The sequence below is a fragment of the Chenopodium album genome, chromosome 16 (assembly GCF_948465745.1).
Source record: "Chenopodium album chromosome 16, dcCheAlbu1.1, whole genome shotgun sequence".
Taxonomy (NCBI): Eukaryota; Viridiplantae; Streptophyta; class Magnoliopsida; order Caryophyllales; family Amaranthaceae; genus Chenopodium; species Chenopodium album.
The window spans coordinates 8,399,092-8,461,562 of NC_137849.1; the positions used below are offsets into that span (position 1 = coordinate 8,399,092).

General features: G+C 32.5%; 1 protein-coding gene, 1 non-coding gene and 1 pseudogene across 3 annotated transcripts; all 3 read right to left on the minus strand.

The window, feature by feature from the left end:
- Nucleotides 1–11,363: 11,363 nt before the first annotated feature.
- LOC145586991 (small nucleolar RNA R71) lies at nucleotides 11,364–11,470 on the minus strand. Its single transcript, XR_014101058.1, has one exon. It is a non-coding gene; the product is annotated as a small nucleolar RNA R71 (small nucleolar RNA).
- An 11,018-nt stretch (nucleotides 11,471–22,488) lies between these two features.
- On the minus strand, nucleotides 22,489–26,317 carry LOC145583860 (amino acid transporter AVT1I pseudogene; annotated as a pseudogene). Its single transcript, XR_014100316.1, has 3 exons — nucleotides 26,139–26,317; nucleotides 23,270–23,877; nucleotides 22,489–23,004 (listed from the first exon to the last, which is right to left on the minus strand). The product of XR_014100316.1 is annotated as an amino acid transporter AVT1I pseudogene (transcript).
- Nucleotides 26,318–42,142: 15,825 nt separating this feature from the next.
- Nucleotides 42,143–46,674, minus strand: LOC145586208 (uncharacterized). Its single transcript, XM_081642981.1, has 6 exons — nucleotides 46,525–46,674; nucleotides 45,068–45,432; nucleotides 44,838–44,961; nucleotides 44,451–44,746; nucleotides 44,256–44,372; nucleotides 42,143–42,803 (listed from the first exon to the last, which is right to left on the minus strand). Exons 2-6 carry the CDS (start codon nucleotides 45,424–45,426, stop codon nucleotides 42,791–42,793), a joined length of 909 nt encoding a protein of 302 aa, XP_081499107.1. The 5' UTR covers nucleotides 45,427–45,432; nucleotides 46,525–46,674; the 3' UTR covers nucleotides 42,143–42,790.
- Nucleotides 46,675–62,471: the final 15,797 nt, after the last annotated feature.

The following is a 62,471-nucleotide window of genomic DNA, read 5'->3' on the forward strand; positions in this document are numbered from 1 at the left end:
TTAAACTCTTAAACTAGTTATGATAAAATATATAAACCAATCTTATACTGGATACTTTAACTATTATCTTAAACCTTTATTTCGTTAAGTTAGTCCTTTAATATGGTATTAAAAGATCTTAAACCTTTATTTGGTTAAGTTGGTCCTTTAACATGGTATTAAAAGTTAGTGTGACACAATGGTTCTTATGTATGTGAGGGAGTGTGATAGAGTATATAAATTAATCAAGAACTTCAACCACGAACTTAGGACTTGCTTGATATCATTTTTTGTTTTTAGTTCTTGATTGGCATCATTTTTTGTTTTTTGTTTTTTTATAATAGAAAACAATAAAAATGTATTTTCACTTTTCTATTGTCAGTTTTCAAAATTATCATGATCTCAATAAGTTTGAATAATTTTTGATTCATTATATGACATAAATCATATGATTTTGAAAAACAGAAAAATCAAAAAATAGAAAACCACAGTGATGTCGAATAAACCCTTAATCTTTTGGTTGAGTTGGTCCTTTAACAATTTAATAACAAATGGCATCTAGTTATTGGTTGGGGCAATATGGGTGAAAGTTATAAATTTCATCAAAATAAATTAAGAATTTTTTTCTTTTTTTGGCGATAGAAAAAATTAAGTTAATATTGAACAATATTTATAAGTGAATGAAAATATAATAATTCATTAGTTTTGTACCTGGACGATGTCCGAGTTGTTTATTGAAAGTTAAATAAAAACTATTTATCTATATATGCCAAATTTTAATATTCCCTCCGTTTCTGAAATTTCGACTCACTTAGCATTTGCACGATGTCCAATATATATCTTTGACCATTAATAACTTTGACTATGTATAAGTAAAATTTATAAAAAGTGGATATTTGAAAATTTTATCATAAGGGTTTCTAATAAGATCAAACTTGTGAATTTATTTTGATTGTATAAATCATAAAATATGGTCAAGTTATTTTATTTTGACTAATTGAATAGTAGGTGAGTCGAACTTTCAAGAACGAAGATAGTATATATCATTAATACAAACATACATAATATCTACTCGTGTCTAAAATTACTACCGCTTAAAAGGTTGTGAGAGGTTTTCGGAAAGAGCTTGGGCTATCTAATAGTTCTTGAGACTTGAAAACGGCGTAAGTAGAATGGTCAAAAGCAATTAGAATAAATTAGATTGGAGTTACACTAATTTTCATGTTAGTTTGTGAGGTTCTATTTTTAATTGATTTAAATATATCAATTGAACTGAAGGTGTTTTGAGCTACTTTTCAAAACAAAATATATGATGTAGATATAACAATCTATAACATATTATTGTCTTAAAGTTATAACAATTTTATACATATGAAATTTTTGCTGACTTAATATCGTACATGTCACACTCATTCCTATTTGTTGTCTATAAGACATGACACTTGGCGAAAAGCCGAAATGTCAAATTTTGATATCTTATTTTAGTTGATTAAAAAATATTTCATAAATGAATCTTATTTTGTACAATTTTTTAAAATAAATTTTATGTCAAATAAATGAAATGTTTATAAAATATATTTTGAAAGTTACAATCTATTTCATATGGAAAATTAGAAATCCTATTAGAAATAAAACTTTAAATAACTTTTTATTTTATCCTAAAAAATCTATCTTAAATTCATTTATATAGCGTAAGAGATGTCACATTAAATCTTATGTCGCCTACGTGACACGACACTTGGCGAAAAGTTGAAACGCCAAGTTTCGCTGTTTCGTGACCTGCGAAAAGTTTAGCTTTATATATTAGTTATCTGATAGCATCTTACATTAATATATATATATACACACACACACACACACTTAACACTGCCTTCGTTAACAATTATTTGCAACATTTACTAAAAAAGGTGCTACCTATTATTATTTGCAACAAAATTATTTCTTTCTTAATATAATAACTTTTTTCTGGTAAAATGACCAACATACCCTTATTTAAAAATTATTAACACATGCTACTGCACATAATTACAACTTATTATAATCTTAATCTAACTTAATTATCTTAGCTTTTCCCCCAAAAAAAATCTGATTCATCTTCATCTCCCCACCAATCCACCATCTCTCTCCTCCATCTTCATCCCTCATCACTTTATCATCTTCTTCCTTCTTCATCTCTCATCTTCTTCTCCATTTCTCATCTCTCATTTCACATCTCCTTCTTCATTTCTCATTTGGTTCATGGGTGGTTGTTGGTGGTTCGTGGGTGAGTGTTAGAGTTCTGGGCAGTTCGTGGGTGTTGGTGTTCTGGGCGGTGGTTTAATTGGTATTAATTCAATTCGTGGTGGTGGTGATTTGATTGGGGATTCGTGGTTTTGATGGTTGTTTTCGGTGGGTTTTAGTGGTGGTTTTCGGTGGGTTTTGGTGGTTTTCAGTGGGTTTTGGTGGTGGTTTTCGATCAATTCGTGGGTGTTGGTGGTTTTCGGTGGTGGTGGTTTCGGTGATGGTAGTTTTCGGTGGTAGTGATGATTATGGGTTTTGGGTTTGGTGGTTTAGTGGCTTTTTTTTTTAATTTTATTTTATTTTTTTAATACTTAAGTACTACCCTTATATTTCAATAATAATGTTTAAAAAATTTTGCGTAGGACGGAGTCCGTGCTACTCCCTTTGTTGCAAATAACGGTTAACGAAGGTAGAATATATATATAAAGTAAAATTTAAATAAGAAGTATACATATATGAAGAATTTCTCAAGTAAATTAAACATTATTACAGATAATTAAAGTTGCGCCAATTAATTGAAGAGTTTTTCAAAAAGGCTAAAATATTATTATACTACAATTTAATGAGGTGAGAGGAAAGTAATGACACATAGGGTGACACACGACAAATATGTGATACCAAATCATATTGAAAGAAGGGTAACATATAGAGCTGGCAATCCTGATGATGAGTCTATTTTATATGTATTTTTATTCCCCGTCCCACGGTCATATTTTTATTACTAATATACGTTTTCTAGTATTTTTTTTAGAGTTGATATTATTTTATAGGAATTTGCAGATTTATGATAATTCCTGAGCTTATTGAGCCACTACGAAGATATTGAAGTTTGATCGTATTTTATGACCGATTATTTAAAGCTCAGGACCGTGGTAAATAAATTTAGTTCAGTGATTAAGAGCTCAATTAAATAAGCAAGCTACAGAGTTCATGTTACTACTACGGACCAAACAAGTATCACAAATTTTACTAGATGAGCCAAATAGTGATTAGAGAGAGGTTTGGGCCTAAAGAAAACGGAAGCCCAACCCCAAGAGAAGTCAGCTGCTGGGCGTGAAAAAACGGGCCCGATCGGGCGAGTGTGTGTTTGATGTTTTAAGTCGGTTTGGGCTACAATGCTACAGGGCCTACATCTATATATTCCCAAATTTCTTGGACGAAGACGTCATTGATTGGCAGTAGCTTTAGTTTTTAGCTTTTCATTAGTTTTAGTGGGATTTCATGATTTATTTAGTTGACTTTATTTCTTTACAAAACTTTTGCTCAGTTTTCTTTAGTTTTAGTTTTAGTTAATTTAAGCTTTTCTTCTTTGATTATTTTGTTTAATGTTTCTTTAGTACTCCGTATTTTACTCTAAGATTACATCAGTTAGATTTCGTAATTTTATAGTTTTCATTGCTTTAGTTTATTTAATACTTTTGTTTTGCTTTAATTTAATTTAATGTTTTCATATTAGTTAGATTATTATTATTTTTATCATGTTTTCTTTAATTGCTTGGATTAGTTTAACTTTTTTTTTTTTTTTTTTGGTGAAGACGAGGGGCAAGCCCCAAAAAGAACAAAAAACCTTAAAATAAACTAGAAAGGAAAAAAACAGGAAATAAAACTACTACTACTAACTAGAAAGCAAGAAAACAAACTACTCCAGATTATCTCGAACCAATCTCGGAGTAGCCACAGCGCGCAACTCCTCTAATAAAACGGTTCGAAGATCCACCGGGATCGCCTCAAACATAACCAATTTCTGTTCCGAGAGAACACCAAAGTTAGCCAACCAATCAGCTGCTCGATTAGCTTCTCTGAAACAGTGTTCGATCTTGATTTCCCAACCATTGCGTCTGATTAGAGATTTACACTTTCGAATGAGATGTATAAAAGGAGAGTTGGAGGGAGTAGCTTCCACCAACATTCGAACCACAACTTGCGAATCAATCCTCAATTTAATTTTCCTATGTCCACCATTCCAAGCAATAGCAAGTCCTCTTAGCACAGCTAGTAACTCAGCTCTCGTACAAGTGCACGAGCCACAATTCACAGCAAAGGCCTCAAAAATCTCTCCACTAGAACCTCTGATCAGTCCACCTACTCCAGTTGGGCCTGGATTACCTTTCGCTGCTCCATCTGTGTGCAAACAGACCCAGCCCAAAGGAGGGGCTTCCCACCTGATGAATAATTCTGTCTTCGGCTTCTTACTTGGTCTTCGATGAAGCTCCCCTGCATAAGCTCTACGAATCTCACCAACTCTAGTCAAAACAAACGCAGCTTGATCTATAGGAATTTCACACTCACGAGCAAAACTACGCTAATTCCTCCACCTCCAGAGCCACCAACAAGTAACAGCAAAAATCAGAGGCCAATCCTCACAATTTCGATTCCTTCTTTCATCTAGATTATACGAGAACCAATCTTGCAAATTGAAATGCTGCTGCCCTTCGAACTTTCCTCCAAGCATGTTCCACACCATCGAAGCTGCTGGACAAAATCTAAGAATATGTTCAATATTCTCTTCCACGTAACCACACATCAAGCACCTAGGATCGTGGGTAAGGTGCCTCAAAAATCGAGTAGCATTGGTCATAAGCCTCTCTTGATAAGCCAGCCAGAAAAAGAAACGAATTCGTTGAGGGGCTTCTAATTTCCAGATTTTTCTCCAATTCTTTTGCTCACCATCGACACTTCCCTCACCTTGGATGATCTTCATAGCAGACCTCATGGTGAAGCCTCCATTAGGACTTCCATTCCAATGAATGCTGTCAACAACATCTTCATCTTCCACTAATTCAAATGCTTGAATTTGTTCCAACACATCACTAGGAAGGTAATCTGCAAATTGTTCAATTTTCCAGCCCCGATTTATATCCCACAATTCATGTACTTTATCATTCAATCGCGAAGTAGGAAGCTCCATCAAAACCTTATCCTTAAGAGGGATCGAATCAACCCATGGATGCTGCCAAAACAAAGTTGCTTTTCCATTACCCACTGCAATTCCTACTCCTTTCTTGAGTACACAACATTCTCCACTATCCCCTTCCAAACATTCGATGAATCAACCTTAGGCTTAAACATATCAATATCGCATCGTCCATCACAATATTTATGCCTTAAAATCCTAGACCAAAGGGTATTTGGTTCCGTGATTAACCTCCAGCCCAACTTAGACAAGAAAGCAGCGTTTGCTTGTCTCATCGAACGCAATCCTAGACCCCCATCAATCTTGGGTCGAGTAACTTTATTCCAAGACACCAAATGCACTTTTTTCTTCTCATCTGTACTACCCCAAAGAAAGCTCCTGGTCTTCTTATCCAACTCATCACAAGTCCCTTTCGGCAGCCTAGTCGATTGCATTGTATAATAAGGGATTGAGGAAATCGAAGCCTGTGCTAAGGTTGCTCTACCAGCCAAGGAAAGGGTCTTCGCCTGCTAGCCACTTAACTTTTTATCAAATTTTTCAATCAAGTGTTGGTAGCTAGCCTTTGTCACTCTCCCATTTATTGTTGGTACACCGAGGTACGTACCTAAATCCGTAGTACTCTCCATTTCCAACACTTCGCAAACAACATCACGAGTATTAAGATTAGTGTTTGGAGAAAAGTACACACGCGACTTCTCAATGCTCACCTTACTTCCAGAAGCTAGGCAAAACTTTGTAAGGCATTCTTTCATCAATTTGGCTTGTTCGATTGTAGCCTCCCCAAACAAAATGAGATTATCTGCAAAGGCCAAGTTGGTCACTGGTGGCCCCCCACGGCTAGCTCGAATTGGTCTCCAAGTACCTAGTCTCAACTCCCTATCAATCAAGTGGGCTAGCCTCTCCATGTAAATGACATACAAATACGGAGAGAGTGGATCACCTTGACGAATCCCTCGAGAAGGTTGAAATTTTGTTGTCGGCTCACCATTCCAACGCACACTCAATTTAGCCGAAGTGATGCAAAGCATTACAAGATCAATAATATGCTGTGGTAACCTTAATTCAAGTAAGGATTCTCGAATAAAGCTCCACCTTAATCTATCATATGCCTTCTCAAAATCGATCTTTATAGCCATATATCCCATTCTTCCTTGCTTTTTTCTCATGGAGTGTAGCATTTCTTGGACAATAATTATATTGTCCGTAATTTTTCTCTTTGGCACGAAGCGACATTGAGTAGGAGAGATCAAAGTCGGAAGAAGCGGCTTAAGACGATTGACTATAACCTTGGTCACTACTTTATACGTGATATTGCACAAGCCAATCGGTCTAAATTGATTTGCCTTTTGAGGAACATCCACCTTTGGAATAAGCATTAGAAATGCATCATTAAAACCCTCTGGAAAATATCTCCCCTCCAGCACATCCATGACCATCGAAACCATACTCGGACTCACAATTTCCCAATATCTTTGGTAAAATATAGGTTGAAAGCCATCCGGTCCCGGAGCCTTGTACGGATCCATGCTATTTAAGGCAGCCATCACTTCACACTGAGCATACGGTCTTGAAATTAACTCCCAGTTATCATGATCAATTTGCGGGAAATAATCCAATAAAAGACCAGCCCCTGAATGAGCAGTATCCTCTTCCAAGAACAAATTTTGCCAGTAGCCCATCACCATCAGCTTTACAATCTCTGGATCAGTCACCCAATTATCATCATCCCCCTTCAGCGTTTCAATACGATTTCTTTTACGCCTAATAATCGTGGAAAGATGAAAATATCTTGTATTTCTATCACCATCACAAATAGCTTCAGCTCTCGATTTTTGAAACCAGAATGTTTCCTCTTCATCCAGGACCTTATTCATCTCAATTTTCAATTTTTCCTCTAATTTTATCAAATATCTAGGCCCACCCGTAGACAAAGATTTCTGAATTCCCTCCAATCTAGCCATCAGTTCGGATTTTTTCTTAAAAATGTTTCGAAACACATCTCTATTCCAACTAGTCAGTTTCTCAGCAAAATTTGGCAAAAAGGAAATCAAAGGAATATCATTCTGCTAGTTCGAACTTACAAATTCATCAAAATGATCATGGTGAATCCAAGCAGCCTGAAATCTAAAAGGCTTCAACGCTCTTGGAAGGGGCACAAAACCTGTATTACTGATCAAGATTGGACAATGATCCGAGGTAAAACGAGTGAGATTTCGAACTGCTCCTTCCGGGAATTTCAATCTCCATTCTTCGTTCGCCAAACCCCTGTCTAACCTTGCAGACTTGTAAGTTGAAGGGGAGAGCCTTCTACACCACGTGTGTTCTGGCCCTGAGCACCCCAAATCAATCAAATGCATATCATCAACCCACTTTGAGAACTCACAGCAACGCCTTATCATCTCACTTCCACCTACACCCGATCTCTCTGACATGTGCAAGGTGTCATTAAAGTCTCCCCCTAAAAGCCAGGGGCCTTGAACAGAATTTTTTAGATTTTCAAGCTCCTTCCAAAGATCTTTTCTAAGAGATGAGTCCGGACTAGCATATATGGCCGAAAAAACCCATGGATCATCACCTCTTCTTGCAATCTCCACTGTAATGTGCTGAGTATGATTCTCAAGTACAGTCACATCAATTTCTTCAGTTCTCCAATCCAGATGCCTCCGCTAAATCCTTGGGCATCTACTCTTGTTTGACCCGAGAAACCAATTCTATCACACACTTTTTGAGCTTGTTCTCCACTTAAATGAGTTTCTACCAATGCTAGCATAGTAGGATCATTAATTCTAATTAACTCTTTAATAGCCGCTAATTTGCTCCCCGCTCCCTGAATATTCCATATCATGATCTTAATTGACATATTAAACATATGAAATTTTGGGAAACGGTCATACGGGTTCAAAGGAACCTTAGGAAGAAGGGGTAGGAACGCGTCTCTCAACGCGTACATAGGACACTTCGTTCTCAATGGAATGTCTACTGTTGCCATCATCTTCGGGGGATTGTGGTTCGGTGGCAGGAATGAACTCACTTGGAGTTCTGCTTTGTTCGCTACTGGATGAATTTTGACACAAGTCGGCCCTTCCATCAGGTAATCGATAAACGCTGTGTACGCTGGGGGAGCCACTGTCTCCAACGTAATTGGCACTCGAGGATAAGCCATGGCTATGGGAATTGCTTGGATTTTTTAGAGCAGAAGGTGTTTGAGATGCTACTTCGATATTCAATATGTGAGGGATGTTATTGAGAGGGCTCGAGATTGGACTTCCCCTATCAATATTTCTCGGATCTAAGGGGTCAATATTTTCCTTATTTCGAATAAAATTCGATTGAGAAGGAGATATTGGGTTGGGACTCAAATCTTTATGAAAAGATTTTCTTTCCAAAAAATTATCTTTTTTATTTTCAGCGCTTGGGGTATTCTTGGTAAATTTCGATCCATCTTTCCTTAAAGATAAGTCCAAGTCCATCGTTGCTTGATTCTCTAAATCAATTTCTATCCCCTCGTGGGATTTGTCTAGCTGGCAGCTTTTCAAATTGCTAAGAGAATCTTCTCCACCCAAATTAATTGCACCTTCCAAGTGAGTCCCACTATCTAAGGAAACCATCTCCTCATCAGTATCTTCAATAACAACTTTGTTATTCTGTTGCACAAATTCCTCAGTTTCCATATCTTGGTCAACATCTAAGACATTGAACCTTGATCCACTTGCTATCCCTTGTTTCGAACCAGCTTCCTCTGTGCCCTTACTATGAGTCGCACCTTGCTTGACTTTGTAAACCACCCCTGCAGTACTTTTAGGCACCTGTCTAACTTCCTTAGCAACATTGCTAGTCACCCCTTTGTTGGCCTCCCTAGGTTTACTTTGATCCCCTTGCTTAGCATTATCCTTAGGCTTGGAATTATACTTCCTGGTGGTCCTTTGGACTAACATCCAAGATCCATACTGGTCTTGTTCTTCTGGACGTGGCTTAATTTGAATTTCCTGTCTATCGATGCTCTTCTTCTTCACCAATTTTTGCATTCCATCATCATCGAGTACTATCTCAAGGTCACAATCTTGTTCCTTATGACCCAATTTGCCACAGCGAAAACAGATTAATTTCAACCCCTCGTACTGGACTTTCCAGACTTTTCCATTCAATCGAAACTTCGATAGAAGTGGTTTCGAAAGATCAACTTCGATACTAAACCGAACATATTGACCCCTGCTCATGGCCTCCGTATTGCGATCAATACTAATGACCCTACCAATACTCGATCCAATCTTATGTAGAAATTCCTTATCGAAATATTCAACTGAAAGATTAGGGATACGGACCCATGCCGTTAAGAATCGAATTGGTGTCTCATCAGCTACAAAATTAGGAACCCATTTGCAAATCGTGAGATAGCTATCTCCAATGATCCATGGCCCTTGGGTCAGAACAAAATTATAATCGTCCATACTGGTGAATCGAACGATATAATACGCACATCCTACATCAGTTAGGATTATGTCTCCCTTCAAACTCCACTTAATTCGAAGCCTTTTTATTAGTACCTCATAACTAAGTTTCTTATCAAATAATTTGATAATTAAGGCATTTCTCCATGGTTCCCTCAACCTTTTCTTTTCTTCTTTTGTTAAAAGAAAATTAGGGCATGTTTCATCATCTGATTCGCAGTCCAAAGGTTCGTCATCATCCGATGAATCAACATCTTCAAATGAATTGATTGATTGGAATCCAGATCCACCATTTGAACCCTTAGCCATGCTGCTGTATGACTTTTTTGGTTCATTTTCCTTCATCTCTTTTGGGTTCTCCACCCTGACGTTCCCCATGTCTACATCCTCAGAATGATGCATTTGTTCACCCCTTAAACCCGGGGAGTTCTCAGGAGTACGCTTAACTTTTTTATTCGATCTCTGCATAAGATCTTCTTCTTCAGACGAAACCTGTTTTTCTCTTCGTTCTTCTCTCCCTAGCATTTTTACGGTTATGAAATTATTTTAGTCTAGGTCTCAGCTTTCTATATGGCCGTGAAACCTTTACCATCGTATTATGAAGGGATCCATGATAATATGAAGGGATGAGTTATCATTGTTGATTATTAATGTTTTGGGTTGATTTCCTATTGATTGATTTAATACTATGCAATTAGATTAGCGCTGGTTTAATTGTATAAGTTACGCAACATCGGTTCGAGATTCGAGAGATGAGAATTGATGTTTAGGCTTAGTGTCAATAGGCAGGTTAATTTATAAATGGTTAAGTCATGATTCGAGAGATGCGATTTAATACCGATAGATTAATTTTGTGATTATAATATGTAGCGAAAGCCCTTTATAATCTGGTTAATTTTTGCATTGATTATTGATTGTTGTCTTTCATCCCGGAGTATTAATTGTTGGTGGACCTATGACCCTAGGCTTTTTATTTATTGATTTCTCCCTATTTTTATTCTCCTTAGTTTAATTCCCTTCAAAACAATTTGGTTACTTAATAATTTAGATTATAATAATTTGTCAGAAATAAAAGAACATTGTTTCCCTGTGGATTCGACCCTACTTCCTTGGCCTATCTATTTTATTTAGTGGTTTTAGAAATTACCTTTGATTAGGTGAAACGACTTTAGCCTGTCAAAATTTGGCGCCGTTACCGGGGAAACGGTTTTATTTTTATTTCTAGTTGTTATTAGAGTCTAGATTTTTTTTTTTATTTTTTTTTTCTCTTTCGTCTCAGAGAACGTAAGTTCTTCGGGACAATTTCTTATATTTATTTGTTTAGTACAGATCAAGAATCAGAGATGACTGCACCACCACCACCTCCTCCACCTCGCAAGCTTTGCGATTATTCGCAGTCGTCCCTGACGGATTTTCCACATCTTACTCCTATCCCAGCTCTTATTGGAGTGCAATTCGAGATCAAGCCCCAGTTTATCACGATGATCGAAAGAAAGCAATTCAGTGGAGCTAAGGGTGAAGACCCTAATCTTCACATTGCAGATTTCTGTCAGTATTGCAATACTATTAGGCAAGCTAGGGTCACGCAAGACCAAATCAGGGAGATTCTTTTTCCCTTTTCTTTATGCGGTAAAGCTAAATTATGGTATAATGGATTGAATAGAACTGCACTTGGTATTACTGACTGGGAAAATCTTGCTTTGAATTTGTATAATAAATATTACCCTGCAGAGAGGACAGCTTTGTTAAGGAGTGCAATCCAAAATTTTGTCCAAGAAGCTGATGAAAGTTTATATGAAGCTTGGGAAAGATTTAAGGATTTGCAGAGAGAATGTCCCCATCATAAAGTAGCACAGTGGCAAATAATCCAAGCCTTCTACAATGGGATTGGATATAATTCAAGAATGATTTTGGACTCTGCAGCTAACGGAAGATTTATGAATTTGGATGAGAATATAGCGAGCAATGTTGTCGAAGAGCTGGCTATTCATAATTCCCAATATGGGAATCCCAGAGGGTTTGCAAACAAGGGAAAACACCAAGTCGATTCTATATCCTTTTTGCAAACACAATTGACTTCTATTAGCCAGAAACTAGACAGTATTAATAATTCTAATTCATCTTCTGTTGCTAATGTTTCTGCTATTGGTACTAATTCTGCAATATTTTGTGATAATTGTGGTCTTATAGGTCATTGGGTGCAAAACTGTAGGAGTTCACTTGAGAAGATTAATGCTTTTCAGGCCTATAAGAAAATTAGTCTATACTCTAACACCTACAATGCAGGGTTGAAAAATAACCAAAATATGTCGTACCATAGTACGAATGTGCTTAACCCTCCACCACAAGTACAACAACCACAGCAGAGGTACTACCAACCTCCACATCAGAGACCACAACAGGTTGTTACTCCTCAATCTGATTCTGGCCTATCAGAAATCAGAGCTATGTTAGCCAATATGCAGAAACACATGCAGAGTAGGGATGCATAAATCGATTCGATGATAGTTCATAATAAAATTATAGATAATCAAATTGTTCAGATATCCTCTACTCTGCAAACCCTCCAGCAAAGAGCCCTACCATCACAGCCAGTATAACCAACAGAATATGCAAATGCAATTACCCTGAGGAGTGGTTCACACTATGATGGGCCTCCTATGACTAAAGATGATAAACCTGTTACAGCAAAAATTGCTAATCTTGATTCTGTTAAACCAAACAATGTTGTTACTAGCCCTGCAGGGCTCCAGGGTAAAACTAACTCTTATAATAATTCTTTGCAGGGTAAACCCAGGATAAGAGTGGAGATGTGCAGGGTCTTGCTATCAAACTTCCATTCCCTAATAGACATTTAAAGAGTAAGTTGGATAAGCAATTTGGTAAGTTTCTAGAGGTTGTGAAGAATTTGTAGGTAACAGTTCCTTTCACAGATTTAATTACTCAAGTTCCTGCATAATCTAAATTTATGAAAGAAATTTTGACTAAAGAAAGATCTGTTAGTGAGGTAGAGACAGTTGCTTTTATTGCGGAATGTAGCGTTATATTACAGAATAAATCTCCACCTAAACTAAAAGATCCGGGTAGTTTTTCTATTCCATGTCATATTGGTAATCTGTTAATTGAAAAAGCTTTATGTGATTTGGGTGCTAGTGTAAGTGTTATGCCATTATCCATGAGCTCTAAATTAAATATGGGTAAATTAAAAGCTACCAATATTACTCTGAAAATGGCCGATCGTTCTGTGAAATACCCTTTACGTGTTTTAGAGGATGTTCCTGTTAGAGTAGGTAAATTTTATATACCTATTGATTTTGTTGTTCTTGATATGGAGGAAGATTTGCAAATTCCGATTATTTTGAGTAGACCATTCCTTCATACTACAGGGGCAATAATAGATGTGAAAAGTGGTAAACTTACATTATGTGTAGGGGATGATAATATTACTTTCAATCTAAATAATGTCCCTAAAAGCCCCATGTTAGAGGAAAAGTGTTTTAGTATTGGTGTGGTTGATGTAAATAATTTTTCTAATAAGCCCCAAGCTCCCGTTAGAGACCCTTTGGAGGCGGTATCTTGTGTTGCATCTTCTGCAGGAAAACTAGTACTTGGAAAGATGAAGTGGATGCTATAGAAAGAGCTCTAAATTGTGTAGGGCTCGGGTTTGAAGATGAACAAGTGGAGATTGAGAAACAAGTTGTAGAGTTTGAGCCCGTAGTGAAAGTTCCACCTGATCGAGTGATATTTGCTCTATCAAGGGCAAAAACAAAAAAAATCGAGTGTAGAAAGAAATTTCGTGCTTCAAGTGGTGAAAAACCACCTGACTGCACCTTGGAGTCGGGCCCGGTCGGGCCATGCTCGCCCGGTCGGGCGCGAGAGCGCGGCAGCAAAACTGGCCAACTTCAAAACGTAATAACTTTTGCGTTTATTAACGACATTTTGCGTGTGACCTATCGTTGGAAAGCTCTTCAAGTCTACTTTCCAATGAAATTGGAATCACTTCATTATCATTTGTGTAAAAAAAGTTATGAGTAAAATAGTGAACATGACTCGTTTTTGCCTCTTCTCTTACTAACACTTTGTTTCTTTTTTGTCCAAAATTGTACCAAGATGATGCATTGCAATGTTTGGGATGGTAGTAGATACGAGTTTGATGATGAGGGGTAGTCACTTGGATTACTAGCTTTCCTTTAAGCCAATGAGGACATTGTCTGATTTAGCTTGGGGGGAATTTCGTGTATATATAGGTACTCTTTCTTTCCCCTTTCTTTTTATTTTCTTTGTGCGCTTAGTTTAGTTTTATTGCTTTCTTAGTCTAATATTTTTTTTATTGCTTTCATAGTATAGATTTTATTGCTTTTTTAGGTTAGATTTATTGCTTTAAAAAATGAAAAATACAAAAAAATTGAAAAATAAAAAAATCCAAAAATACGTTCCAATGAATTATGAATCATGCTTTCCTGTGCCCCTTGATTAAAAATTTTCGAAATTGTTTTGATTCTTGGTATATGATGATGAATATTGAGGATTAGTTGGTCATGATTTGATGTTTGATTGCCTTGGAACCTTAACATGCGTCAATTTTGTCCAACTGCTTGTGAATATAGTGCTTAACTAGTTGATTTGGTGAGGAATGTGTGTTAGTTCCTGGTATATCAATGAATCTGAGTATTGATTTGTGACTATGAGTAAAGTTTATATAATTCACTATTATGCACAATGTGGAGGACGAAGGCGTTCATTCTTTTAGGTAGCCTTCAGACGATTTAGATACATTTGTTCCCTTCTTGCTACCCATGTTGTTGCTTGTGCCATTATATTGGTTATTTAGCCACATTACAAGCCTATTTGAGCCCCATTGGTTACCAGTCCCAAGCTTGGGTTGGGGGAGCTATTAGTTAGTGAGGTGAGGGAGTTGTAGTGTGCACATAATTTGCACAATGTGGGGATAAAAGAAGAGTGATTGTTCTTTTGATATTGTGATTGGAAGAAAAAAATGTTGATAATTTGTGTTTCAAAGTTGAAAATTCCAATGTAAGATAAAAAGAAAAAAAAAAGAGAAAAAAATTCAAAGGAAAAAAAGTTCAAGTTTGAAAGAAAAAAAAAAAAAAAAGAATGAGTTCAAAGTTTGTTTATTCACTCTAATCCTTTAAATCATATTTTTGTGAGTGAATTTGTAAGTGATGGTGGTTATGTGAGATGTTAATATGGTTGTTTGGTGAACTTTTGTGAAGTTAAGTTGTGATTGGAGATGATTTGGTCATTACTTGATTTTGACCTTGGGTTTTATTAGGATATGGCTCCCTTAAGCATGGCTTTGCTCTCACATTTTCCCAAACATTTCCTACCTTTACCCTATCCTTACATTACAAGATTTAAAGACCTTCCGATCTTTGTGCATAGAATTGTGTAGATGTGAAAGTAGTTGTTTATCAATGCAAAGGATGACGTGATGTACTCCGAGTCGACTATCTAGGTTGAGTGCTATTCTTTTTAAACACACGAGTGTGAGTTGGGAGGGCATTTTTCATATTAAAGGGGTGGTTGGAGAGCGATCGAGTACATCTGTTACTCGCCACATAAAAGAGAGTTGAATGTGTGAGCACTAGTCTTGAATTCTACATGCCCTTGTGGTTTGCTCTATTTAACAATTGTTAGGGAAGATTGGTAGTTGGATGGATTTGATTGGTTGACTTTGATACATGTTTGTCAGATTTACCTTGAATTATATATATTGATTTTAAATGTATTTGGGGTGAAGTATTGTTTAATTTATTCATTGTTTTGCTTAGGGACAAGCAAAGGTTTAGCTTGGGGGATTTTGATGAGTCTATTTTATATGTATTTTTATTCCCCGTCCCACGGTCATATTTTTATTACTAATATACGTTTTCTAGTATTTTTCTAGAGTTGGTATTATTTTATAGGAATTTGCAGATTTATGATAATTCCTGAGCTTATTGAGCCACTCCGAAGATATTGGAGTTTGATCGTATTTTATGACCGATTATTTAAAGCTCAAGGCCGTGCTAAATAAATTTAGTTCGGTGATTAAGAGCTCAATTAAATAAGCAAGCTACAAAGTTCATGTTACTACTACGGACCAAACAAGTATCACGAATTTTACTAGATGAGCCAAATAATGATTAGAGAGAGGTTTGGGCCTAAAGAAAACGGAAGCCCAACCCCAAGAGAAGTCAGCTGCTGGGCGTGAAAAAACGGGCCCGATCCGGCGGCTCATTGCCGATCGGGCGAGTGTGTGTTTGATGTTTTAAGTCGGTTTGGGCTACAATGCTACAGGGCCTACATCTATATATTCCCAAATTTCTTGGACGAAGACGTCATTGATTGGCAGTAGCTTTAGTTTTTAGCTTTTCATTAGTTTTAGTGGGATTTCATGATTTATCTAGTTGACTTTATTTCTTTACAAAACTTTTGCTTAGTTTTCTTTAGTTTCAGTTTTAGTTAATTTAAGCTTTTCTTCTTTGATTATTTTGTTTAATGTTTCTTTAGTACTCCGTATTTTTCTCTAAGATTACATCAGTTAGATTTGGTAATTTTATAGTTTTCATTGCTTTAGTTTATTTAATACTTTTGTTTTGCTTTAATTTAATGTATTGTTTTCATATTAGTTAGATTATTATTATCTTTATCATGCTTTCTTTAATTGCTTGGATTAGTTTGACTTTAATTATGCACGAGTAGTTTTATTCTAGGGTTGTGGGGATCCATGATTAATATGAAGGGATGATTTATTATTGTTGATTATTAATGTTTTGGGTTGATTTCCTATTGATTGATTTAATGCTATGCAATTAGATTAGCGCTGGTTTAATTGTGTGAGTTACGCAACATCAGTTAGAGATTCGAGAGATGAGAATTGATGTTTAGGCTTAGTGTCAAAAGCCAGGTTAATTTATAAATGGTTAAGTCAAGATTCGAGAGATGCGATTTAATACCGATAGATTAATTTTGTGATTATAATACGTAGCGAAAACCCTTTATAATCTGGTTAATTTTTGCATTGATAATTGATTGTTGTCTTTCATCCCAGAGTATTAATTATTGGTGAACCTATGACCCTAGGCTTTTTATTTATTGATTTCTCCCTACTTTTATTCTCCTTAGTTTAATTCCCTTCAAAACAATTTGGTTACTTAATAATTTAGATTATAATAATTTGTCACAAAATAAAAGAACATTGTTTCCCTGTGGATTCGACCCTACTTCCCTATCTATTTTATTTAGTGGTTTTAGGAATTACCTTTGATTAGGTGATACGACTTTAGCTTGTCACCTGACCCGACCCGAATGACCCGACTTGTGACCCGAAAACGTAGACTCGAAATTGACCCGAACACAAACCTGACCGCACCCGACCCATACCCGACCAGAAGTGGAGTTGATCCGATACCCGAATTGACCCGATCCAAATTAACTCGACCCGAAGTTGAACAGATACCCGAATTGACCTGATCCGAAATTGTCCTGATATCCGAAGTGACTCGACCCAAAGTGACCCAAAACTCGAAGTGACCTGACCTAATATTGACCCGAATTGATTGACCCAAACGGCCTTGAAACCTGAAGCGACCCAAACTATACCTTAAATGACCCGATCCAAAATTAACAAATACTCAAAATGACCTAACGAATTTAGGGCTTAATTATTTTACCCAAATAAACACTTATCAAAATTAATCTAAATTAAACAATATAGTATTGTGTGTATACTACTGTAGAAAGGTGCGTGTAATTTAGTACTCGTAATTCATAAAGAGTTCCATTTGGTTAGGAAGACTAGTTATTGTTATTGTTATTATTACTATTATTCTTAGCTTCTTCTTTTAAGTTTTGCATTGAATTTTTTTTCCACTATTCACTTTATCTAATTTGAATTTTGACCAATTCAATGATAGTGATCATACATATGAAACAATACAATCTTGTGTATAAAGTACTGTTGGAATTGTCTAATGAATATATTATTAATATTCAATTGTTATACTTTATATTTATTAATAATTATAATATATTATTTGTCAAACTTCTACATCGACATAGACGAAGATTGACCTGATCCGAATTGACCCGACCTGAACTTGACCCGATAATTGGACCCGAAGACTGACCCGACCCGAAATGACCTGATCCGAACCCAACCCGAACCGAACTTGACCCGAAGTGCTGACCGACACCCAACCCGAATTACCATTAGCACGAAACTAACCCGAAACTCGAATCAACCCGACCCAGCTCGAATATTAACTGACCCGAAATTGACTCAACCTGAACTGACCCGACCCGAACGACCCATCTGCTAGGTCTAGTGACACATGAAATTAACATGTTGTTCTTATAAATTTTAATAGTAATTACAGATTATTTATTTTTTATACTTCAAAACACAGTTTTGTGGAATTTAGTGAAATTCCTCTAGAATTTTAGCTTTCAAATATACTTCATTTATCGATTTTTAATATTTACAATACACCACCTTGAAATGCAATATGAAAATTTTTATATACATCCGGATGCAAGAAGCACCCAAGGTTATTTTATGCTCATTTGATTATTAATTAAATGAACTCTTTCAGTCATAAAAAAGAGCTAAAAATACCATTGCGTGCACTGTGCAATCAGATGCATATAATAATCTTTACACGTTATCTATATAAAATATAATAATTACATAATCAATTGGAAAAATTGTCAAAAATAATACAACATTTAGCCCGTTCTTTTTTAATGATACGACCTCTTGATTATGCCTGAATATTACAACCTTTGAGGGGTCTTAATTTTAAATAAGACATAACCTGTTGGTAACCTGTTTTTACAGGTTACCGTGACACGTGTCGTTGTTTTATTGGTTTTTTCAAATTAATTAATTTGTTATTATTATTATTATTATTACAAAAACCTCACAGCCACCACTTCAAATCTCCGACCACCCAGCCACCTCATTTCCCCCTCCCCTACATGCAACGACTCTCGATGACAAACCAACTGGCGCACAACTCCCCACCGCTGGCCGATCCACCCTCCCCTCTTTCCCCCAACAAGCACTTGACCTAAATTTAGCCACCATCGACCAACAACCCCAATCCCAACCTGCTTCCCAAACACCACGCACCCACAGTCCACCAACCAGAAACCCGTTGGCCACCATCGACTAACACCCTGGTTCCTCCGTCCACCTTCGACCAACAACCCCTCCTACCGCAAATTCAAACTAGACCCCAAAAGCTTTCCCCCTGCCCCGACCCTTTCTCTCTCTCCAAAGCCACAATCCAACCCCAAATCCAACCCCTTTAGCGTGGCTAAACACTCCGCCGGGCTACGCGACGGGTCATTTTAAATTAAGATCACTCAAAGGTTGTAATATCCAGGTATAATCTAAAGGTTGTATTATTAAATAAAAATCGGCTAAAGTTGTATTATTTTTGACAATTTTTTTTTAATCAATTTTATAACTTTTGATGGCAAGCCATTAAAAATTCTTAAATCTTATTATTATGAACTTTTCTATTTTTATTTTATTTTTAAAAATACTATCACTTCTCATCATAGCTTTCACTGTCATCCTCACCAAAACCAAACCTTTAAACATACGATTAATATTAATTATTTTTTTTTCCCAGAAAAAACATAATAATAACAAGGAAAAATGAAGAACAAAAAAAAAAAAAAAATAATTTCACTTTTGCCATTTTTGCTCAAAACAATCCCACCTTTGAATAATCTGAAAATAATACCACCTTTACCCCCTAATCTGCTCAAATCGATCATTTTTACCTAAAACCTGTTTAACAGGTTAATGTTTTTTTTTCTTTAATTTCTTAATTCTCTCCTCCTACCTCCCACCTCCAACCTTTAATGGTAATTCCACCATAATGATCATCACCAAACCTCCATAACCACCACCAAACCTCCACCCCAAACTCCCAAAATTGGGCGTTTGCTTGCTATAATTGATACTTTTGCTAGTGCCGATTTGGTTGTTGTTTATTGGTTGTTTTGGAGTTGCAAGGGCTGATGTTGTTGTCGTTATTTGGGAGTGGTGGCTGTGAAGATGTGGTTGTTACTGTGCGGATTAGTGGTTGCTTTGTATGTGTGCGGATTTGGGATATGGTGGAGGTGCATCATGTGAGGTTGAGATGGCTACTATTACGGTGTGTGTTTAGTGCTTTTTGGTTGGGTTGTTGTTGGTGAGTAGGGGGGACTGTTTCAGGTGGCGGTTGGGAGTGAAAGGGGAGGAAGGGGCTGCTATCGTTGGCCGGGAAAGGCAGGGGTGGCTTGGGCTTTTCCAGTGGGGTTGGCTGGTGGTGTTACTCTGACAGGGAAGAAGAAAGCAATGGTGGAGAGTCTGTTTTAGGTGGAAGGTTTGGGAAAGGGGTTCATTTTTTTTCCATTTATTATTATTATTATTATTATTATTATTATTATTGAGATGGCCTGATAAGTGACTTTTATGTCACTTTTAGGGTGTTTATTGAGTCGTATTCTGACTTATTTTCCAATAATTTCACCATTTTTATCCTTTATTTCTATTATTTTATTATTCTCGTCTTTTATCCAATAATTTGATGAGTGACATTTATGTCACTCCTAGGATAGTGTTTATGCCTTGTTTTAGCTTGTCTTATGGTGTTTTGGAGTTGTTTTGTTCAAATAATGCATGCATACATGTCTCGATGTGTTTTAAATGAAATCGCGTATATTCTTGAATGCTTGCCTTCATTGCGTGTTTGCACCGTTCCCTATACCTTATTGCTTCCCTTGGTGTTTGTGCTTAGGTATTTGAAGTCTTGGATTTCAAAGAAGAAGCCAAGGAAGCATGAGAGAAGAATCGAAGAAAGCAAGGTGCAAGGGCGCGCAGCCCTGTGAGAACCCGCGCAAAACTGGCGAAATTGCAGAATCGAGGCAGAAAGTTTTGCGCGGCCTGTGCGCGATATGCGCGCGGGTGCGCAGCTACAGTGCGCGGGCGCGCAGCCAGCAACACGGGCACACACACCCAAGCACAAGCCGCGCAACCCACAAATGCGCGGGCACGCAGCTACATTGCGCGGGCGCGCAGGGTGCTGCGAGGGAGCGCAGGCCGCTGCGAGGGCGCACAGACCGCTGCGAGGGCGCACGCCCGGCGCACAACTACCATGCGCGGGCGCACAGCGGGTCCTGTTCTGCGTTTTTATGCGATTCTTTATATATTGCGGGGCTTGTTTTGTACGGGGGGATCTATTATGCTATTTTCTTAGTTAGTTTAGGAGAGCCACTCTCTCTTAGGGTTAGATTAGATAATTTTTAGAGAGATAAAGTATTGCTCAATTTTCTTCCAAGTAATCAATTTTGGTCAAGTTTAATTTTCAATCAAGCAATTCCTTCAAGTTTTCATCTTTCATTAATCCTCTCTCTAGTAATCTCTAATCCTTTCCTTTAGCTTTATTTCTTTGCTTTATTGTTGCTTATTTTTGTTAATCTTTTTAGTTCATCTAGTTATTATTGTTTTCATTGTTTTTAATCATGTTTTGTTTTGAGTTTCTTGAGTTTGTTTCTAGTATTGATTTTATGTTTAATCTCCTTTCTCTAGGCTAATCTTTTAGCTAGGGGAAGGGGGTGGAAAATATGTGTTGAATGTTGGATGAATGATGATGGTTGGATTGAATACATGCCTTAATTTGATGAAAGACTTGATTTTTAATGGCTTGAGACTATTGTTGCACTTTATTTGATTGCCTTCTAGCTTAAATGCATGAAAATGATTTGAACTAGATTAAGATCACCTCTATTTTAATGATTGCATGAGAATGAGTTGTTAAAATGGAGTTTTGTGTATTGTGCTTCTTTATTCTCTTGATTTGCTTGTGTCTAATAGGATGCATGAGAATGATCCTAGTTAGCATAGACCTCTTTCATTGATTTGCCTAGACTATTGCATGAGAATGGGTTGTTTAGGTAGGATCTTGTGTTCTTTGGCATGTTCTTCATGATAACTATCATTATTCCCCATTTTCTTATCATGCTTGACACCCCCGTATCCCTAGCGTTGTTCTCTCTTGATTTTATTCATCTTTATCTTTGCTTATTTGTAGTTTAGTGCTTTTTATCCAAAAAAAATCAACAAAATTATCCTTTCCTTGACTCTTGCTTAGCGAATTTGGTGTTTAGCTCGCATGCTTCCTTTTGGGTTCGACCCTTTACTTACCCGTATACTTGTATTAGGGTAGTTTAGGTTATAAATATTTAATTTGATTAGGGTTAGTAGACCAACGACCTACTTAATCCTCGATCATGGCCCCATATACGGCAAGCAAACGTTCATCGTTAACTGGTAGTGGTAACAAAACAAATACAATGTTTGTGGTAGTTGTTCACAAAAAAAAAAAAAAAAAAAAAAAAAAAAAAAAAAAAAAAGAAAAAAGATAAAGGTAATTGTTCGCAAAATTTCCTTTTCTAATACACGCCTAATAGTTGGGAATTGGGATTATTATATAATAACTCATAGCTGAATTAATATGGGAAGACCATCAATCATTGAATTGGGATTAGTCATGTGAATTTTATTCTATTGAAAAATATATTGGACAAGGGTAATTTGAGTCTTATCTCTATAAGGAAATTTGCATAATAATTTATTCGTTTTTAAAACTCACTTATCATTGCAAATTTCAACTAACTATTACTCAATTAAATTGAAATTTGATATTTGTAAAGTATCAATCAAGATGAATGAAACAAGACATTTGTTCACAATATGATATTGACCATGCAGAAAAAGCTAAAACAAATTAATTAGTTGAACATATTGCACATTTACACAAACAAATCTTTCATACAATGTGTAGCATCTAACAATATATTAAATAATTAACCAACAGATCCTTGTATGATTTGTACTAAAGAAGTATAAGTACCAAATATTGCTATCAATACACTCAATACAACAATAGTAACCACTAATAATCCCTCACCTTTCATGTAATTGCCTGAAATTTTTATATAGCACAAGCATGGAAGTGTGATTGATGCAGTAATGCTTAAAAATGCTCCTACTAGAGACATGAGATACCCGAAAAACGGAACAACCAATGCTACAATGACTTGAGTAGCAACCAAACTTGTTCTTAACACAAGTTTGAAATGCCTTTTCTTGTGAAGATTTGGGAACCAGCTCTCTGTAGAATTCACAACAGGTTCTAACATCAGCGCATACTTGGATAGAGGATTAACCAACGTCGTATAGATTGCAATTTTGGAGAACATTTTATCAGTTGGAAGGTTCAGAGTTATTTGTGATTCAACTTCCGAACCATACATCAGGTATCCAATGATTGCCATTGATGCATAACCAATAGTCGAGCAGAGAAAACAGAGAAGTAGTACCTGCCATTATAAAAACACAAACTCAAGAATTCAGAGATTTGCACATTCTTATGTAGCATTACTTGCTTGCTTATGAGTATTGCTAGATTTCAATCAAATAGGCTTCATTTTTTTTTTTTTTTTTTTTTGAATTTTCTTTTTACAAGAATCAAGTGTGTAACAACTATATAGAAATAATCGACGACTACCATCTCTAAGGACAATCCTAAGTTTGAAGTAAATGATAATATAGACAGTATACAAAATATTAACTAAGAAAGTTTACCTTAGAAAACTGATGTTTTTTCTGCATTGAGTTGTACAAGGTAGGAAAAACAGGATGCGCGCAATAGCAGAAGCCATACAAGCTAACTGAAGTAGGAATGCCTGACCAATTTAGTACATCACCCTTACTGTGAAATCCAATCCCATCAAACGTTCCAACACATAAAATCGACACAACAATCACTACAGAAGCGAGGACACCAGTAGCAGAGATGTACGAAAGAATACTAAGATTATCCAACCAAACCGAGGGAAGAATTATAAGGGCAATAAGCAGAACAAAACTCTCTCTTCCTCCAAGTTGCAGCCAAGAGGTTTCTAATTTTAGACCAAGAAAAAGGTTATGCAGATTGTCGCCTTCTAAGATTAGGAAACCTGTTACGACTAAGTATAACTCTGTGCACATAAATACTGATGTTATTGTTCTTCCGATCTTCCCAAATGCACGCTCCCCTATATCAGGGTATGTTCTTATGCTTGAATCAGCTTCCATACATCGTTTTATAAGCAAACCTGTGTAGAATGCTGCTGTCGCGACAATGAAGATCAGTATCAGACTTAACCAGCCACCTGATGCTAGGGCATATGGTACTGATAGAATTCCAACCCCTGATACATTCATAAAGTAAGATGAGAAAAAAAAGTTAAAAATGTATGTTTTTTTTTTTTTTTTTAAAACCAAAAGTAGACAATCTAGCACCAAAGAGGCAAAGAAACTAATTTTTTTTTTTTTTTTTTTTAAAAGTTTCAATCATTTATTTTTTAATCCGATGAATTACCATTTATTAAATAACTAGGTTAGTCTCGTGGTTAATCCCGTGCTATGCACGGTTTTATAATAAGAATTGAATTATAGACTTTTAACACATATTGAAAGAAAATAACTACTTCCTCCGTTTTCCTAATTAATTTTTGAATAAATATGAATATACAATTTCCAAAAGTGCATAGTTTTCATATTTAATTAGGAAATTTCAATTAAATTATATTATTAACTATTGTTAACAAATCATAAATAACTAAATAACATAATATCTATAGAAAACCCAAAATTTAAAAATTCAAATGGATTTTAATTTTCAAAGCAATGTTAAATATGGTAGCTAGTAAAGGAAAAATATGACATCATCTATGCATTTTGGAGGGAAAAAATAAAATAAGAAAGTGACACGTAGGCAATGATGACATCAGCTGTTGTTATTTTAGTATATATAAATAGATACTCCGTAGAAAAGTTTAATTCGAAAAAAAAAAGTCAATTTTTATTCCATTGAATCAAGTTAATAATTTAGTTCTAGAGAATGGTTCCGTTTAGGGGCACGTTTTAGATAGCGGTTAGCATTTGCACCAAGTCAAAACATTAGTAGGAAAATATATGAAAGTGATGATTATTATTTCAGTTTTCTTATTTATTTCACTTTTTTTTTCATATAAATAAACTATTGAGATTACTTCTATAAAATTTAAGGGTTTAGATTTAAAACAATTATAGTGGCTACAAATTTAGTATAACCATTGAATAGTCTTCTTACTATTTATACTGTATTTTTTTATCCAAAAAAAAAAAAAAACCTATCTTAGAAGTAGGAGAGGGAATTTTTTGGGAAACCCCTCCTAAAATTAAGATCTTAGCCGCCAACTAGGTGCTAAACTGCTAATGGTCCTTCTACGGCCGGGCAGGAGCAGGAGGCTTTCGTTGCTTTGTGAAACCAGCCTCACACGGTCCCCTCCGCTTTAGCTCCCATGAAGACTGGGGCCTTCGCCCAACCCACAATGGTCCAACTCCTAACTTTGTGTTTAATTTTAGTATCATATGATAACCTCAAAATATGACCTTTATGATTTATGAATCATTTGTTCTCTCCATATTTTCGTACATCGTGTAAAAATATACTACCTCCGTTAAATATTACGTGCAATTTTAGAATATTTTATATTTCACAAAAAATATCCTAAAATTGGACTAACATTTAACAAAAGCAATATATTATGTTTCATTTTAGTGTATATATCATGTTAATGATATAAAAATTATCAAATTATGTAGCAAAATTTTTACCATTCAATATAAAGTTTTCAGTATTGACTTTAAGTATATTACTGGACCCAAAAGATTTAGATATTATCGTCCCAAAACTAGCTTGGATAAGCAGGGAATCCCATCTCCCTCTCCTAGATTTTTGATCTCTACACTCATTATAATAAAGTTATTTAGTTTTTTTTTTTATTTATTTTTTATTTTATTTTTATTTTTTATCATCTCATTTTAATAAGTAACAATTTTTTGTGTTTTATTTATTTATTTATTTATTTTTATTGTTTAAAAAGCTAGCCACAAAGATAAGTGATGAGATCGATTTCAAAACCATCTAGACTGAGAGAGAAACTCTAACTAATTGAGTAATCCCTCAGTTTATCATGCATTTGTTTGTTCTTCTCCTAATAATGAGTACTTATTTCATAATGCCTATGTTTGATACTTTGGATATGTACAATATAATTACAAGAAGTTAATCTTTAAATGCACTCAAATGAATTAAATGAAAATTTAATTGTCTCCTAAAACAAATAGAGTGAGGGCTACAAATAATTCAACGAACATTATACCCTAGTAAAAGAGACATACTTAATTGCATAATCGTTTTTTGTTTTAATTTTTTTCTGGTGTTAAGAGAGCCACAAGGACAAGTGATGAGCATCGATCACATGATCACTTGCAATCGGGAGGAAAACTCTAACTACTCTAGCCATCCCTTTTTTTGTTTTAATGAAATATACATTTATGCGTACCTGCGTGTTTATATTCTAACAAGAGGATGTGCTTATTAAGTAGTCTGTAAAAACCTAACAAGAAGTGAAAGTGAAATAACCTGAAAGGGCGTTTAGGCCATTGAAGAAAGCTTTGAAGAAAGAGGAGTCGCCTTCGTTGGTGGAATGCTTGTGGTTTACTTCCCATTCATTCTCATACTCCAAAAGAGGGTGGCTAAGGCTAATTATAACTCCCTCCATTGCCATATTATTGCACCAATAAAATTACGAGGAGATGGAGAAGAATAGCTTCTACAATTTCTAGTATTTGTACTACATAAAGTTTATTAAAATTTTAATACTTTTTTTAGACATATATAGTTTATTACAACTTTATATTGGGTGGAAGTGGAACTTTAACAAACTACCAATAGAATACAAGTATAAAAGAAAGAAACTTTAATTATTTTGGTAGTGCTTTTGACAAAAGGAAAAAATAGGAACTTATGATAATGTCAATTATATCATACTACCTCCGTTATATATATATATATATATATATATATATATATATATATATATATATATATATATATATATATATATATATTTTGGTGTTTAGAGAGCCACGGAGGTGAGAATCGATCTCAGGATCTCCTGAAATCGGGAGGAAAGCTCTAACCACTTGAGTTATCCCTCACTCTCACCTCCGTTATATATAGTAGTTATAACTTTAGTAACTTTGGGGTTTATTTGTTAGACATAAAATATTAGTTGCAACTAATATTCCCTCTCACACTAAAGTATATTTTTTTTCGTTTTTTTTTTTACTTAACATACAGAAATAAGCTATTTCTTTTGCACAAATTCTTATATGTGTTTGGTTACACTGTGTGGCTAGCCATCATAGGGGTTACTTCATTAGTGTAATAGGAGTTATTTAATCAAAGGGGTTATTTCGTCAGTGTTATAAGGTTAATAAGTCTGTGTTATAGGAGTTACTCAGTTAGTATTACTGGGTTTACTCAATCAGTGTTATAATGGTTACTCAATCAGTCTTATAGGGGTTACTTTGTTCTTTTATAAGTGGCCATATGGTGTGGCCAACCACACATAAGACTGGTTGTTAATAAATCTCACATCTGATTTTCTTTAAATTTAATTTAATACGCACCTAAGCTAGTAGATAAACTACGATAAATATTATCAAACGTAATCTTGAAATTGTTCTTTTTGATGTGAATTTTTGACACAATAAAATTTAATAATTGATATGTATTGATACATTATTGTCATAAATATGTCCTATCATATAACTAATATATAAAGCTAAACTTTTAGCCAGGTCACGAGGTAGCGACACTTGACGTTCCAACTTTTCGCCAAGTGTTGCGCCACGTTGGATAGATTTAAATAGTGTTCATAAGATAAAAAAGTTAGTTTAGAATTCTATTTGAATAGAATTTTAAGATAAAATTGTTAGTTTGGAGTTTTATTTCTGATTAAATACCAATATTTCAGATGTACAATTATAATTTTATTCAAAAAAATTATTAGATTATAATTCTCAAAAATTACCATATAAATTTATTTTTTATATCATAATTTTTTTTGGAGCGAAGGAAGTAGTTCAAAGCATAAAGCATATATATATATATATATATATATATATATATATATATATATATATATATATATATATATATATATATATATATATATATATATATATATATATATATATATATATATTAATCGATCGGTTAAAATAATATACTTCACAATCTAATAGAATATTTTATTACTATGTAAACCTGTCAATTAGGGTCGGGTCATGAGTCATCTCGGATTGGGTCAATTCAGATTACGAGTCAAAAAATGTTCAACCCTTGCCCAAAGTTTTGGGTTCGGGTCAACCCAACGGGCTTTGAACATTTATTTTATTTAATGTATTTTTTGCTAATTTTTTAATTTTTTATTTTTTAATGTATTAAATCGAACATTTCCACCAACATTATTATTAGTCATTTCTTACCTATTAGATAGCAAATCATTACAAAAGCACATCAATTCTTAACTAATTTTGTATCAATGATATATTTTAAAATTTAATATATAGATTAAAAAATTATCTTAAAATTCAATAAACAACCTGGAACATCGCACAGGGCACAAAACTAGTATTGTATAAAATCAATAGAAGTTTTGCATGTATCGGGTGTACGGTAAATTTAATGTACATATGATTGTTGTATACCAAAAGTTATCAATATTAACACAAAAGTTACTATAAGGCCCCGTTCACTTCACCTTATTTTTGCTGAATTGAAATTATTTTTACTGAAACAAAATTATATTTGCTGAATTTAAATTATTTTTACTGAACTTAAATTAATTTTACTGAAATAAAATTATTTTTGCTGAACTGAAATTATTATTTTTTTTACTGATTTTCTATTATAATTCTTCTTTAAGAAAACTGAATTTTACTAAATTGAACTTATTTTTACTGAATTGAAATTAATTTTACTGAACTGAACTTATTTTTACTGAACTGAAATTATTTTTACTTAATATTATTTTTTTAAGGTGAAGTGAACAGGACCTTAATCTCATAAAAACTACTCGTACTACCTAGTTATTTTTATTTTTACAAATTTACCATTAAACTATCACAAGTTATCTATATTACTCAGCACAAACTTTTAAAAAAATCGGGTGGACAATAATTATTGTACATCCATTATAAAGATATTCTAAAGTGATCAAAAGTTACCTCTGAAATAAATATATTACCCTAATATGCATAAAAGTAACCCAATACAAATAAAAATTATCTACACTTTATTAGTAAAGAATCACACTTTAAATGACTAAAAATTAATTATTAGTGATTGAATGTAATTAAATTACCTTTATAAAACTTTTCTTGTTGTCTATTTATATAAAAATTGTATTATGTTTAAAGTTACCCAAAAAAAGGCAAAAAATTACCATAAAATTAGCTAAAAGTTACCCAGAAAAAGGTAAAAAAAATACCCTAAATTTAGCTAAAAGTTACCCTTATACTGCTCAATGTACACTAATTAGTATAAACCGGGTGTATATAAAAGTTTTTCATTACTCAATTACTTTAATTCTCACAAAACAAAACATTAATTACCCAAAGTTGCCCATGTTTCTTTCTATTATTCTTCCGGCCACAAGTAAATTACTATACATTTGATTCTGTAAAACTTTTGCCTAAAGTCAAAAAGGGCGCTTAATTTGGGACGAGGATGGCTCAATCTTTTTTTATAGATATCAAGGCAATATTAATCACGTGATCAATTTGATTGGTGAGTTGTATCCACTTTTGTTTTACTTACTGATTGATTGGTTTTGGGATCGTTTGCTAGAAACAAAGTTGCTGTGCACGGTGCACCGTAAGAATGGTACAAAGATTTTTGACATATATAGTGCAATTGGCTAAGCATACTTTTACGGCTCTTGAAGTTCACGAAAAATCAATTATTGGAGACTAAAGATATCATTCTATATTATGAACTATTTTTTGTTGGTTAAAAATGGGAAGCTTTGTTATCTACTCTCGTCTAGAACATACTCCCTTCATTTTTAAATATTTATTCTACTTTTTTTTTTGGCCATTTTTAAATATTTGCTCTATTTTCTTACTCCCTCCGTTTTTTTTAAATGCATCACTTTGATTTTTGATAAAGTATTGTGTAGAACGGACTCACGTGAGTCCGGTCATACAAATAGAAAAAAAAAATCTTAATTGTCAAAAATTAGATAATAATGATCGGATATTAAGTTATAAATATCATATATTAGATTAAAAGTATCAGGAATTAGATAATAATGGTCAGATATTAGGTTATAATTATCAGATATTAGATTATTATAATTATCAGATATTAGATTATAAATGTCAGATATTAGGTTGTAATTCTCAGAATTTATATTATAATAGTCAGATATTATATTATAATTATCAGATATTAGATTGTAATTGTCAGATATTAGATTAAAAATGTCAGAAATTAGATTATTATAGCCAGTTATTGGTTTATAAGTGTCAGATATTAGACAATATTGATCAGAATATTTGAAACAGGGGAACTCATAGATCGAACGCCGCTTACTTCCCTTGATTATCTGATCCTTGTTCCTCTCACCTTTCTCTCTTACTCTATCTCTCTCTCTTATATGATAATCTGAGCTCTACAACAATGGTGATCAAGAGAGTCCACCTACCATCGCTACTTAGCATAAGTATGTTCTTTCTCATTCGTTGTTCTTCATCAATTTAATCCTAATTAAATTAATGAATTTGAGTCATTGAAAATCCTAAATTCAAACTGGGTCCATTTTATGACGATGGCGGCGTCGCCGTCGTCGTCAAATATTTTAGCTCCGCCGGGGGAATATTGAGGTGGTGGTTTAGGGGGAAGAGCCGAAGAGGGAGGGTGATGGCAGTGGGTAGGTCAGAAATGGCGGCATCATTGCCGGCGTGGAGGAGAGGGTGGCTGATTCTGGGTTGTGTGTGGCCGTATGGGTTGCGGTTTGTGATAAGGTGGGTGCGTTATGAACTGGACTCACGTGAAATGGACTCCCACAAAACCTTCTCTTGATTTTTACACTATTCACCTATCATAGTTGACTTAATTTTTTTACCTCTATAAAATAAATAAATGTTATTATATAATATATCATTAGATTCGTCATAATGTCTAGTTTCATAATATAATTTTGTTATAATTTTACTAATTAACAATTAAAGATTTTAATGGTCAAAGTTACGTCTCGACAAATGTGCCGGTCAAACTAATGAAAAAAAACAGAGGGAGTATTTGAAATCTTTTTACAATATTTAATTCATTGCTCACAACTAATGAACCCAACATAAATCATATTTTATTAATTTCATATTCTCTCTCAACTACTTTTACTTTTTACAATTTTTCATTCTTCCATCTACCTCACTATCTCTTTATTTTATTACTTTCTCCAATTTTTCTCCTAAAACTCCGTGCAAAGAAAAATAGAACAAGTATTTAAAATCGGCAATAGTTGGTTCGTACACCCAGGTGTACCATGCGCATAGTACACCCAGATTAAAGCGGAAAGAACATAGCTAATAAATGTAAAGAACATCATCAAATTAAAAAAGAACACGTCATTGAAATATAAAGAACATGGTAAGTTATGAGAAACTAATTTTAAAAACAGGTAATAGATAGTTACTAATTGTTTTTTACCACGCATTTAATGTCAAATCATTTCAAAATATTGACTTTTCTAGAATTTTTCTATCTAAGATTATTTTCTTCTAAAAATAATTCAAGATTTCATTTTCAAAAATTTAAAATTTTATTTTCAATATACTTTATTTTAATATTTAAAAAAAATATGTATAAAAATTAATCATATTTTTCACCGTTAACAGAAAAACATAAGGGATGAAACAAGAGAGCACAATGATTATAAAAAAAAACATAATACCCAAAATAATATAAGGTTTAAAGCAAACACATATTAATATTGAAGAACATATTACCTAAGTTAAAAGAACATAATTTGTATTATTGAAACCCAGCAAAGAAATTTTTTAATCTACATATATTAAAGTACACTGTTTATAATGTAAAGAACATATAGTTCATATACGAAGAACATATTGATCAGATTTAAAGAACATGTTTCCATTCCAATAAAAAAAAGAATATGAATCCAAGAAACGATAAAAAAACATTTATCATAACACGAAAAAATCATCTTTAACCTCAGAAAATAACACAAAAACAGGACCAAAAAATTAAAAAAATATATTTTCTCTCAACAGTGAATTAATCAATTACATCATTAAGAGATTATACGATAAAATCAACTCTATTATAACATTGAATCACTTTGAAATTCAAAATTTACCATGTTTTCTCTCTCTATAAATTCAATTTCTCTCTCTTAACAAAAAACAATGAAATTCTATTCACCAAAAGTAATCTATTAATATATAAAATGTAAATAATAAATCAATTTCATGAATCAAGGAATACAAATAACAAATCAACCCCTTAAATCATGGAGAGAATCGTTTTGATTTTTTTTTTTGCTCATGTACTTTAATTTGTATGAAATGTTCTTTCCGCCTTTTTTTAATAACCTTTGTATTATGACCGGGTGTACCATGCTCATGGTACACCTGGGTGTATGGTGAAATTTTCAGAAAACGGAGGGAGAATATTTTTCCTTTGTAAGTTTGTATCTCTCTAAGCTAAAACAAATATCGAAATGTGTTAATTAAATATTTATGGTGCAATTAGTTTACAATATTATATAAATAACTAGGTTAAAAACTCGTATAATGCACGGTTGTTAAATATTTTTGAAAATAATATTACAAAATACTACATAAATATATTAAAGATATTTAGAAATATTTCATTTGGGTATATATGGAATATGATCGTCAAACTAGAAAGAAAATATCATAAAGGAATTGATAGATTACTTAAGATTTGCACAAAAAAAAAAAAAAAAAAAAGAAGAGAGAGAGAGAGAGAGAAAAGCGTGAAAGGCAGAAAAATAATGACAAATGTCATGAAAGGGTTTACTTTTAGTAGTAGATCCATAGATTATGGCTATGTTAATATTCTTGTTTTTTTTTAGGAAATGCTATGTTAATATTCTAGGTGTGTGATTTAATTAAGTGTATCTTGGTTGTACAATCCTAATCTTGTCCTATATGCTTCTTAGTTTATTAGCTATATCTTTTATGGAAAGTCTTCATACATGTATATACTAATATATTTTTGATGTATAGAAAGTCTTCATACATCAAATATATATATATATATATATATATATATATATATATATATATATATATATATATATATATATATATATATATATATATATATATATATATATATATATATATATATATATATATATATATATATATATATATAAATGGAATCATATGAACCACATCCCTTATGTGAGAACCCTATTATATGTGAGGACATATTAGAATCGTTGGATCAATTGCATCCAATGGCTACAATTTATCCCAATCAAACATCATTTCAAAAACAATTTTCCAGCATTTTCTCTCTCCTCCTTCATTCGATGCGTCATTTTCTCTCTCCTTCTTCAATTTCTCTGCTCCCTTTCTTACTGCTATTTGCTTTGATTCTTCATCAATTCTTCTTCAAACTTCTTTGATTTTTTGTCAAGGTGATTTTCGTTGATTTTAGTTTGATTTTCATTGATTAAAGTTTGATTTTCGTTGATTTTAGTTTGATTAATTAAGGTTTTCCTCAATTTTTTTTTTTTGAGATTTTTGGCAATTTGCGATTCAATACCCGTTCGAAATGTTTGCTCATTTGACAAATGAGCAAAAAATTGATTGCTCATTTTCCAAAGGTTGATCAAAGAAATGCTTGCTTATTTTAAAAATGAGTAATTAATTATTTGCTTATTTGACAAATGAGCAAACTAATGGTTGCTCATTTCACAAATAAGCAAAGAAATGCTTTTTATTTAATGAATTATTAAAGAAATCTTTGCTCATTTGACAAATGAGCAATTAAGTTTTTGCTCATTTGTGATATTAGCAACTAAGTATTTGCTCATTTGACAAATGAGAAACTAACTATTTGCTCATTTCCTAAATGATAAAAAAATTGATTACTCATTTCCCAAATTAAATGATCAAAGAAATTTTTGCTTATTTTACAAATGAGTAACTAATTATTTGACAAATGAGCAAACTAATGGTTGCTAATTTCATAAATGAGCAAAGAAATGCTTGTTGATCAGAAAAATGTTTGCTCATTTGAAAAATGAACAACTAACTATTTGCTCATTTGACAAATGAGCAACTAAGTTTTTGCTCATTTGTTAAATTAGCAATGAAGAAGAGGAAGAGAGAAATAGTCGATCTTCAATTTTTAGTTTCCATTGTAATCCCACCTTCAAGCTTTGAAGAGAAAAAGAGGAGTACAAATTGTACGCAATCTAGGTTTGGGGGCTGATGCGTTTGTTTTAAAATTACATTATTGTCATTACTAGTTGAACAATCTCAGCTGTTAGATTTAATACAATCTAATGGCTGAGATTTGTCCTCACATAAAGGATGGGTTTACACATAGAGGGTGGTTCTCACTGGATCCTGACATGACACTAAAAGCCAAAAACATAATACTAAAAGCGAATTTGACATGACACTTGTCATGTTCTGATTAAAAAATTTCCCACCACTTTAACTTTCCTTTTTTTTTTTTTTCTTTTTTAACAAATCTTAATAAATATTACGGAGTAATTTAATAAATCCTGTAATATTTAAGTTTCAATTTGACAACTATATACAAAGTATATTCTATATGCATTTAATGAAAATATTTAAACATATCATTTATATATTGTATAATAGGTATTTTTCTATAATAAACAAACATATACTAGTAATACGTATAAGATAATATATTAGAATAATGTACTACGATCGTACTTTGTTTCATTATACATTGTTTTTGTCTTTGAAAGTTTTTTTACTCTAATCAGGATTGACACTTTAGCTTTTATTATATATTGGTTGATTTATTTATAATAATAACACTATAATTCAATAGCTATAAACATAAAATAAAAATTAAAAAAACCTTGATTAGTAATTATCCCAAAAAATAAGTCAATTAAATTTGTATAAAACATTGTGTCGGTCAAAACATGCAAACAAAATAGGGGCATATGAGATTATGAGGTATATAAGTTTATTGCACAGGTTCCTCTCCAAAAAATAAATAAATAAATAAAAGAAAAAAAGTACATTGCAGTATTGCACGGGTTATAATTAACATAAACTCTAAATTCTTATATAAAACCCTATAATCATCAAATTTACGTTTTTTTAAATTTTTAATAATTAATACGGAGTAACTTTTTTATATTAATATAATATAAGACTCAAGTTTGTTTTTTTTTTTGGGAAAAGAAATTTATGTATTTGTTTCAATAAAACAATATTGATAATAACATTGTATTTCATAATTGGGTTACGTAAAACCTGTGTGTTGTACGGGGCTTAAACTAGTATTAATATATAGACCTATGGCCCTGTTCTTTTTTATCGCATCTTGTGTTCAGCTAGTCAAACCATGTAGTGTTAGCTTGTAAAAGAACAAAGTATCCCTTATAACACTGATCAAGTAACGCATGTAATACTAATTGACTAACATTTATAACATTCATTGAGAAACCCTTATAACACAAATGAATATAACTCCCATGATGGTTAGCCCCACAAAATTGGTGGTTCTTTTTGCCTAAATTTCACTTAACTTAAATTAATCTTGTAGAACTAAAATTATTTTTGTTGAATTAAATTATTTTGTTGAACTTAGATTATTTTTACAAAATTTAAATCATTATTATAGATTTACTTTGTATTTTTTTGATACCGATTAAAACTTATTTTTACTAAACTTAACGTATCTTTACCAAACTAAAATTATTTTATTGAATTTTAATTATTTTTTTTACTGATTATTACTCCCTTCATTCTTAAAGTCCATCTCATTTTGAATGTGCTCGTTTTTCAATGCATTATTTAAACCACAAGCATTGTTGAATACAAAATAGTAAAAATAAAAAGTATAACAATTGAATATTAATAAACTAATTATTAAAAATAATAAAATAAGATCAACCCAACATGACTATATATATTATGTTTTATATATTGAAAGTAATTTAGAAGATGATCCTATCTTATGAATACTCCAATGATTCTAATTAAATACGAAAAATAAAAAAGATAGATGCAATATTGATTTAAGGAGAAGAGAACTTCTTATATAATCGTGGTTGATGACTAATATAAAGATACGCCCTTTGTAAGACTATAGGAACTTGGAATGTGATGCTTATGTAAAAGATGTATTTTTATAGGTTATCTTATAAAGGATATTACTTATATAACTAAATTGAGCAAATGAGCACCAAGGGTTTGTTGTTCGTAATGGTGTCTTTAATTTATAGAAAAAAATTTATATTTTCAAAAAATCATATAAATAAAGCATACTTCTCGAATATTTGAGAAAATTGACAATAAATGTGGTTCGTCCCTCATTTAATTGAGGCTATAACACAAAACTATATAGCCAAGACAATGTGTCAAAGGTGGTTCATATACATACACAAACCTTCTTTTGTCCTCACTCAAAAGTTATTGATATATAGTAATTGATATATATCACTCAAAAGGTACCTTTATCTTGCTCTAAAAACAATACGTAAATCAATAATTATATATCAAAAAAGACATCAAAAATTGATGCTTGTAAATTTCTTGTGTGTCCGTAGTATTTCTTTTATTCTTTCATATAATTTTTGGAAAAAATTTATTAAAAGGAAATTAATTTAAAATAATCTTTGTTATTAATGTGCAATAAAAACGTGCCTTTTAAAAAAAACATTAAATGCAATTGGTTAATATGGAAATGAGAATAACCTATTTTTTTAAACAAAAAATGAGAATAACTTTTAAGAAACTTCAATCTTAATTAGGATTTTTTTTTTTTTTTTTTTAACTTTTATAATAATCGTAATTAACTTTAGAAGAACTTTGTTTAACTTTCAAATTAATGTGTAGTATTTTCTTCTAGAATTTGTTATACATACTGCATTTCAACACCTTTTTACCTGGGGTTGACCACACCCATTATAGGAGTTATTTTGTTAGTGTTATAGGAGTTAGGCCCCGTTCTTTTCACCTTATTTTTGCTGAACTGAAATTATTTTTACTGAAACAAAATTATATTTGCTGAACTTAAATTATTTTTACTGAACTTAAATTAATTTTACTGAACTGAAATTATTTTTGCTGAACTGAAACTATTTTTACTAATTTTCTATTATAATTCTTCTTTAAGAAAACTGAATTTTACTGAACTGAACTTATTTTTACTGAAGTGAACTTATTTTTACTGAACTGAAATTAATTTTACTGAATTGAACTTATTTTTACTGAACTGAAATTATTTTTACTTAATATTATTTTTTAAGGTGAAGAGAACAGGACCTTAGTCACTGTGTCACAAGGATTATTTCGTCGGTACTTATAGAGGATACTCATTTAGTATTACAAGGGTTACTTGCTTAGTGTTATAGGGATTACTTTGTTAATTTATAAGCGGTCATATGAAGTGACTAGCCGCACCCAAAACATCCTGAAATTTCACTATTCAGTTTTTAACAATCCAAAAAAATATAAAATAAAGTGATTCACTTAAATAGTTGGTTTACTCTTCTTATTTACAAAAAATAGTGTCCAACCTAAATATGTTATCCTTTTCATTTTATTAAAACGTATAAATTTATAATGAATCAATCTTCATCATAAACTAAATTCTTACGAACTATTGTAAAGGAAGGACAAACTAAGAATAAAAAAATTATTTTCTTTTCCATCCCCTTTATTATAAGTTTATAAATACCTTCTTAGATCTTCCTCCTTAAAATGTTCTTGTGAAGTTGTGCTGTTATAGTGATAGTTCCATGAAATTAAGTACGTAACTACACTTGGATTTGTTAAAAAAGATTTAAAAAAAAAAAATTATGGGATAATATATAAATATTTTTTTAAGTACAAAAACAAGCCAATGCAGAAATCATTTAATAACACGTGGTATATATTCTTATGGAAAATTTTTCTGCCTAAATGACTTATGTAATCATTTATTTCCTATTTTTCACTCAAACTCCAATACTGAATTAATAATTCTTTAAAAATAATGAGATTATGACTTTATGAGGGGCTCGCCCTAATTGATCTTCATGATCAACATATTTTGTCAATCTAGTGCTTACTCACTCAGCTCATACTAGCCAGCTCATACTTGTGCTTTAGCAGCCGCTTAATCACCAAGAACGCAAGCCTAGTTCCTAACTCTGTTTATCAACACTAAGGTTCTATTCACATTTATTGAACTGAACTGATTAGAGCTGAACTGAACTAAATAGAGCTGAAATGAATATTTTATGAGAGAAGAAAATTAGGAGCTGAACTGAACTGAACTGAAGTGGACTGAATTGATTGGAGCTGAACTGAACTGAATTGAACTGAACTAAATTAAGCTGAAGTGAATAGACCCTGACAATAGTGTCCAAGCTACTAACTCCATTGAATCTACCACACGATTATCTTCATCATGTCCAAGTTTAATCCATTAAACCGTCCACTGATACCATTGGCACCACCATCTCCGGCGGCAGAACGAAAACCTAGGAATAAAAGGTGAAATTAAGGGTTTGGTCAACCCCAAAGGATAAGGGTGATCATTTCACCTTGAAAATAATAACCTAGGGAGCTTTATCAAGGAGCTCTTGGACATAATTCTTGCCAATGTTGGTGGATGAGTGAGATCAATTTACGTACGGACACCACCACCACCCATTGCTGGAGTCATAGCTAGTTGTCACCCAGCACTGATTTCTGTTTCATTGTCACTGCTACACCCTCCATTGTCACTGCCATTTTTGAGACTTTGAGAGAGAGGAGATAGAAAGGAGTGTTTTTGAGATTTGGGGCTTTGGCCCTAATTTTGTTGTTAACCCCATCAAACGTTGTTAACTAATTCAATATTGCGTAGATAGCAATATAAACACGTCAATATACATGTCCAATGACACTATTATCCTTGACTTAATAATGAAAAGACACCATCACCCCTATGTTTGACAAACTAGCAATTTCCCCTTTGTGAGTATACAATGGCAGATCTAGGGAGTACACAGAGGTACATCTATTTGTAAACCCCATTCCAAAGAAAAAAAAGAGACCGCCTGTATGATATAACAAGTCTCTTATAGTACCACTGTATAGACAAATCAACCCGCCACAGTAGTTGTCTACTTGTCTTGTCCTTTTTTGTTAAAATAAAAGAGTAGTTGTGCTAGCTAAGTATATGAATAACCCTGGAAGTGTTATTGAGCTGATTTGCCACTTTTCCAGTTAAACCTAGGTGAATACTCAGCTCAAATCTTTAGGACTAAAAGTTACGGAGTATTACTTACACTAGGGTTAAAACAAATTATCAATAGGCCTCCTAAACAATATATCAGACCACTCTTTTAATCATGAATTTAAAACAAAAAAAATTGAAAACTAGCGGCCACTACAGTAATATCTAACGAGTCCTTTATTCTTTTAATTAGATAAGTATTTTCCATATCGACGATATTATATTAAACTACTCGAGATGAAGAGTCAAACATGATGTTGACATGATATTCACATAAAAAAGAGGATTTTTTCTTCTTCCAATTTTTACAAATGTATTAGTATATACGTAGTATATAGCAAAACATGAACTATATACGTACTAGAATGTAAAAAGAGAAAGAACCTGAAAGAGCGTTTAGGCCATTGAAAAAGCCTTGAAGAAAGAGGAGTTGCCTTCTTTTGTTGAATTTTTATTCTTATTGTTTGCCTCCAATTCATTCTCCAAAAGAGGGTGGCTAACCATGATATTTTCACTCACTCCACCCTCCATTCTTACTATACTACCAGATAGAGGAAAGAGAGACTCTCCAAGTAATACCTCAAAAAATTTGATGTTAATAATAGCTATCATTTTCAACTTTTTCAGTTTTATTTATTATTTTTATTTATTTATTTATTTTTTAAATCGAAGTCATGTATATCACTTACCATAGTTGTTTAGTCTTAAAGTAGTCAATACATAAGAGCATATCTTATCTACATTAATACGGAATTACATTTATTGCTCCTTATATTACACATCTAAAATAATGAGAATTGATATACACGTGGCTGTAGATGTGGAGCCAAACGTAATAAATTAACGAAATATTTAAATTTAACGAAATAAATTCATATTTTTAAATTAACTCTTGATCTTAGCATACATAGCTAAATTGAAAATTATTTGTTAAATGGTTATATACTTACTACTTTGAATTAGGCTTGTATATGTCATCACTTGAAAATTTGTAGTCTAGTTGATTAATAATATAAAAACGGACACTTGAGATAGAGCCGTAGATAAGTATAATAATAAGGCCCCGTTCTTTAGAGCTGCTCTGCTCTGCTTTGCTCTGCTGAAATCTGCTCTGCTTTGCTCTGCTGAAATTTACTTTGCTCTGCTCTGCCCTGCTTAAAATTAATACTTAATATTGAATTATTATAATAATAATGTATATTTAATAATAATAATAAATAATTAATACTTAATGATAATAATAATTAATATTTAATAATAATAGTAAATAAATAATATTTAATATTTAATAATAATAATATATAATTAATATTTAATAATAATATAATTAATATTTAATAATAATAATATTAATAATAATATAATTAATATTTAATAATAATAATATTAATAATAATATAATTAATATTTAATAATAATAATATTAATATTATTAATAATAATTAATTTTTAATAATAAAATTTAATGATGATAATAATAATAATAATAATAATAATATTTAATATTTAATAACAATAATAAATCATTACTATTATCATTATAGTATTAGTAGTAGTAGTAATAATAATTGTAATAATAATAATAATAATAGTAATAATAATAATTGTAATAATAATAATAATAATAATAATAGTAATAATAATAATAGTAATAATAATAATAATAATGATGATGATGATGATGATGATGATGATGATGATGATGATAATAATAATAATAATGAAATCTGCTCTGCTCGGCTCGGCTCTGCTCTGCTCTGCTCTGCTTCAATCTGCTCTGCTCTGCTTTGTTGAAATCTGCTCTGCTCTGCCCAGAAGCTCAAAAGAACAGGGCCTAAGAGTGTTTTGAATTACCATGATCACCTTTTGATATACTCGTGTCTTTTACGACACAATATTAATCGCATTATTATGCATTTGATCGACAACAATAGCATGCAAGCTTGATTGTATTTTAGCATATGAAAAAAATTCATATGGTAAGAATGATACGAATGTTAATGGACATAATGCGTCAGTCCTATTTCAACACCATTTGGCTTGTTGTACCATGCACTAGATAACTTGCCAAAGAAGGACCATTGTTTTAACGATTATTGAGGTCCTTCGCGAAAACAAAATTATTGGATTTTCGCATTAAATGATACTCCGTACCTATCTACATAAGGCATAACCAGCTGCTCCTTTTTTTTTTTTTTTTACAAGGTAAAGAGACGAATCTTATTAAATCAGCATCTCTTAATAAGTATAAGAAAATCATTACTACTAAACAACTCCTAAAGGGATTTGATTCTAAGAGGGTCAAGACGTTCAAGTTATGAGACCAAAACCTTACCACTAGGCTAACTAAGCCTCGCTCGTTAATTGCATACTTTGGTGGACCATAATTGGTTCTCTTTCAACTGACTACACTTTCGTTTCCCATACTTGCGCATTGCCTCGTGTTTCCTTGCATCAAGAAGAGGCATAAGGACTACGTTTTGGTTAGATGAATCAGATAAACGAATAAATGTACTGATAGTTAATTTGAATGAAGTTATTAAGTGAAGCACCTCCTCCACCTTTATGTTTTTCTTTACTACTCCCTCCATCCCCAAAACTTCGACCCTTTTAGCCTAATTTTAGTCTCAAAATGATCGACCCATTTGCATTAAAATACCCACCAATTTACAACAATATTTGTGCAAAATTAGCTTCTCCACATAAAATTTTGTTTTTTCCTGTATTTTTAATACTTTATCTCTCTACTTTTTTACAAACCCTATATAAATTTATTCTTCCAATATGTTTTTATTTCCTTTATTTAAGTTTCTCAATAACCGCGAAATCAACCCAAAAGAGTCGAAGTTTTGGAGACGGAGGGAGTATAAGTTTAGAACTTCATAAAATCAACACCACTAATAATTATAGCTTCAATTGCTCTCCTTTGAGTGTCTCAGCAAACTCAATAATCATCGGTTTTCATCAAACCTGATGCAGTAGCACACTTTTTATCCATCGGCAGTATAGCAACAGTAATGTCTATCAGTTTCGCTGATCAGCCTACGATAAAACATATTAAGAATCTTAACTGCTGTAATTCGCATCCGGACTGAGTTAACTGCATCTTTCTGGGTGTAGATTAGAGGTAATGCTGGGAAAATGGAAGCACCCATGTCACCATCAAAGTTAAAGCCAGTCAGATGGGCAGTAACATTACAAGTCATCATTCCACGTATTTACACTATTAGCCGATACATGTAGAATCAACAACAATAATAACATAACTGTCGTAGCATAAAGTAGAGCATCAATGACAAACTAAAATCACTTTATACTTGCAGAATCGGACACACCACAGAACTTCGACATGGCTTTTATCATTATTTTCCTCATCTCATCTAGGTACTCCCGCTGTCTCCTCTCATTCTCTTCACGCTCCTTCTGCAGCCGCTCATCCAATAGTCTCTCCATCTGTGCCTTGAAAGCTTCCAGCTGTTGTTGGTGCTGTGTACTCAGTTCCTGGCACCTCCTCTCATTTTCTTCTCGTTCCCTTTGTATCTGAGAGGACAATTGAGCAACAGATGGGTAGTAAGTGTTGGATGAGCCACGAACCAGTCGGGAGCGCTTATTACCGTAGTACATGTCTACACTGATTCCCAAACCCGGTACTGTTCCTCTCTTTTTACCACCAACCGTATCCAAAAATATTTGATTTGGATCCTTCTTAACACCCTTCTCCTTACATTCCTCCACTGCCTTTAGGTAGGCATCCTATTTTATTAACCACCACAATTCAAGTGAAAAAGCTTTAGATTCAAAAAATGGCCAGAATGCTTATATCCTTACCATTTTACATGTTTTTAATCAAATGAATGAATTAACATCCATGACATGCGAAATATACTTGGTCATAATTTTCTACAGATTGAAGCAACGTGAATATACTACATATAGGGAGCATTTATGATAAAAAGGAGTAAAAATAGCCAAAATAGCTTTTACCTTTCCCACTTTTCATGTTTTTAGCGAAAAGCATGAACTAACAACTGTGACTAACCAAATATACTTAGTTATGAGTTTCTATAACTTAAAACCACATGAATATACACATAATATAAACTAAGATTTAAGAGCAAAAAAGGAAAAAAAAAAAAAAAAAAAAAAAAAAAAAAAAAAAAGGTCTAAAAATAGCCAAAATGACTTCTATCCTTCTCATTTTCCATTTTTTAATCAAATAAATGAATTAACAACCATCACATGCCAAACATAGTTTGTAGAGCTTCTATGACCTCAAACATGAATATGCTAAGTTACTAAGTTTGGGCCTTGGGGAACATATAGGAACAAAAAGGTTAATAAATGCCCAAAATGGCTTCCACCTGTCTCATTTTCCATGTTTTTAATCAAATGAATAAACTAATACCCATGGCACACCAAATATACTTTACGAGGTTCAATGACTTGAAACATGAATATGCAAAGTTACCAAGTCTTGGGAGCATATAGAACCAAAATGGTTTCTATCTTTCCCATTTTCCAAGTATTTAGTGAATTGAATGATCTTAGACCCATGACAAACCAAATATACTTAGTTATGATCTTGTATAACTTGAAACCACAGAAATATGTAAAGTTACTAAGTTATAAGAGCATATAGGACCAAAATTGGACAATAATGGCTTTTACCCTCCATACATTCCATGTTTTTTAGTCAAATGAATGAATTAACACCCATAACATGTCCAACATGCTTAATTATGAGTTTTTATACTCGTAACTTAAAACCACATGAAAAGGCCAAATTACTAAGCTTTGTTGGCATTTAGGACCAAAAGGATAAAAAAAATGACCAAAATGGCTTCTACATTTCCCATTTTCTATATTTTTAGCCAAATGAATGACTAACACAATAACACGCACGACATGCCAAATATATTTTGTTATGAGTTTGTATGACTTGAAACCACATAAAAATGCAAAGTTACTAAGTTTTTAGGGCATATAGGACTTAAAGGTCCAAAAATGACCTGTATCCTTCCTATTTTTCATGCTTATAATCAAATGAAAGAACTAACACCCATGAGATGTTATACATATATTTAGTTATGAGTTGTAAAGACGTGCAATCACATAAACATACCACGCTAATAAGGTTTGGGAGCACGTAAGACCAAAGTAGAAATAAATGGATAAATGCATGAAACGCGAAATTAACTTAATTACCGTGATCCGCTTAGCTTTCGAACTGCATGGGATACTACCTTTGCCAGGCACTTCCTTAAAATGTGTTTTGAGGTATAGCTCTGCCGCATTAGGAAGTACGCCATTACTCTTGACAGCCTTGTAATTTGAAGTATTTCAAAGTTAGTAAAAACAACAATGCTACTTAAATATGAGTTATATCTATCTTAATCTTACCAGCCGCCTAGCATGCTCCTTAGCTGAAATAGAACCTTGGAAATGGGACGGTTCAATTGGATTAGATAGGGAACCGCCCCTACGGTTCTTTTTAGCTTGCTCTGATTTTGCTTTGAATTAGGATCTTCAAGGATTTTCATCCAACCTTCATGTACATGTTCCGCTAACCATTTCGGCTTCTTACCATTGCACTTCTGAGTGACATAGTAAAACAGCTCCCTCAATCGTTTAGCAGCTTTAATGGAATACACCCTCCTAACCTCGGCGTCTAACTCAGGTCTCCATGTGAATTGACGCTGCAATGTCAGACCACATTCACACTTTCAAAATTAAACAATAATGAAATTTTAATCATTTGTTCACAATAAGATAAAACATGCAATTAACCTCAAACAAGGTCCACCAATGTGCTTTTGTGACTTCATCCACCTCTGTGTAATTTCTATACGGTTCTCGCAAGTATCCCTGAAATATTTCAGTAATGGACCGACTAACGCGGTTGTCATCAAACCTGACATAGAAGGAAAGGGAACAATTAGGGTGCATTGCGGGCGGAAACGATCATACAATTACAGTCTTAAATTACAAAAACATTCACAAACCAATTTAAGCCATACCAAAAGCCATCGGGGTCCAACTCCCTGGAATGGGGTGAGGATTCTCCTTGCTCAAACTGAGTCTCAGAAACTACGATTTCAGTAGCACCAGCATCCTGGGTCTCCTCTTCATCTAATGATACAATTAGGGGTGTGTTTTGCGCTGGTACAGGCTGGGAACCGCTACGACCCTGTTTCTGGCTGCCACCAAAACCTCGTGATCGGCTTAACATTTGTACGGGTTCAGTGGCACCAGCATCATCCTGGGTCTCATCTTCATCTAATAGTTGAATTTCCTGTAAATTTTGCGCTGGTATAGGTTGAGAACTGCTACGACCCCGGTTCTTACTGCCACCAAAACCTCGTGATCGGCTTAACATTTGTACCTGTTACAGGGGTTTAAAAAATTGAATGAACACCCAAATATGTTTGTTTGGTTTGTTTCCAAAACCCACACAAAAAAAAAGGTTTTACAAATATCACCATAATTATTGAGAACTCAAGCATAAACAAAATAAAGGCATTCATCATATCTCAAAAACTAATACATCTATACATATCAAAACTAATGTGAAATTACACATAAAGTCAGCACTACAATCAACAAAACAAACGAAGATCATCGTCCTCATCATCACCACTATCGCTTGAATCAAAACTAAACTCATCCTCTACATCATCCAAAAGGATCCCCTCGACAATATCATCATCACTTTGAGCTTCATCATCACCAATGTATTTCCGGTTTAACTTGAAAAATTTCTAAATCAACGGGAGTGACCTATCTATCGTCTTAAACACAGGTAGGGTGCTAAATACACCTGACATTTTCGGTATGACAACACAAAAGGAACGTACTTTAAGCATTTCTTCGTATGATAAATCTCAACAAGTTTGCATTTTTCATGAATGTTCATTCCTTTCACAGAAACATCCACTTGAATTTGAGCAAAACTGTCATATACACTCCAATATTCTTCTCCAATATTCTTTGTATGGTTGATCGCGAAAATGTCATATACTCTCCAATTTGACCCCCACAGTGGAAATGAAGGAAAGTTTAAAAAAAAAAAAAAAAGAAAAAAGAAAAAAAAAAAAAAAAGCAAATTTAATTCTACAAAGAATTAATCCCAGATATTTCAGAACTAAGACTATCCTATCCTAGCACCCCTATAAAACCAATAATAAGATGAAACTAAACTTCAACCCAGAAAAATCACAATCTAATTTGATAGTTCAATTCTAACATTAATGGGTTCTGCAACACATTAGCAACCAAATTTGATTCAATTATCAAGTTTCTAGCAACATAATCGCTGATTATAATCTTTCATATAATCCCTTAGTAGTAATTAGAAACAATAGTTCAAATTTTCAAACCCTAAACTTACAACACTGACAATTAAATTATAATAGATCAAAGATAAACCCTAGATTGTGAAATCGACATGATCATTACAATATAAACAACAAATTACCTCAGAAACTGCTTCAATGGGGGATACAAGTATCAGAAGGCGCTTCAATGGAGATCGTTGAGTGCGCTTCAATGGAGAACTGTGAAGAGAGGTGTTTTTTTTCCTTATTCACAAAATCACAATTAGAGCTGTTCAATACTTCAATGGGTTGGAGCTCCATTAAAACCTTAACCCGGCCCAGGAAAAAATGGGTCATGTCCGTCCAATAAGGGATGAATCTTATTTATCTTAAAAGCAAGTTTAGCGCAATCTTGTCTTAAGACTATAATCCATTGCTACATCAGTTATTAAGTTATTTTTTTTATTTATAATTATGTTAAGACTCTTTAAGACTCGATCAGATTTATATCCTTATCCCTAAATTCACTTAAAGACTTCTCATATTCTCATACCATATATTATTATATTTTTTTAAATTTATTTTTTACTCTTAGTAAATAAAAAAAAAAAAAAAAAAAAAAAAAAAAAAAAAAAAAAAATAGGGTCCACACTCAAGTTTTAAGTTAAGTCTTGAATTTTCAAGACTCAACTTGAGACTTAGTTAAGATTTCTCAAGAAAAATGGGATCAAATAGAGAGTCTTGTCTTAAGACTCAAGTTTTAAGCTCTTTCCATGTATTTTCTATCCAAGAATTAATACTAAGCTAATAGTATATCCAAGAAGTTGCTCTAATGCTTCCTCCGTTTATTTAATTGCATCACTTTTAGAGCAACTCCAATGGCTGTAGCTAGGGATTTGCTTGCAATTTTCAAAAGTCTCTAGCTACTAGTTTGACCATTAGAGCTAAAAAAAATACAATTAGCTTGGCCTTGCAATTTTCATAAGTCTCTAGTTACTAGTTTGACTATTGGAGCTAAAAAATACAATTAGTTTGGACAGGCTAATTTGCTTGACAAAAAAGTTTCCAAAATTATTGGAGATTAATATATTAAAATAATTAAATTTCTAGGGCTAATTGAGAAAGTCAAGCTTATTTAATTAGCAAGCTAATAGCTAATCATTGGGGCACAAATATAGCTATAAAGAAAGTTAGCTTGAAATCATATGTGGCATGACAAGCTAATTTAACAATTAGCTTACCATTGAAGTTGATCTTATAATTGCGGACTTCTAAGCAATTTTAAAAGTCGAGAGAATTAGAGAGAAAAAATAAAGAAATATCGTGTGATATGAGAGAGATAGAGGAAATTTATTAACTAAAAGGGAAAGTGATGCATCTAAATTAAAACTTTCCTATTTCGAAAGTGATGCATCAGTAAGGTCATGTCTGTTAATTGTTCAGGAACATATGGAGTGTAGTATGTTTTTTCTTCATTTTATTAAACAGTAAATATCTATGCATCAGTCCATCTACATCTAATTTATTTTATGGACTATTTATAGAGAATAAAATTAATTAAGCCTATTGATTTATATTGTTTTTTTTTCTTTTTCATTTATTATATTGTAAGTTTATACATGGCATAAAGAATACAACATATTGTAAGTTTATACACGGCACAAAGAATACAAGCTTCATGGATTGAGATCAACAAAAATGTTCTTCTCTTCGATTTTTTAACTAGTGGTGTAGATATTTGTCCGTCTCCTATATGAGGTAATTTTGTTAACAACTACTATTTAAATGAACACTTTTGAACACAACTACCATTTAAATTATTTTATTGACAAACTACCACAAAAAAAAAAAAAAAAAAAAAAAAAAAAAAAAAAAAATTGAGTAGCACTACCACATTTTGTTTTTCTAACAAGAATCTCCATATTGGGGGCGTATACTATGAAATTTCCTTCCAAAAACCCAAATTAAGTGACAATATTGGTCTACATTAGCCGTAAATTAGGTAATACACATCGATTGTCCCAAATTCCTCACTTTTGCAAAACCCTAAATTTAATTTTTTGCCTATGAACCCTAATTTTAATATTCAGTTGAGAAATTAAAATGATTACAATGCAAAATTAAAGAAAATTTACAATTTTGTTCGGCTATCGAGTTCCCTTGTTTTCTCTACCGCAATGGATTGAAATGTTATAAATTAAGCTCCCATAACCGGAGATTCTTGTCGAAAAACTAAATGTGGTAGTGCTACTCAAAGTTTTTGTGGTAGTTTTTTCAAAAAAAAAAAAAAAGGTAGTTTTTCTAAAAAAATGAACATTTAAATGGAAGTTATTGGCAAAATTTCCCCTATATGGTTTTATCTTTTTTATTTTTCTTATATGGTTTTAGAGGGGGGGGGGGGGGGGATTCTTCTTAACCTATTTTGCATATCTTCCTATAATAAATTGTAATCTTACCCTTCCCTATTAAGGTTTGATTCTTTTAGACATTTGAAACATAGAATGTCAAGTTAATTCAACAAAATATTCCATGTTTCATTTTATCAAATACTTCAATTTTGTTCAAGATAATTTAAACAATTTAAAAAAACCGTGCTTGGCCTAGCCTTCTCTCCCTTTCTTCTCTCTCCTAAATTCTAGCATCCATTATTAATTTTCAAGGGGCTTCCATCAAATTTCATCGGTGGAAAAGCCTCAATCTTTTTTTCTTTTAAGTATTTTATTTATTAGGTTATAATAATGTCTTTCTCGAAAGGAAGAGTTTATCACCTTCGAAAGACAAGATTTTTTCAATCTCCTTTGAAAGACAAGGTTTTCGAACTCTTTCGAAAGACAAGGTTTTCTGAACTCCTTTATTTGCGTTTGATATGGGCTCTAGTTGTACAGGGCTACGATTGACTATTGCTTGGATCTAGGTTACAAAATCATCACTAGAAATTTTTTTCTCACAATATTATGAAGCGACGACGAATCCACTTAAAAAATTGTATGAAACAACGAATCGAGAATGTGTAGAATTGTTATATCATGCATTTGGATTCTTAGCCCATCCTTGGTTAATTCATGTTTGATTTTGTTAGATCTATATTTATTATCATTAATTGTCAATTGTAAATGCCATACAGCTTTAATTATTGAAATATATATAGTTTCCTTTTCCTAACCCGAGCTTACCCGTCATAAACTTGCTCCAAACTCGACGCAACACAACATGAGCCTAAAATTGAACCCAAATCAAATTTGAATTGAACTAAACTAAACCAGCATCTGAAAGGGTAACACAACTCAGCATAACCCAAATCAAACTTGATCCACCCGAACTTGAATCCAAATTAGAGGTTGTTGGAACAAATGTAATATATATTTGCTTATAAGTACTTCACATGTTTATGTCGTTTATAGTTGTGTAGTTAATTGACATAGTTTAAGTTAGAGGATTATAAAAAAATTTTAAGATATTAGGGTGGCTAACATGCGCGATACGCGCGCCATAGCTAACTATGTCGGGGAGCCTTTTCACTTGTTGGTTACATTAATGAGGGAAAATCAAATATTTTAGCGGTATGAATGTCCGCACACTATTCTGAATAGTTATATAAAAAAGTGGGGCAATTAACAATTTAACATTAATAAAGAAAAAGAAAAAAAAATTAATGTTAGTGAAGGCAAAATAAATATTTGTACATATTAATGAGAGTAAACATGTAAATGCATATTTTGAAGGGTATAATTCGTATACTTTTTATAAGGTAGGTAAGGATAAACGTTAAGAGATTGATGTTGGAAGTCACATGACACGCCCGCGCAAGGCTTAGGTGGCGTTCCCACGCGTCCCGTTTTTTGTGATAGTTCTCTTCGTGGTTTGGTATAAATTCGTGTGGGTCTAAAGTATAAACTCGTATGTGTCTATACGACTATACATGCTTAAAGTTCGTAATTATATATTATTATTTATTAATAATGAACGCACTTGATTAGTTATAACTAGCCTTTTGGCTCGTGCCATGCACGAGGAAAATTAAAAAAGAAAAATCGTAAACAATTTTTTGTCCCTTGGAAAATCAATGAATGTTTTTAAATAATATTGAAATTTTTGCATGAGTGATTGATTAAATATCAATCAATTCAATGAAAGTTAAGAAGTAGGGGAAGAAAAGAACTTGTATGTGAATTGAATAGAGAAATAAATAATACAATTGATGAAGAATTTTAAAGGGATTAACTGTTAGAGATGAATGGGAACGATAGAGTGTTAAGACAAAAGGAATTATAAAAGTTCTCTCATGAAAAAAATTATAATAAAGTACATTCAAATGGTGAAGGAGATGAGGACATGTGGTGTATATAGTTTGTGTTTTCATGTAATAGGTATATAAGTACAGAGAAAGCATATTAATTAAATTAATTTATGATCTTTATTATTCAACATAAAGCGGTTATTACTTATGCACTATTTGATTGAAAATTTAAGGGAAATTCTCTTCGGAAAACCTATAGTTTTTAAAATTCTTAGTGCTAAATTGCAAAAAAAGTTATTATCCTGGGTAAACTCCAATTAATTAAATTAAGTCATTGGTAACATTAATGATGGTTATTAGGGTTCTTCGTGGTCTCTGAAATCTTCACCGCAACCACTTGGGGGGAACACAATTGTAGTGCACATGCTTAAATCAAGCAATCCGATCATCCTGGTGATTGGTTCAACCGAGGAAGATGAACGACTGTTCTTCATTGTCAACAGAGAGAAATTGAGGGAAATCCTAAAAATTAAGGTTTATATGAAAAGGGGAAATCGATTATGGATATATAAGAAGGGGGAAATCGATTTGGAGGGAAAGTCAGGTTTATCATTAGGGAAAAATCAGGGTCAAATTTGTCATTAGGTTATTAGTTAACCATGATTGAGCTTAAAATGCCTAATAGCCACAATTAATGTTACCAATGACTTATTTTAATTAATTGGAGATTACCAAGGTTAATAACTTTTTTTTTTTTTTTGCAATTTATTATTGAGAATTTTAAAAACTACAGGTATACCAAAGAGAATTTCCCAAAATTTAAGTTTTACTTTTTATAAATCACGTGTCGTCATTTCTATATTTGTTTTAGTGTATAGCTTTTTATTTATTTATTTATTTATTTATTTATTTTTATTATTATCTTAAAAATATCATAACTTATATAGGAGATATGTATATTATGGCTAAGATGATATGAAATTTTATATTCTTTCCATTTTTAAAAAATGCAAGAGACTTTGAGAAAATGTATATTGAAAATTATACAATGTTTATTTTATTTTTTACTAACTTAAATTTACAAAAATCAATTTTGATTTGGTAAATATATTGTGAATCTTGTGTAATCCATGTTTAAATAGTAAATGTCATGTAAAATGAAAATAAAAAGAAAATAAAATCAAAATAGTAATTTTGGAGGGAAAAAACAGCACCAAAAAGTGACATGTGTCACTTCTAGTGTCTGTTTTAGTATTAAGTTATTGATTATTGAAGAGTTATAACTAAAATATTGTGATGTCTTTTGGTATTAAAAGACATGCATGGCCTCTTGGGAAACATGTCAATGATGTCTTATCAAGAATGTTTCTACCCTCTATAGATGGTTCCTAATGTAAATGTCAATGATAATCAGAAAATCATTTTAGAACTTTTCTCAAGTTTAGCTGAACACTAGCTTAGGCCCCATACCATGCACAGTAAGTGTTATTTTCTTTTTAGAAAAAAAAAAAAAATTAATTTTATCTAACAAATAAAAGTGATGTTTTAAAGTAATCTCAATATTAATAATATGAATCAAATTTATTATGGAGTATTACTTTTTTTGGCAAAATCTAATATTAATCCGTTTATCATATAATTAAAAAGGAGTTAAAATAATATTTTACGTAAATGTGTATGGAAGATTTATGAACACCAAATAAAAAAATAATATTTTTGTCATAAAATAATATAAAAGATTTGGAATGTTATTATTATAATTGCATCAATTATTCAAAAAAAAAAGGGAGGGGGGGGGGGTTTAAAAAGGGAAGTATAGTTTTGAAGGGAAAAAAACAGCATCAGGATATGACACGTGTCACTCCTGGTGTCTGTTTTGGTATTAAGTTATTGATTGATTGTACTTGTTCACAACTATTTGTAGATTAATTTAGCTAAACAACCAAATCAATTGGCCTCTCCTTTGTATCTCTAATAGTTTTATCATGTTAACCTTCTTGTCATTTCGTAGAGGGAGGATAATTAAGTATTAGAAAAGCGACATTAAGTTACGTGCTTAGAAGAAATAGTCAGTGTCTCTTGTTTTACTGAAACCTGACTTAATCAAAATCGAACCTAATCTGAATACCCGAATTGACACCTCTAACACTATGCACTAGTAGTAGATAACATATATCGCTTTTCTTGAAGGGGAGGGGCAGAATGTTGGTCTACCAATAAAATATATGGTATGTATTGCGTGAAAGATGCACCACAAGATAATTAGAATTTCATGTAAGAACTATTAAAAATAATCTACAAATTATAAGAATTTGCATGGTAGGCAGTGCGTTATAGTTAAAGATGTTTGAGTAGTTCGTTAATGCGTGATAACGTATGAAAGGCGTGTCGAATCTAAATTTAATTGGTATCCTAGAAGTAGGTGAATCTATTTATACAGATTATGAAGTTTGTGAACCTTGTGTTACACGAATTTATTGGCAACACATTTGACATTTCTATTCCTTTTATTTTATTTCTGATTGTGACATGATAAATTGTAAAAGATGGATGACAAAAATCATCAATCAGTGGTAGTTTTTTTTTTTCCCTTTGTTAATCATGTTTAGAGGGCTTTCAAAGGGAGGTTAGTTATGTATATGCTCATACATAACAAGTGGTCTTTTTTTTTTTTTTTTTTTTTTTTAACAACTTTATACAATACTAGTGGGACTTGTTATAGTACTGCTGGAACTATCAATAATATTACCGACACTTTATCTTATACCACTGATGATATTAATAGTACTACTAAAGAGAACACTTAGTACTAACGTTTTATAATTAAGAGTAATAATCACTTGTTTTTCGATTAATGACTTTTAACGGTACTAATTATCACAACTCTACTACTTATATATAAATTAACTTTTAGTTTAATAGCCCACCATGCTTCGCAATAATAATTATTTAACTAGAGAGTTTTGACCAATACCTGAACTTAGTCGACACTGGAACCTCCGACGTTCTGAGCTTCCGGCTTTACCAAGGTAGCTAACCCCAACCCTGTCTTCCTTCGATCAGGCACAACACAGATCTAATTCGTTTCCTACCTTAGACCGTAATCTCTAATCAAATAATTTTTTATTGTGTTTATGATGGAATTTCTTAAACAGAAAGATAACTCATTTGATATATAAGGTTCAAGGGGATAACGTTCCCTTCTTGAAAGAAACTTTTTATTTAACTTGAAAAAATTACAATACTCATATATTACAACAAACTGAAAGCTTAAACAGTCGAACTAGAGTTTTCTCTACTTTAAGAGAGATAGAGAACCAATTTGTCTCTTAAGGTGAATATTTTTCTCTAGAGGACTCTCTAATGTTTTCAGAGAAATGCTCTAGCTAACTCTTCCAACTCTGCCTTCACTTTTTGGCCTAAGTCCATTTATGTAGGGAAGCAAAGTTACATAGGATTCTTAGCCTGACTCAGCAAGCAATTTTACACCATTGCTTTTTACAAAGATACTTTAAGACAGAAAAATTAACAAAACGTGGCTACAGTGAAAGTTTCTTGAACTATTGCTGGTGTGGGCTCAAGCATTCGTAATCTCATCCATCAGCATATCTTGTAGGCTCCCCTCACTATCTTTGCTGTCCTCATAATGGACATACATAGGATTCTCTTCTTCTATGCCAAGGTCTATGACACATTTGGCTGCATATGATTCATCCCAAGTTATGAAGGCTTCAAACAGATACTTATGGCCTTCATATGACAGAAACTTTCGACTTTCAACATCTTCTAAATATTTGTAGATTGACTCGGTGTTGTTTATGCCATCTACTAAATATTCTTTCATCTCGTTAGGTGTCACAATTGTTGTATTACCAACATGGAATATAATAGGAGGATTTTCTTTCCTTTTTATAAAATCGTTAAGTGAAATGTTGAAAAATCCCAGTGCTCTGGCTTCAGTTAGATTTTTAACAGTCTTCTAACGAATTAGTATTCCCAAATATTATCAAGTAATGCGGGGGACTAACTTTTCCTTCTTTAACTTCGATATTAGCACATTGCACTCTTGCTCCTAGTTGAAAGTCTTCTTTTTTGTCATCACAATATTTCCGAACCTTGTTGAATGCGTACTGTTGGAACTTTGTAAGCCTTGGAAAGAAAGAGTCATTAGGAGTGGGGAATTCATGGAAATCATGTGCCATTCCATAATCCCAGGCCAAGCCTTGTAATGTATACTAATGAATGGAGCATTCTGATTAAGAGGATATGGGTAGATTCGCAATGATGCAACTTTAGAGTTTTTGGGAAACTCTACTCTTTCTCCCCATAGATCTCGAAGATCAAAGAATTTACTGGACTTTGTAACCACCAACTCGTACCATGTTCTAAAATCATTATTTCTTATTTTGTTCAATATTATATTTCGTAAATCGGGAATGAGCTGAAATAACGTAATTGTTACTTCGAACATCAATAACCTTTGGACTGCCCGATGGCAACCCTTGATTAAACCATCTCGTGAACGTTGTTTTGCTGATATGATCAAGCCTTGCATTAAGGCCCAACTGGAGGGTGAAACCGCTCCATTGCTTTTTTGGTCTCATCAATGAAGGTTTTCCTCTCTACATCCGTCTTTTGAAGTTGGTATGCAGGAGGTTTTTGTGTAGTCTTGAGCTTCTTGGACGACATTAGCTAATTCTCTGGCCAAGCTGTCTGTCAAAGAATTCTTTGTTCCCTGTATATGTTCAACAGTAAAAGAGAATTGGTTAAGCCACAATTGCCAACGCAGGTGTCTCCCTTACGGTTGCATATTAGACAAATTCTTTTTAACAAAACCGAGTGTGCCTTTGCAATCTGTTCTTACTAAGAACTGTTTAGGGGCTAAGAAGATTAAGAACTTCTCGATCCCTCTAAACTGCAAGAATTTCCTTTTGCATTGTGGGATAATTTAACTCAGCTTTATTAAAACATCCACTACTATATCTGCAAAGTCTTTCTCCTTCTTTGATTTTTAACACAGCACTCCAGTGCTCATTACTAGCATCTGTTTCAAGGATTAAATCATCTTCACTAGTAGGTAGTGTTAGTATAGGAAGATCTTTACGCATAGCTTTTAAATTTTGAACAATTTTGGAATCACTTTCCTTCCAATTCCAAGCTATTTCTTTCTTGAGTTTTTGTTGTAATGGCTTTCTTAATAGAGAAAGATTTTCTATGAAATCAGAAGCATAGGTTAAACATCCTAGAAATCTTTCTAGTTGTTTTCTATCTTCAATTTTATCTGGGAATTTTTCAATATTTTCCAAAATATGCTTTTGCGATATTATTTGTCCTGCTTTAATTTCTAATCCTAGAAACTCAATTTCTTGTTTAGCATAGACACATTTATCCTTTCCAAGGATTATTCCATGCTCAACACATTTTTGAGTTACCGCTTTAAGATCATTCTTATGTTGCTCTAAATCTTTTGAGAATATTAAAATATCATCTATATAGACCAAACAACAATGATTAAGTTCTCTAAAAATATTATCCATTCTTCGCTGAAATATTTGTGGAGCATTTTTTAATCCAAAAGGCATTACTAACCATTCATAATGCCCTTGAGGGGCATTGAATGCAGTTAACGGAATACTTTCTTCTTCCATTTTAATTTGCCAGTAGCCACTCTTACAATCCATTTTAGAAAACCATGTTGCTCCTTGTATTCTATTAAATAACATAATTTTATTAGGAATGTAATAGCCATCAAAAACAGTATTGTCATTTAGCTGTTTATAATTAATGACCATTCTAGCTTTTCCTCTTTTCTCTTCTGCATGATTCCTTACCATGAATGCTGGACTATTATGAGGACTCTTGCTATTTCTAATTAGCTTTTTGTTCAACAATTCTTTTATTTGTTCATCAAATTCTTGTACATCTTGGTAGGTATAGACCATTTGTCTCACTTTAATAATCTTATTAGGATTTGTTAGAGTTATCTTAGCAAATGCCTTATCCTTTTCCCAATGTTCAAATGGATTTGTTGAATATAATTTTTCACATAATTTTTCTTGCTGCTTATTTATTTGATTTATTAATGATGAATCACACTAAGAAATTCTAAGTGCAACCTCTCGTTGTGTAGGTGTAACCCTATCACCACGCTGGCTGCGCATAAATTCCATAGTCTGATGAGTATAAGCCTTTGTTATTTTCTGTATAGGAACAGAATGACCATTAATAGTATAGATTATTTGATCAATGGTTTGAGTGCATGGAGAGTATAATCTCTGAAAATTATTTCCTATTATCATATCATGACTAGGTTGATCAGTTGCCCATAGAATAGGAATAACACATTGAACTCCTCCAATTTCTATTGGTAATTCTTCAATTATTTCAGTATGCATCATGAAACTATTATTAGCAATTCTAACTTGCATAGGATTTTTAGCCTTTTTCCACAAGAATTCTAGAAATAATGACCTCTTTCCAAAACATGTAGAACAACCACTATCAATATATGCACATAATTTATATTTAATATAATCCTCGATGCATATATCAATTAGAATATAAATGCTATTAGGATTAGTATTGGATATTTCATTCCAAGCTTCTATTTTCATATTAACTTCATCTTCATATACTGGTTCACTTACCGTTTTGGTCTTATATCCAATTACCTTCCTTTTATCAATAGGATTATTTGGATCTTCATTTAACTCTAAATTAGAATATGACCCCATATCTATGCTATGCTTTGCCGGTTGTTTTAAGGCTTTTTTACTTTCATATTTTTCATTTAGTTTCTTTAGTAGTACTAATACTTCTTCTTCATCCTCTTCTGGCTTTTCATCACCTTGTTTTTTCATCCTTATTATTGTTGAATTTTGTCTACTTAGACTTGGTGTTCTAAGACTCATATTTCTCTGTATTTTAGGTTTTGTATTCATCCCAATATGGAGTAATCTTGATTCATCAATTAACATCTTACTTGATCTATTACTAACTGCAGGGTTCATACAGAATTCCTCCCAAGTTTTTTCAATTTCAATTTCATTAGGATTTACTTTTATAGGTGTAATTTTCTTCTTAGGACCTCCTCCTTGCTCTTATTTCTGAGCATCGACTATCTGTTTCTTAAAAGATGAGTCTATAGTATTTACCAACTTATAAACCACCTTCCATCTTAGTTGTATGGGTCGTGTTCCTTTATGCATCTTCACTCCTTCTGTTAATAGCTTGATAGCTAAAAACTTTGACGCAAATGAATCCTCTAAGCTCACATAATATCTAGGTTCACATATAAAGCTTACCGTTCCTTGACTCAAGTTACATGTGATACCACTAATAATTTGGTCATAAAATTCTTTATGTCTAATATCACAAATAAAACTCAAGCATTTAACATCCTTGCCAAAATCTTGTAATGGAGTTATGTATACTTGTACAGCACCAATACAAATATAACTATAATTTCCTTTTTCTTTATGTTTTTTAATACTTTTCCAGTTTATGATATTAATTTCGGCTTCCTTTTGTTCACAATCTTCGATTATTATACTTCCTTCCATTTCTTCACATACATATTTAGTTCTCGTTTTAAAGAAAGAAGTTTTAAATATTTTATCTTTAGTAATCTGGGGGAAATTCCAGCTTTCTTTGTTAACTTGATCTAGGTCATTATCTTCAAATGAATACTCAGCTCTTTTCAGTTGTCCTATAGTCATCTTGCTTTTATCTTCCTCATTGTCATCTGACTCTTAATTTTCTAACTCTTCTCCTTCCATCATATTATTTATTTCTTCATAATTTTCTTCTTCAAATTCGATATCCTCGAGTTCTTCGTTAGACTCATTTTCTTCCTCTATTATCTCTACTATCCCTTTATTATTACTTAAAGCTAGTTCTAAAGTCTCGTCTTCTGGTATTTCTATGTAGTCCCAACTACCTAAGGCTTCCATTAATTTATGATTAGATTTCTTACATTAATTAGCATAATGTCCTAGTTCTCCACAAGAGCAACATTTGCATGTTTTTTTTTTCTCAGGACAATATGTTGCCTTTCTGAAAAACCTACTTGGTTTTCTATATTTATGTTTATAATACTTTTTCTTATAGGTTTCTCCTCTTGGTCTGTCAAATTTATTTTTCTTGTAATTTCTTCTCTTATTATAGTTTTTTCTTTCACACCCATTGTTATTCGGAAAATCCCAACAAGTGAGAAATTGTCTCTTCATTTGTTGAGTTCCTGCAACCTCTCTACATTTCTTTTCAATCCACTTTCTTAGGAAAGCAATTCTGTTACCTAGGGCGTCCCTAGCTAAGAATCTCTCTCTCCATACTTGATATTTTTTACTAATTTCTTCATTAAGAGGACTTGGTAACTTATCATAGAACATTCCAAGATTTGTTTCATTTTCACCAATTTTATAATAATATGTTTCAAATTCCATAATATAGTTCTCGGTATATTTCATATTACAGATGGACAAATTACTTAACTTTCTTTGATATTCCATTATTTTCTCATTAGGATCAGCTCTAGGACCAATAAATTCCAACTCAATGTATTAACATAGTTGTCTAAACATTCTAGTAGGTGATTCACTAGCTCTTAGTGCTGTTTTAACTTCTTCATCTATCCCATCGTACCAGTCTTCTACACACCCATAGAAACTATATTTGATATAATTTAAGAAATTTTCAGAAGTCCATTCAGTATTTAGGTTAAGTACACTACTCATACTCTTTTTCCACTGATCCAAAACATCTTGTCTATCTCTTACACCATCTAATTTAAGCTTATAACCAGTTTAACTTATAGGTTCAAGAGTCACTTCTTCTTGTTTAGGTATATGATTAGGCATAACCTTGACACTAAACTGGGTAGCCTTCCCTGGAATGTATTTTGGTCGTGTGCAACTTCCTTCTCCTTGGTACCTAGATCTTTGGATAACATTATTTTCATTAATAATTTTTTCTCCAACATCATTATTATCCATTACTCCTTTTACCTAGTTTATTTTTAATCTTTTGTTGTACAACTTCTATGGGTAGAAAGTCTAGATCATTTAGCTTCATTAATCCCATTTGTTGATATAAATCTTCCTCTAAAGTAACATAATTATTTCCTCTATTTTATTATCAAAAGCAATCCTTTTTTCAGAAATTAAATTCATGATTTCGTTGAGCTTATTAGGGTCTTCTTCCTTATCGAATAGGGCTTGTAATTCGTTAAGCGTTTTCTCCTGAAGATGAGGGTTCATTTTTAGTTTCTTTATTCTTTTCTTGGTTACTAGTAGGTCTTTTAGGGAGTCATACAGTAAGCTTTTTATTTTTATCTAAATTTTGAAAATGATACTTATATTTATACGGGACAATTTTTTCTTTATTAGGTGATACTTCCTTACCAAATTGATGTCTAACTTCGTTTGTTAAAGCAAGTTGGACTTGTTTAATCTGTTTTTTAGATCGCTTACTTTTTTATTAATATCGATTGTGGTTATTGATATTTTATTTTCGATATTAATATAACGAGCATGTATGTTACCTACTTCCGATCTTAATTCACCAATTTGATCTACTATATAATTAAGGACTGGGCCAAAATTACTAGTATTTTCAGGATTATGATAATAATGCTTGAAATCAGGTTTCTTACACTCAGTAGAGGGCCTAGTATTCTCCAATTTTACTTACTTATTAATTAAATTAACAACTTAGTTTAGCTTTTATCCGTATGGCTCTGATACCAAATCGACGCAACTACTAGATTAAATTATTAAGAGAACTTATAAAGATAAATCAAGCTTTGAAGATTATTTATTTAAGGTCTACCTCTGAACCCTGGTTTTATATCACTGGATAGTAATTTTCTATCACTAGAACTATTAAGAATAGCACTGAAGATTGAAGTACTTAAATGATTTTTTCTAACACTTAAGTTGAAATCAGCTATATATTACTGAGAAATAACTTAGTATTACTGGATAACTAATTTGTGCAACCAGAGCTTAAAAATATATCACTGTGGCCTGTAGTGGTATTAGTTTGACTCGCAATTGGACACGTTATATATTTTCTCATACATAATCGTTATGCATTAGTACTTCCTCATCATATGTAAGAGTAAAAGATATACGGAGTAACTTTAAATCATCAATCATTGGTAGATTTTCCCTTTGTTGATACTGTGTAGGAGATTTTTTTACCAATAATTTTCCTAAAATAAAATCTATTTAAAATAAATTATACCAAGTCAAAACTAAGACCCTGTTTATTTTACCTTATAAAAATAATATTCAGTTAAAATAATTGCAATGGAGTAAAAATAAGTTTAGTTGAATAAAAATAATTTCATTTTAGTAAAAATCTTAACTGTCACGGTCCAGGAATTTGGGCCCCGAAACGTGCGGCGCACTCTAGCCTTTTGGCGGCAAGAATACTAAACTTGTGCAAAAGAGGGGCTTGTGAGCATGAAGCAACACAAGCGGGCAATTGAATCTCATGAGCACTCTCGTCTAATTAGGCGACGGAGTGCGGGTGGTCGAGGCTTGTGACGGTCGATACTTCAAGGCGGACACAAGCGAGTCCGAACCACGAGCTCTTAGTGCATCAAGTTGGTGTGCAGGGGAGCTATTATGCAAGTAATACATAATATCTATAAAGGTCTAACAACAAACAAGCATAAAAGCAAGACAACACTTGGTAAAAATCAGTAACTTGAAAGAGGAAATATAAAATAAATCATTAAAACATATTGAGTTCAGTAAAAATAATTTCATTTCAGTAAAATTAATTTCAGTTCAATAAAAATAATATAAGTTTAGCAAAAATAATTTCAGTATAGTAAAAATCATTACAGTTCAGCAAAAATAAGGTGAAGTGACTATCAACATGGCTTAACTACCTAAAAAGTAGGCAAAGATAATGCAATGACTATCAACATGGAAAACCGACTTCTAGTGTTGTGCAAACTCATGTTCCTTCTATACACGAATTTTAGACTGGCTCGTAAGTAAATGACTGGTTAGCAACACTCAGTTCCTTCTAGATGGTCGGTTTCTCCGAGACTGAAGTTCCAATTTAGTTCCTTAGGCTTGTTCCAAACAATTTCTCTTATCCAACATACTTACATATGACTCATAGAAAAATATACTCATATTTTCCGTCTTTATGTTTCTCTGCTCTAATGAAGTTTCTACTCCAAAGCTTTGTTCCTTCAAAGGAACTTCTCTTTGCTTGTTCCTACTTTGGAACCGCTGCTAATTCCTTACAAAGAACCGTTTCTTATTCTTCTTAGGAACTACATACAAAGTCTAACAATACGTTTATATGTTTAGACTCCATCTCTTTGTGTTCCCCCTCGGGATAGAACTCTTCTTCACTTTGTGTTCTCCCTAAGGAACTCAAGCATGATCCATACGTTGTTCTTTGAGAACCATCTTCAAATGATTTAAGCTGTACTCAACAATGTTCATTCTTCATAACTTGTTCATGCACATCTCAATCCACATATTAGTTACATGATCATTATTTGTTCATAATCATCAAAACTTTAAAATACATGATAAAGGTAATTATGCATATATAATAAGATAATTTTGTGAATGGTCAAACTACCTTTAATTTGTTGGGTGGTACTCAAGACCTAGGATCAAATTCCGTCTAGATTATTGATCTTTAAGGCTATCACTACGCCCCACACACAAAAAAAAAAAAAAAAAAAAATAAATAAAATAAAACAGCGCGATTATGATTTCAATGTCAAGTTCAATTATCACCTAATAATGTGATTATAATATTTAGATTCATACTAAAGAATTCCTTTCATTCCTTTTGTCTCATATGTTTTTCTTACCCTTTTTTTATGCACAAATT

What these genes read in the sequence shown, in the direction of transcription:
- LOC145586208 (XM_081642981.1), bottom strand. Translation starts at nt 45,426, where the DNA reads ATGTTAAGCCGATCACGAGGTTTTGGTGGCAGTAAGAACCGGGGTCGT. An exon ending in ATTGGTGGACCTTGTTTGAG is followed by an intron (nt 44,747 to 44,837) that starts GTTAATTGCATG and finishes CTGACATTGCAG; the next exon opens with CGTCAATTCACATGGAGACC. An exon ending in AGGAGCATGCTAGGCGGCTG is followed by an intron (nt 44,373 to 44,450) that starts GTAAGATTAAGA and finishes TCAAATTACAAG; the next exon opens with GCTGTCAAGAGTAATGGCGT.